Genomic DNA, 68,707 nt, shown 5'->3' with positions numbered 1-68,707 from the left:
CAGTTGACAGGTGATTTTTAGAAATTGTGTGTGAAAATATGTGATGACAAAAGAGAACAATGACCATGTCATGAGGAAACCAAGATACATTTGTAAAACACTGTTCTAATAATCCATTTCTGGCTGAGTTTTATCCCCCAGACCTGTTCAATCTTCAATTCTGTTTGGAAATGTCAGCTATTACAGAGCACCCTCTAGTGATTAATATCTGGAAGATCTAATTGTTCCACACATGGCCTACAGAGCACAGATGCCCAGTACACTAGTCTCAGTCCTGTTATTGTTTCAGCTCCGTAGTCATGTAAATATATGAAGAAAAAAAAAGAGCTAAATATTGCTTTGCAGCACTCAGAGTTATTCATTCTGGCAGAACCTGTTCATATCCTGCAGGTGAACAACGATATGTAATATATTAAAAATAATCAATCAAACAAATGGTCACAATGATTAGGTGTTTGTTTAAAAAGAATGCAGGTCTAACCATTGGCATGGTAGTTTGGGTTATGTGGGCTATAGGGTGACTAACAGGACAGAAATTAATGCTTTAGTCATACATGTGCGGCTACACACTAAGTGAGCATGCACGTGCACACACACTCACACACACACGTGCACACACACACACACACACACAACAGCTCAGACTGTACAGATACTGTATAGACGAGAGAGACACACTTTACCTCCTGCTCTTTCATTCACTTTTCCATAGAAACAAATGACTGTGAATCACTGTCACTTGTGTTCAATCAGATTTAATTCCCATAACTGTTTTTTTTTTTTTTCTCAGTAATATGTATGTTGTTTAGATAAGATAAGATAAGATAAGATAAGATAAGATAAGATAAGACTTTATTTATCCCACCGTGAGGAAATTTCACAGTTTAACATACAACAAGCAAGTGCAGAAAAAAGACAGGTATCAAAACCACAAACAAGTAAAAAAAAAAAAAAAAAAAGAAAATATAAAGAGAAAAGTAAGATATTATATATTATATAAATAAAGAATTGGAACAAAAAATGTAATATTATATACATTTACTGTATACACCATGGTTGCACATGTACATGGTGTGATGGGGGGGTGTCACTGTGAACTGTTATAGAGTCTGATGGCTTTGGGGAGGAATGATCCACTCTTTCTTGCCCTGGGGGTTTAAAAGACGATTATATTGAAATGAATAAATAAATGAATTAATAGGCCTAAATACATAAAACAGCCTTGATCATTTTACAGCAAATTTAGTTAAAGGTGCGGGAGACTTTCGTGACCAATTTTTCATCAAATCTGTAAAACCTCAGTCATAGCCTAAGTATCATGAATCTGTAAGTCTTTCTGTGATTACTCACCTGAATCTCTTGCATTACAGTGAACAATTTCGAAGTGCCATCCACCATAAACAGACCATATGTTTACAAACAGAGCCGGGAGGGAACTCGGGCATCTTCGGAATTTTGTTGCAACGTGCATTGTGGGAAAGGGAAGTTCGTGCAGCCATCTGCAGCGGCAGCCCAATCATATATTATATGGAAACAAACACAACGCAGAAACGTCTGAAACACGGAAATGGCTGGAGGAATATGCATCGAGGCATAGAGGGAAGGGAGCTCCTGCCGTTTCCGCGTCGTGTCCGTTCCAGCTGCCACTGTCAGGTGGTTGTGCGAGCCTCCGTTTTAATTGAACAAGATTCAATTAATGCTTGAACATTTCCAAATACAGTTAATGAATGCCCCTTTTTTCCACACCTGCTACATATATCTGAAATACTGGGGTTAAATTTACTGAGTTTCTCAGGTGTAAGATAAACCCTTACCAACCATTTACACCGCAGAAGTTTTAAATGTGCGTTAGCTGTCAGACCCTGAGCTTTTTTGTACAGCCTTTTCCAAACTTCTACTTGTAAATCCTCCATGTGTTTCATTTAGATTCAGAGGACTTAGAAGATCAGGTCATGTGCAACCACAACTCTTTTGACTGGTTCTCTGAAATATGTTTCTGGGGCAAATACATCAGGAGAGGACAAAAAGAACTTTTTTTTTTTTTTTTAATATTGGGCATTATTCATACATTATTCATACTGCTTGTAGATAAGTTTTTCCCTTTTTTGTTGTTGTTGTTGTTGTTGTTGTTGTTGTTTTTCATTCAAGCTTTTATTTTAAAAAAGAAATCACTAACTTCGGTAGTTTCTCTGCATCCTTTACTCTGAAAATAATAACCCGGAAGTCTAATCTTACTCCGTTCTCTTCCTCTTACCTGCAGTTAGCTTGTACTGGGTCGTATCCTGGTTCACTATGGCTCAAGCCGTGCAAAAACTCATCGCCAAAGTACCGACTTTAGTTGGCGGTAAGTTTATTCACCATTTAACCCTTAATTATAACCAAACAGTGGAGTAAAAGTTGACATAAGCTAAGTAGTTTTATTTGTTTTGTATCAGCTTGTTAGCACCAATGCACCTTCAATGTGACCTATGCGCATGCGCAACAGGTGTCAACGCTTCACAATCAGCCGCTGGCTCCACTTTGTTTTCAAGGTGACACTCTGGGATTTTTACTGCCTCCTTGCTTATTCTTTAATTAGTCTGTTTATTTAATTCGTAGCCGCTGTCACATACTCTAAACCACGTCTGGCGACCTTCTGGCACTACGCCCGAGTGGAGCTGGTCCCTCCATCACCTGCTGAGATCCCCAAAGCCATAGAGGCCGCCCAGGGCCTCATAAAGAGCTACCAGACAGGACGTGTGGGACAAACCACTGTCAAGGTGGGTCTACACACACAGACACCACCCCAGTTTACCTCAACAAATATTTCAGATAACTGCCATTGAATTATTACTGCAGTGACAGATATGTTTCAGCTCTATCATGTTATACAAGGAGCTTCTCATTTCCATTCATTACTAGTTAGTTAGTTTGATAGAGAGCATCAAACTAGGACTGTGGTTCAATGGACAAAGGTCATGTGGTCTGAGGAGTCCAGACTGACCCTGCTCCATCAGGGTGAGAAGAAAGGACGATATAGTGATTACTCATCATGCCCAGTGCTTACAGCATAAGCCTGTGGTGGCAGTGTTATGATCTGGGGTTGTTTCAGTTGGTCAGGTTTAGCTTCAGAAATATTATGTGTCCAAAAATAGGGTCAGCTGAACCTGAATATACTGAATGACCAGGGTTAAACATTAGTGATTTTTTTTTTCTTTCCTGATGGCACAGACAAGATAAAAATACCAAGATTTATCAGGGTCAAACTGTGAAACAGTGGTTCAGGGAGTATCAGACATCATTTTCACACATAGACTGGCCACCAGAGTTCAGACCTGAACCACATTGAGAATTTCTGGGATGTGCCTGGAAAAGGTTTACACTACAGTTCAATTCCCATCAATAATACAAAAATCTTGCCAACATTAACATTTATTGTGACATTACTTAAAGCACTGCATTAGTATAAGTGATGCCACAGCACATGCTTGGGTTTAAAGCTTTATTCTTTTTCTTTGTTTGTAGGATGCCCTAAGGAATGGATTGGTGACCACTGAGGTGTTGATGTGGTTCTTCATTGGAGAATGCATAGGCAAAGGGGGTCTGATTGGATATGATGTTTAATTTTTGAACCGGTCTTGTTCCGATTGCACTAATGATCAACACAGTCTTAACATTCTGCACTAATTTGTCAAATAAATAAATAAAATTTAAAATGAATGTCTATTTTGAGAAATATCATTTGTCTTGTATTTATTGACACATTTTTCTTATATAACAAAACACTTATACAAACAAGTAATTCAAAAATATGCAGGAAAACATTTAAGTAATATTTCTCTAACATTCCAGGCACAACTGTCAAAAAGTTAAGGAATTATAAATAGTATTTAGGCCGCACTAAATCCAGGATTTACTGTTATCTATGTAATAATGGACATCTCCTCTCGCTCTCGACTTTCTGACATTGTATGTAGAACATTTCCAAGGTATCTGCAGAAAGCCACTCTCACATCCTCTGGTTCCTCCTCCAGGTTGGACTGAATTAGTGGGAGTCTGTTCAGATGTGTAGCTGAATAGGGAAAAACATGTTAGCTCAGAAACAGTAAACAGAACTCATTCAGCAGTTTCAAGTGGCCTGCAGTGACATTACCTAAAGGCAGCTGGCCCACTTCATCTCCACTGCCGGGCTTGTGGTGAGCCATAAGTAGACACTGGCTGTCCTGCAAACCCTGAGAGGAGATGAACATTGAATGCCATGTCTCTATTTCCTTCAGGTGACTTGGAAGGTCTGGATTAAAAATGATCACCACACCACTGGCATCCTTCATAAGTGCTGGCCAGCATGACTCAAATCTGTAGAAAAAGAAACTACTATAAATACAAGCATATTTTTTTTTAAATATCACATCATTGTCCATTGATAAAATTTTATTTAACTCACTTGAAATCCCCTGAACAGTCCCAAAGTTCAACTTCACATGTCTTGTTGTCACCATGGCCATCAGCTTGTGATTCAAACTCTAGGATCCTTCAACAGTAGGGAACATTAGCATTTAGTTTTTGTAACTGTAATAAATGGCAGATCTCAAGATTACCATTGAATTGCATGCTCAGTTTAGGTTCTTTTATTGTGTCATCTCTAATCATCTTTTGATATGACATATTAACTGTACCGAGGGGAGAGCGATGAATTTAAAGATGTAGTTTACCTGGCTCCTTGAGTTGGTCTGTATTCACCTCCCACATTTTCTGTTGTGTCCGAGAGAAAATTGGCAAGAACCGTTTTACCACTCTGAAAGACACATGGACAACTGAAGACTATTGGCATTGGTATAAAATTAAACACATCAGAGCTATAATTACATACAGTAAATAGGCAGGACCATGTTCATTTATCATTCATTCAGGGTGTTCATTTATTAGTTGTGTTATTATATTTCTCACTGCACATTCCCGAAGTAAAAAGACACATGCAACCAAGCTGGTGCTAAGCATAGATGGACTATTAGCTCTGTATGCTTTACACCGAAAAAAAACAACAACAATTGTCTGACGGGACTAATCAACACCGATCATTAATTTAGACTAAAATGAACCGATAGCATGGAATTTACTCACCTCATTAGGGCCGATGAAGAGTATTTTTACTTTGAGCATATCTTCCCGACGCTAGCTGTTTTGCTAACTTCAGGGCAGCACTGGCAGCGCTAACAGCTATCCTCAGAAAACCGGTTGACCTAAACAGTTTATATTTCTACGCGTTTATAGTTTCGCAGTGTGTATGTTCTGAATGATGAAGCCTTTCAATCAATAACATCACTTTTTCTTAACATGGTGTCTGAAGCTGACGGTAAACTTCCTCTTCGTTTCTATGGTTTCATTCTGTCTCTCCATATTATTGGTTGGAATAAACGTTTATCAAAAATAATTTCCGCCCACTTTTCTTAAATTAACAAATCAGCAATGAGTAAATATGACGGTACCGCATGACTAACCAATTCCGTTAAGGCATTAGAAGAAAACTAACCAATCCTGTTCCGGCTTTTAAGAGGGGGCTCTTCAGTTTGGAGTAGCGTCTGGTCCGTAACCGATGTGAGGTGAAGGTGTAAATATTATTTCAGTTCTCACAGGTATAGTTTTATATGTGCTAACTAAGCTTTTATATAAGCAACTTTAAGATGGATGTCGGTGTAGTCGCTTTGGTAGAATTGGTGAAGTGTTTTCTGTCTTTGACGTAGCTTACAGCTAAATTATGCCTTAACCTTGTCCCTTGTAGTGTCTGTTGCTAGGTTTACGACGTTTGATTGACAGCTTCGTCTCCTACTAGTTGACGCAAATGTACAGAGTTATACATTCATACTTTTTTTTTAATGTATAATTTAACCCTTTCATGCATAGTGGTCACTACAGTGGACAGCTATTCTACAGCTGTTCTCTTGTATTTTTTTAATTTTGGTGTTTTAGTTCCGTATCAGCCAACACAGTGGACACTTAGGCATCACCCTATACACTGCAATTCATAGTATTATTGTAAATTTGTTGTTCTTTATAAACCTAATCTGCAGTGATATGTTTAAGTGTAAAAAAAAAAAAAAAAAGCTTGATATCGTTATTAGACTATAATTAACAGCTTTTTTTTTTTTTTTTTTTTTTTTTTTGCATATTATCTCCATGAAGTGAGTAATAACTAGTATTAGAATATGTTAAAATGTGACAAAACTACGGTGGCCCAGAGGTGCAACAGCCCAAAAAATTATCCACTATAAGAAAAAAAAAAAAGACAACAGCCCAAAAAAATATCCACTATAAGAAAAACAGACAACAGCTCAAAAAATTATCCATTATAAGAAAAAAAGACAACAATCCAAAAAAGTATCCACCAGCCCAAAAAATTATCCACTATAAGAAAAAAAAGACAACAGCCCAAAAAATTATCCACTAGCCCCAAAAAGTTATCCACTACAAGAAAAAAAGACAACAGCCCAAAAAATTATCCACTATAAGAAAAAAAAAGAAAACGCAAAAAATTATCCACTATATATTTTTAGAATAACTTTATTTTTAGCGCACTGGCCTCCTCTTCTGGTGGGTTACTTCGTTAGCATTAGCCACATTAGCTCAAGGCTTTAAAAATTTTCAGCCTATGCTTTTATTTTTTCTGGTGGCCTTAATTTTAAAGCAAGAGACCTTTCAGGTAAACAGTGTCCCCGTAATTGAAAAGGTGGATGATGTTTTTATTTTTTCTTATAGTGGAAAATTTTTTGGGCTGTTCTCTGTTTTTTTCTCATAGTGAATAATTTTTTTGGGTTGTTCTCTTCTTTTCTTATAGTGGATAATTTTTTTGGGTTCTCTTCTTTTCTTATAGTGGATAATTTTGGGGGGCTGTTCTCTTTTTTTTTCTTATAGTGGATAATTTTTTGGGCTGTTCTCTTTTTTCTTATAGTGGATAATTTTTTTGGGTCGTTCTCTTTTTTTCTTGTAGTGGATAATTTTTTTGGGCTGTTGCACCTCTGGGCCACCGCGCAAAACATCAGATTAGCAGCATTAAAAATGTTTTCACACAGTAATATCAATAAATCCATGTTTCTTTGCTTCAAAAATTAAACACATGGTGTCCAGCTGAGTGAACATTTTTGCAACTCAATGAAAAATAAGCTCATACATTTTTTTTTTTTTTTTTAAATTGAATTGTTTTTTAATGCCTAAAGAGGAATAAAAACACTCAGGAAAAAAATATCTTCATTAAAGTTCTCATAATTCATGCATGAAAGGGTTAAAGGTTATTGTATAGTAGACTCGGTAACTAATAAGTGCTGCTTGTGCTGGCTGTAAACAGAGGTATGTCTCCAGAGGATGAAGTCCAAAGTCCCACCCTTGGTTTCAGCTCCACCGGGGAGGATGTAACTTCCCACGAGCCTGGCAGAGGGAGCAGAGCACCCACGCGCATCCACGGAAGATCCCCAGAGGGTGACACCAGTGGGTGAGGCTCTGTCATACATGAGTATTTCAATATGGAGGGCTTGATTGATATCCAAAGCCTACCTGAACTCAGAGCATTTTCCCCTTCCTGATTCCATTTAGTTATGGAGCCCATGCCAGGGGAAACAGCCCTCTCCTGAAAATTTTGATGGATGCTGAAGCCGCTGCCAACTCTGCAGCCATACAGCTTGTAGCTTTTAAAGATGCCATGGAAGATGAATTTGCTGTATGTTATATTTTTTTTAATAAAACAAGTGAAGTTTAAAGGCGTAGGGCACCTAATACCTCACTGCATCGTAAGTTTTGACATTCTGATTACTTTTTCCTTGTGATCCAGGATTCAAGACAGTCTGCTACAGATAAGCGCAGAATTGCCAGACAGAGAGGGCTTTTGCTTGAGAAATTGGAGGATTTTAAGCGAATAAATAAGTCTGTCCGGATGAAACTGAAACAGCTCCAAGAAGCAGAGGTTGGCTGCAATTCTTTCTAGCCTATATATGTATTTTTTTTTTTTTTTAATCACATGGATGTTGTATACTTATGTTTCAGACTATGACTCTGCATAACTAACACCATATGCTTTAGGCTGATCAACTTCATGCAGACAAACAGATTGACACTTTGCTGAGGAGGATTAAACAGGCTGAAAGTGAAAATGAGGTGAGATAAGACTTCAACATTTCTATAGTAAAGCACAGAAAAGACCTTTAGTGAAAAGTCAAACCAAAAACCAAGTATTGTTGAAAATGTAACTGATAGAAATGTTAATCTGCGTTCAAACTGCTGTGATAACTCCGGATGATGCATTAAATCATGTACTGTAGGACCTCTAAGAAGCTTTAAAAGTGCATTTTGAAAATGCAAAGCTTTTTTCCATTCCGTGACAGTTTGTGTATTTGTGTGTGTGTTGTGAAGCTTTTAAAAAGAGATTTAAATGAGATGGAACAAAGAGTTGAGGAAATGATGGATCTTCGCAAAGAAGAGCAGGTCAGCACAGCACAATTGTCAGCATCAGTGACGTTACAGATGGAACAGTCTGTGCTTTGACAGAGTCTGATCATACTAATTATCACAGGAAAACATAAAAAGTGCAGTTCACATGACCAAGTCTGTGGAGGCGACCCGGGCTCACCTGCAGGGGCAGCTCCGAAACAAAGAAGCTGAGAACAACCGTCTGACTGTACAACTACGGGTACAAACGACTTCATCAACCTCATACCCCTTTACATAAATTGATTTAATAAGTGTGTTGCATTAATCTGTTCTGTTTTGGGTCTGTGGTCTTACAGACTCTGGAGAGAACCTTGACTGAACAAAAGATGGAGACTGATGATCTGAAAAAGTCACTGATTTCTCTGAGTGAAAAGGCAGCTCAGGATAAAGAATCTCTAAAGAAAGCCACTCGTGCACAGAAACTGAGAGTGGAGCGATTTGAAGCTGCTATTGAAAAATGCTACGCACAGTTGAAAGAAAAGGTATGATACAAAAGTGTGTATTTGTTTGAAGCATTGATGCCTCATGATGAATAGATAGTAAATTCCAAATATTTTGCTCTGCTTTGTATATAGGATGTAGAGCTTGCCAATGCTCGTCTGGAAAAAGACTCCAGGAGGCGGCAGAAAGAACAAATGACAGATGAGAAAGACAAACTTGTTGCTCACATAGAGCTATTGAAAAGGTCAGTCATTTCTCTGTTCATCCCTCCACAGTGAAAATGGAAAAATGAGAGCAATAACACACAGTTCCATCTTATAAATGTGACCGGTGTATCTCAAAAGTCAAATTACAGAGTTGACAGTGAGACTGCAGAAGGAGAGGGATGAGCTCAATACGGCAAATGAAACTGTGATGCGACAAGTCGAAAAACTCATCGCTGAAAACGGAGACCTCAGCGTCAATAATGCAACACTCAAGGTACAAGTTGTCAAACAGCTTGTGTGTGTGAGAGTCGCATGCATAAAATATGTCGTCCATAAAGTTTCAGCCCAGGCATCATTTTGTAAATAACTGTGAAGGATAAGGTTAAGGTGAATTCTTATTGGAGCCTTATTTTTTCACACCACCATCTCATTAAAAAAATAGGAAGTCGTTGTCATTCTCTGGATTTGTTTTGTTTTTTTTAATTGTGATTGCAGGCGTCTGTCGCTCAGTTGGAGCTGCAGCTGGCTGATTATGAAGCAGCTTTGGTAGAGGAGAAGATTGTGTCTCAGGAGAGGAGCCGCCAAGCTGAACAGTGCCAACAGCAGGTATAATTTTAAAGACTTGAAACATGCAAATGTATGCTTCCCACGAGTGCCCGAGTTTTCATTCACAACCAGAAATAAAAACGCTAGCAAACAGAGATATACAGTGTGAAACTTGGCAAATCAATACTCATTTGCCGTAAATCACACAGTGAATAATAATATTGGCATTGATCAGCTCAAATTACTTTATTTCTCAATGTCACAGTTTTTTTTTTTTGTTTTTTTTTATCAAGGTCTTTTTTATTTTAAATTTTCAAATGTCCCGCGAGAAACATACAACTTGAACATGAAACTGTTGTATCCAGTTCCTACCCAACTGCCCTCCCACCCCAAGTACTGGAGCTTCGTTAAATGTATATACAGCCAGACATAATATACTCACATATATACATGTACACATATACACACATGCATATTTGTAAGTTCACATACACTTAAATAAGTAAATAAATACCTGGAAAGAAGATTAAAAATAAATGAAATGGCATAGAATTTTGTGGTGGAACCCCTAATGGTATATCAGTTTTTTTCTAAGTGAATATGATGCATTCAGTGTCACAGTTTATGGTACAGAAGGAAATAGGAAGTGCTTACATCTTATGTTCCGACATGAAACGAAACTGAAGATATCAGACCAGCTTACACAAGATTTAAATTGGCAAATGTGTTTTTTCTCAGTTTTTCTTATATAATTTGTATAATGATATATAACACATTGTTGATTTAATCCCCTTTAATTTAATGTTTTCCTCCTGAAGTAAGTCAGAAAAAATACTCAACACAAAGAATGTTTGTCACCACTCTGTGTGTGTCTGTTCATGTTTACCCTGCCTTTTATTTACAGTTATAAATAACACAATGGATGTGGTCTCTTGGGACTGTTTTTATGAGTCACTACCAGTGGTAGATTGCTTGCTTGTAAGACAAACAAAAACACAATAGGTTTGAACGGATTTATAATGTTCTTATTTCTGTTTTTTAGCTGCAAGAACTTCAAGCTGAAATCAGTAATCTGAGGATGAAGCATGCAAATGTTTTAAGGGAGACAGAAAACACACAAGATGGGAGAGAAATAGAAGTTCGAAAGGTAACCTTGTGTTGTGTTTATTTTTTTAAATTGATTTCATGCAAGCTTTGCTGCAATTGCTCCAAAATAATGACCAGCATGAGACATTAAAAATAACAATTTCCAACTGTGTTATTGTTCCTTACTGAGTATATTTAGCTTTACGTCACTGTTTATTCTGTTGAATGACTAAGTAGTATGTTATCAACGTCTGAACATTTGTCTCAACTGCAGTGTCTGTTAAACTTCTTAATTGTAGAACTAACACGCAAAGCTGCCTCTTTATCTGCATCTTGAATATTTACACAGTGGGTTTCACACATCTCTGAGTATTAATATGAGGAGTGTGATGTTTTGAGATAATATTTTGTGTGTTCCCAACATACCGCTCCCTCTGCCGTCCTCCTGCGGAGCCCAGGTGAGGCAGGAGCTGCAGGGGCGAGTGGACGAACTGAAGGCTTACCCTGAGTTACTGAGTGCAGCTGAGCACAACCTCCACGAGTGCCAGGAGAATTTACACCGCTGTGAGAGGAAGTGTTCAGAAAAGTCAGAGTCCATTAGGCAACTGCAGGTTAAGGTGTGGACACAAAGCTGTGGTGGCCAGAGATGTAAAATACAATCACCTTTTCTACATCTGACCACTAGGTGGTAGTAACACCCCATGTGCTGTGCATCTTGTGTTCTGATCCTGCTGTGTGTTGGATTGTGATAAAAGTTTTGCTGATTGCAGTGCAAACGGTTAGGTTATGTATCTATGTGCCCAGTTGTTGTTGTGGAGTGCTGTTTGACTTCTGTTAAATCACACCTGCTCCTTGTAGGCTCTGCATGCAGGGTTCCCGCGGGGTCTAAAAAAGTCTTAAAAGTCTTGAATTTACAAATCTGCATTTTAAAAAGTCTTTAAAAGGTATTAAATATGATATGGTAGGTCTTAAGTGATGTTGCCATAAACATGTTCGCTGTGTTGTGTTTAAATGTGTCTGTTAAATGTCCAAGCTGCAAAGAAAGTAATGTTAGTCTGCTCAGTTCCACCCACTCCAACCTCACAATTTATACTGAAATTAAGAACCACTTATCTCTAACTTTGCAGCCCCTGGTGAGAAGTGACTCGCAATGGTGGGAATCAAGGCGTTGGAGTAAATAAATCCATTTTCCTAAATTCTAGGAGTCACAAATTTTTGCCAGTATAGCTGTGAAATAGGCTATGAAATGGGCATTAAATTCTGTCTTTGTAGTCTTAAAAAGGTCTTGAAAAGTCTTAAATTCAATTTGTAGAATCCTGTAGGAACCCTGAGCATGATGTGGAATAGGTACCGTGAAAAAAGCCTGTTTTATATTAGAAACGCTGTGACAAATGGGTTGTCAAGTTTTGCATGTGATTTGAAGCCATCCTGTGAGCTCGTTTCACTTCTGCACAGATCTATTCGAAATAGCCATTCTTTATTTTACATTTTACTCCTACAGATGGATGGTCAAACCAAACTGCTGAGATCAACTGCGGAGATGAAAGAGTCCATTCATGAAGCCAATGCACAACTGCAAGAAAAACTGAATTTTCTGCAGAAGTAAGACCTCCTCTCATCTCTGTAATCTGGATGTCAAACTGTTTGGTCTCACTGTGTAAACACTGGTGTGCCAGTTGTTTTATTAATGACGTATCATTCTGTAAATGTGAATTTCAACAGAAGTATGGACAAGCTGCAGCAGGAGAATGTGGAGCTTGTGCGAAGGCTTGGAGCTCAGGAGGAGGCCATCAGCTATAGCAACCACCAGCTGGATCAACGCACGTCAGAGTGCCAGGCCCTCAGCCATCAGCTAGAAGCAGCTTTGTCAGACGTTAAACAGCAGGTGCAGCTCAATAGCGATATAGAGACATTCTAATATGTAACACAAAGGAAGACATGCATTTAGCTATTGTATGTCCTTTCTTTATGAAAGCATATGTCTCACACTGTTGGATCGTTTTCCACTTTCTAGGTCAACAAAGTAAAAAATCAGGCTGTTTCTCAAGAAGAAGCCCTTCAGACCAGAATCCTAGAGCTGGAAGCTGAGAAGAGTAGAAGGAACAATGAGCTGAGACTTCTGCGTCAGAGCAAGTTAACTGTAAGTGCCAGGATTTTCTCATGTTCTCAAAGCATTGCAGTTTCATAAGGGCGTGTTCAAAGGGTACGGCATTAGATGCAGAGACAAACCCAACCATGTACTGCTGTTGACACTTGTATTTTCTCCATCCGCAGGCAGAGAAACAGTTTGAAGTGCGACTTAAAGACCTTCAGCTCAGCCTGGACCAGTCTGAGAGTCACAAACAGAGCATTCAGAACTATGTTGACTTCCTCAAAAACTCCTACAAGACTATGTTTGACGAAGGACTGCAGGCATCATGCTTTGGATCTTCATATTTTCTGAAGTGACAATATATTCAGTTTCCTGTTGGTGATCATTATGTACTACTGTATTATTTATTATGGATATTTAAAGAATATCAAGGATATGGGCAAGAAAGAGGAGCCAAACATGTTTGACATTTTTAGTCTAGCTTTAGATATCTGTTTCTAAATCACAGTACATCAGGGAACATACATTTTTAATGTTTCATTAACTGTCTGAGGCATGGACTGTAAAACAGATGCTGCAATGTCCTTCCTCCTGTGTAGAAATGAAGCCAAAACTCACAATTTGGAGCCGGAGGCAGCACAGTAAAGATGTGTGGATGTCACATCTGTCTGCCCGGTTGGTTGGAGGATGCACATGTGACAGAGCAGGGACCAAGATTACAGCTGTCAATCAACTGTTTTTACAACATCAAATAAGTTATTATAACATAATGTTAGGAGAAAGGTGACAAATCAATACCATGAGAAAAAAAGTACTTAGATGTGTAATTTGAGGGAAGTCTCAGGGGATGGAGATGTTTTAGATTCACTTTTTTAGAGCTGTCATAGTGTCCATCTTTGCATATCTACAGTACTATTAGATTTCATGTTGGTTTGTTTGTTTTTTACCCTTTTATGCATATTGTGGAATGTGAATGTCAGGTGCTACTGAATCTTTATATATTCTAAGTTCTATTCCCTTAAAAAATGAGACCAGGTGCACGAAGTGTCAGAACTCTGGACTTTTGATCCGATCTTTGAACAAAATGTTAAAAAAACTAAAATAAAAATACTAACTTATATAGTCGTATTTGTGGAAAGAAGGGATGTACCTTTAAGTTGAACTGTTTTCTTGGCCATACTTTGTGTTTACCCACATTGCATTGCGCTGCTGTTTGTCTAGATGAGATTTTGCAATGTAAATTTAGTGTGTAGAGCATCAGGTCTTACTCTAAAAAAATCCAGATTGATATGTGTGCAACTCACTGAATTCAGTTCAGTTAGTTTATGTCAGGAGGTATTAAAATTGTTCCAGAATTAATCCAGAGGGTAATCAATAGCAGAACATGGACAAATGATCATAACTGAAAAGGTGAGGGTTGAAGCTATAACATGTTACACCTAAATTAGTGGTTCCCAACCTTCTTTGGCTCGTGACCCCATTTTAACATCACAAATTTCTGGTGACCCCAGACTTTCAAAACAGACATTTTTTTGCTAAAATTAATTTATTTTTGATCATGTAATAGTTTCCTATACTATGTTGCAGATAAATGTTAATTTTATACGTCATTTAGTCTATATAATGTATATTATTAGGTACGGAGGCAGAAAAGCCAGGTGTAGATTACTGTACAAAGTGAGTATTTTATTTTCCTTGATCAGGATATGTACAGTCAGTCCAGCTTGGATTTGCAAGGCTGACAATTAATACTGAACAAACAAGAACTCAAACTATGAATTATAAAAGAGCTGCAGTATCTGAAACTGACCACAAAGAACATTTGACAGATAAACAGAACCACAGTGCTGCAGTTTCAGCTTCACAGTTTGTCATGTCTTTTGTGGATTGGGATTGTCTCTCTCAACTCACCATATATTTTTTATTTGTAAGTTTTTATTTTTATCAATTACTAGAAATTTCAGGCGACCCTATGGTTAAAAAACATTAATTTTCTGAACCTGCTTTATCCTCACAAGGGTCACAGGGGTCGCTGGAGCTTATCGCAGCTACTTATGAGCGAAGGCAGGGTACATCCTGGACATGTCACCAGTTCATCACAGGGCTGACTTACAGAGACAAACAACCACTCTCACTTTCACACCTATGGGCAATTTAGATTAACTGATTAACCTATCAGTGCATGTGTTTGGATGGTGGGAGGAAGCAGGAGTACCTGGAGAGAACCCACGCAGACACAGGGAGAACATGCAAACTCCACACAGAAAGGTCCCACCCCCATCGACTGGTGTTGGAATCAAACCCAGGACCTTCTTCCTGTGTGCTATCCACTGCACCACCATGTCGCCCAGGTTCAATAACACAGACCTAGATACTGTACATATTAAAGCCAGCAGCTAGTTTGGTTGAAACAACCTTAGATCAAACAATGTTTCTTCTTACAGTTTCATGGATGGTAAACCAGTTATCTGTAGAAAAGAAAATTAAATAAAAGAAACAACAAAATTTCTAAGCGACTTTATAGCCATTATAGTAAATACTCCCTCCATGCTTCTAAGTCTTAAATAAATCCAAATGTAAAGGCAGATCATAACCAACACCACTAGGTTTTAAATCTGTGGTCTTTTTTTATCACTGTGTGTTGTCTTATTGTTTTATGCATTTTTATAGTATTTGATTAAACTGTTGCTATCTTATAATTTAATCATGCTTTTAGATGTAAAGCACTTCTCTATCTATCTATCTATCTATCTATCTATCTATCTATCTATCTATCTATCTATCTATCTATCTATCTATCTATCTATCTATCTATCTATCTATCTATCTATCTATCTATCTATCTATCTATCTATCTATCTATCTATCTATCTATACACACACTGTATATTGAATTGAGCAAAAAAAAAAATCTGCCAATGGAACAAGTCAAAATTATCTTGGCAAGAATACTTGAAATAAGTATTTCATAATGACAATGAGGGCTGTTTGTTTATGGATGATGTTGTACTGATAAATCTGTTGTAATTATGAAAGAAAATGGTTGAATTGTTGAGTCTGTTTGTATGACTGTACTGACATGAACATTTTGTTGTGAATAATTCAGTTACTGCATTATGGATTTGTTGTGGTTCGATGCTAAAATTAGGAAAATAGTATTGTTTGATTCATGTATTAAGTTAATGATAAAGGTGTAAAAGCACTGTGGGGTAGAATTAAATAAGTTTATACTTCTTCCTACTCCTTTTTGACCATGCAATATTCAGACTTGTACGTGCTTGAAGATAGATTCTGTTCATTTAAATGTTATTTTGTTTTTGTCTTAATTTGCTTTGTTTTGTTTTATTTTGTTTCTTTGCATGTTCGAAATAAATAAATAAATAAATCAAAATCAAATCAAAGATTTTCCAGATCTGTGTCTAAAAATAAGTTCTTATATCTCACTGAAAAGTTCCTCCTTAGGTGATTATGTTTTATTTTAAGTGTGATGAGATATTTTGACTAGAAATCAGAGAAATACACTTGGTAAGATTTGGATTTTTGCAGTGTGCAGAGGTGTGATGCATGCTGAATATATCTGTGTGTGTTGTAATCTCAGCTGGACTGAGGATGAGGCTGAAAATCAGGTGTTTCTCTGTCGGTAGTGAATGCATGTAAAGTTATAAGCATAATTATCAAAATGCAACACTGCATTTCCAAACCACCCAAATGTTCTTATTTTACTGATGTTTACAGGAGCAGAAAAGGTGTCAGCTGTTGTATAATTTTGATATTTCTTGAAGTTTAGAACTGCTTAAAAACTGGTTTATTGTACTTGTGTCCTATCCTGCTGTTGTTGCTGGATTTGTGCTCTCATACAGTATCTCTGGTAATAAAAAATAAAGGGTCCAAACCTCCTAAAGGCTCTGATGTGTTCTTGCAGTGGACGTATTCCCCAGAGTGAGCCGCGCTCCTCTCAGATTCTCAGAGACAAAGCTCTATTGTGCTCTGCGTCAGGGGATGGAACCATTTCATCTGTGCGTGCGTCAGTAGCCCTGTTTTTCCTTTGCTCTTGTTCTCAGTCTCTTGGTCTTGCCCGTTTACGTAATTCTGTTGATCATACTTTGGGAATTTACTTTCCTGTGCTGAAAAATAAGCTTGCATTTGACTCATGGCAGTTTGGCTGGTGTCATAATTCAGCATCAATACGCACACGCCCTTAACTTATAGGCTTAAAGGCTTTAAATAAACTGGATGACCCATTTCTATCACAAATTCCCCTGAAGCCGCCAACAAATATTTCACTTTATAATAAATACTGCATGCTTTCTATAAGGCTTGTAACTGATTCATGCATTCGATTTTATCATAGTCTTACAATTAAGAAATCACATTAACCCTTTCATACATAGTGGTCACTCCAGTGGACAGTTCTTCTATAGCTGTTCTCTTGTATATTTATGGTTTTTGTTGTTTTAGTTCCATATCAGCCAACACAGTGGACGCTCATGCACCATCCCATACACTGACATTCATATAATTACTGTAACTTTACTGTTTTTGATAAACCTGATCTGCACGAACATGTTTGAGTGTAAATCAATTGCTTGTTTTTAATGCATGAACTATGTGCCAGTATTGTTTCATTCTATTTATTGTCTTTTACTCCTTTTCTGTTTCATTATTACACACAGCACTTTAGGATAGTAGTGTCTGTTTTTAAGTGTGCTATATAAATAAACCTTGACCTTGTAATTGTTATTAGACTGTAATTAACAGTTCGTTTTTTTTTTTTTTTAACCCTTTCATGCATTAATTATGGAAACCTTAGTTAAGATTTTTTTCTTGAGTGTTTTTATTCCCCCATAGGCATGAAAAAAAAAGTGTGATCAAGTTTGTTTGTTTGTTTTTTTCATAGAGTTACAAAAATGTCCATACATTTAACTTTTGAAATAAAGACACATGTTTAAAACCCAATATCAGAAAGTGATATGAAAACAATGAAATAAAATAAAATCTGATGTTTTCTCACATTTTAACATATTCTAATGCTAGTTATTACTATTTTCATGGAGATCATATAAAAAAAAAAAAAAAAAAAATTCCAAAAACTAACAATTGATTAACGCTGAAACATGTTAATGCAGGTCAGGTTTATCCAGAACAGCAAAGTTTCCGTAATGGTCTGAATGTCAGTGTATGGGATGATGCATTAGTGTCCACTATGTTGGCTGATATGGAACTAAAACAACAAAACCCATGAATATACAAGAGAACAGCTGGAGAATAACTGTCCACTGGAGTGACCATTATGCATGAAAGGGTTAAACCAAAAAGTTTTTTTTTTTTTTTTTTGCATATTATCTCCATGAAGTGAGTAATGACTAGTATTAGAGTATGTTAAAATGTGAGTAAACATCAGATTAGCTGCATTAAAAACTTTTTTATTTCCTGGATTTTACACAGTACATCAGTAAATGCATGTTTCTTTGCTTCAAAAATGAAATGCATGGTGTCCAGCTGAGTGGACATTTTTGCAACTCCATGAGAAATAGGTTCATAAAAAAATTTCATCCATTCATTCATCCATTTTCAGAACCCGCTTTATCCTCACTAGGGTCACGGGGGTCGCTTGGAGCCTATCCCAGCTAAAAAAATTTCAGTCAAAAAAATTTCAATCAGTAAACACAGTTGGGGGAAAAAAAATCTAGATTAAGGCTCTCATAATTCATGCATGAAAGGGTTAATGTGTATTGAATCACACTCTCTTAGTATATTTTAACCCTTTAACTCCTGAGAATTATTTCCGCATCTGTTTCAGTGTCATAAAAGCTGCTGTGAGAATGTGCTTGTATCCTTTTTCTTCAGTAGTTTTGTTTTCCTGTGTGTTTTAGGGTCAAAACAGGGTGTAATAACAGAAAAAGACAGAGAGGAATTAAGGTTTTACAGGTTTTTGCTAAATAAAAATGTACATCTGTAAGAGATTTAGGATGTTGAACGTGAACTGTGAACTGGAACACACTGAACAACAAGTATTTGAATTCAGGCCTAGTAGTTTTTGTTTTTGGGCTCTTGTTTTTCTAAATCAGTCCAGCTGCTTTGTGGCACCTGGTTGAACTTTAAAAGTAGTTACACAGTCAAAACTCAGTAAAAACACTGTTAACCTGTAAATGAAACCCAAACAGCCACTGGCAACTCAAACCATCTGCTTATGTAAAATATTTAATACCTGTTCAGCCACAAATCCTATCAATACATGTAAATAATTGGTGTAAAATACAGTTTGTCATCTTTTCATGGTCATCAGATATGACCCATTTGGACATTCAGAGACTCTGTAGTGAACGTAGAAACACCGCAATCTTCCACAACTTCGATTCACCAGGAAAAACCATGTACTTCAATAAATGACAGTTGTTGGAGATGCCTGTTTTTATGTTCAGTTAATGACATATTTTACTGGAAAAGTCACTTTTTCTTAAGTTTTCTCTGTTTTTGATATAATATCCATCAAATGTAATATCAGAATGATGATTAACCCTTTCATGCATGAATTATGAGAACCATAATCATGATTTTTTCCCCCCATTTTAATTCCTCTTTAAGTATGAAAAACAAAACAAAACAAACAAACAAACAAACAAACAAAAAAAAAAACAATGCGATTGACAGCTTTTTATGAACCTATTTTTCATGGAGTTGCAAAAATGTCCACTCAAACGGATATGATGCGTTTAATTTTTGAAGCCAAGAAATGTGTATTTACTGATACACTGTGAAAACTATGAAATAAAAACACTTCTAATGTTGCTAGTCTGATGTTTTCTCATATTTAAACATACTTTAATACTAGCTATTACTCACTTCATGGAGATAATATGCAAAAATATCCATTTTGTTTAAGAAAAAATGATAATTACAGTCCAATAACAATTGATTTACACTCAAACATGTTACTGCAGATCAGGTTTATCAAGAACAGCAAAGTTACATGATGCATAAGTGTCCACTGTGTTGGCTGATATGGAACTAAAACAGCAAAACCCATGAATATACAAGAGAACAGCTGTAGAATAGCTGTTCACTGTAGTGACCACTATGCATGAAAGGGTTAAAATACATGATCTGTAAATTAAATATGGGAAAATACCTGATTTTCACTGAAAAAGTGCAAAAATACAGAGGATGATATCATGATAAATGGTGATAAATCGTGATAAATCATGTAAGAAAGGTTAAATAGAAAGAAAAAATAATTTGTGAACTGCCACAAAAGTAGCACTGGGTCTTTATGGGTTTAAATAAATAAATAAATAAATAAATAAACCTAATGAATGAAAATTACAACACTGCAAAAACCAGTAAAAAGCAAAAAAGCAGCAAGGAAAATGGTGTATTTAAAAAAAAAAAAAAAACCCAAACGATCTATTTTATAGCTCACTTACTGCTCTGTGTTTGGCCCTCCATTCCACAGGTAGCAGGGGTTGCACTGAGCATGCTCAGATGTCTATAGAAAGTGCAACACCTATTCTTTCAGTGTGTTTTGAAATTTCTCTTATTGAGCAAACGGTTGAATTTTTATGAATATTTAAAATAAACATTACATCCAGAACGAGCACCGCAGACACATCAGGGGTTAAAGGGTTAATACACATGACTCTTGACTACTTCTTTGAGCTTATAACTTTTTTACTTTAAAAAAAAAGAAACTTGCTGCACATATCCTGCAGCAGAAACCACTCTGACGTTAACATTACACTCTTTCTCTGAACTTTGCAGTGATGTGGGTCAACCAGATGTTACAAGAACAATGTGTACTTCACAGCAAAAAATATGCTCTTTTCAATTTTAAGTCGAGTACAATAATAATACTAAAGTGTCAGTAATTCTATCCAGTGCAAACTTTGTCTATTTTCCCCATAACATTAGAAACAAACTCCACTGTTTTTTGATGTTTATTTGTGAAAAAAATAAAATTTACAATATGACATTTATTTGGCAAATTCACATACAGCACAGTATGTTTTGAGCCTTCAGTCTTAATTAAACAGTAAATGCAGAAAACAGAACATGAGAAACACTATTAATAATTCACTATCATGCTTTTAAATATAACAATGCAAATACAATCATACACAGTGGTTTCTGATAAATAAACTGAGTACAGTAAACGGAAAAAGCGACATATCATGTAATGACTGTGTAGCTGCCATAGTGTGTTTAACTGTGTTGTTACATGACATGTCTTGTCAAAATATCTTTAAATATGTCTTTATTGTTATTAAGGATGCACCAATACCATATGTAAAATGATAATTTAGTCAGTGGCCAGTGTTATTGTCCTTTTGTTTATGATTTTGTTGTTACTTATTCACTATTTTTGTACAAGGGAAACAAAGAAATGTTTATTATATATATGATAAATGGGCTAACTGTACTGTTTTAACACCTTGTAGCCCCTCATCATACTTTGAATGAGCAGATACATAACCTGACACATTTATGAAACAACCTTTTACATAATACGACAGATTATACCACTTCTAACACTTGAGAAATGATCTAAGATAATAACAGAACAGAGCTGCTAAACTGATTTTTACTGTTCCTGTGACAGTGACAATAAAGATCTATTCTATTCTATTCTATTCTATTCTATTCTATTCTATTCTATTCTATTGTGTTCTATTCTATTCTATTCTATTCTATTCTATTCTATTCTATTCTATTCTATTCTGTTCTACATATCTGTGCATCCCCAGTGAAGAACATGTTTGGCCTTAGAAAAATAAGAGTTTTCACATGTCAAATAAAAGCTTCTAAAAGAAGCAAAATAAAAGCTCCATTGTTTTGAAGCAAAAATGACAATAAAATGAATTCTATATGTAACAACCTCACAGTGCAAACCTTCCTAAACACCTTGAACTAATTTTTCAGCTTGTGAATGTCATTGAAGAGTTTCTGAAGCGCAGGTGTTTTGTGCTCATTGCCGGTGCAGTTAAAGTCACACTTGCATGACTTGATCATCATCACCATTCTGCTGATGGTCTGTCCATGTTTGCACCTGAACAGCACAGGTACGGTGTGGGTCCGATGAGGCGTGCAGCACCTCCCGTCTGAGCAGGTCCCACAGTACCTGGGCTGGAACTTCCTGAGGCTACGACAGCCCTCGTGGGTTAGCTTGACTGGGTGGGGGTGCTTTTCTATGTGGTTGCATTTCTGTTTGTTCTGGTGGCAACATTAAAAAACAGACTTTAGAACAGATTTGATTCCACACAAGGCACTAAAAACATGTGTACAAAGTCATCAGTGCACCTTTAATCTTGGGGAGGTCATCTGGTTGCATGGTCGGACTTCACAAACCCGAGTCTCTGTCACCATTTCACAGTTGTTTTTACTGCTGGTGGTTCTAGTGGACACTCCGGGGCCACAGGAACTGGAGCAGGGTGACCAAGCTGTGGTCCGAGGGCCACAGTCCACTCCCAGCATCCTGTCTATAGGATCACTCCTAAAAGCTGATGGAGGAAAAACAAAACTTTAACCAAAACTTAAGGAAAATATGCACATAAATGTTTAGTTTTTATCATGATTCAGAAATCCAAGTATTTCTAATACACATGATCTTAGCTGTCTGTATAAACTTCCACTCATTATGGATTAAGATTCTTTTTTAGACACACGTTAGGATTCTTTTTTTTGTGTCAGGACATTGCACTATACCCACTTTACTAACAAAAAAGAATTAACACTATTGTCATAATTGTCCCCTGCACATTCTACACATTTAACACTGGACTCACTTTGTTGTGTGAATGTGTCTGTGTGTGTGCGCGCCCTTGTGTGTGTGTGTGTGTGTGTGTGTGTGTGCCTTTTACCTGATTGTTTTTATACTTATACTTGTTATTCTTGACTGTATAATTGTGAATGTAAAACCACATTTCACTGAACTGTAATAATAGTATTTTGACTAATAAAGGCATATCTTATTTTATCTTATTCTATTCTATTCTATTCTATTCTATTCTATTCTATTCTATTCTATTCTATTCTATTCTATAAATTTCCCCCGTGGGACTAATAAAGACTTATCTTATCTTATCTTATCTTATCTTATCTTATCTTATCTTATCTTATCTTATCCTGTTCTGTTCTATTCCATTCTATTCTATTCTATTCTATTCTATTCTATTCTATTCTATTCTATTCTATTCTATTCTATAAATTTCCCCCTGTGGGACTAATAAAGGCATATCTTATCTTATCTTATCTTATCTTATCTTATCTTATCTTATCTTATCTTATCTTATCTTATCTTATCTTATCTTATCTTATCTTATCTTATCCTGTTCTATTCTATTCTATTCTATTCTATTCTATTCTATTCTATTCTATTCTATTCTATTCTATTCTATTCTATTCTCTATTAAAGCCACTCACCAGGTAAGGACTCTGCTACTCCTCTCTTGCTGGTGAGGTGTTTTTCCGTTGCTCTGCCTTTGTTGTGTTTTTTTCGGTGCTCCTTTAACACAGAGGGTCCTGTCTTAGGTTCATCGGGGCAGACCAGTTGTTCGCAGCACTGACCCGGGATCTTGATCAACCTGGGACTGGCACAGCCCACTTTAGGCAGCGTGAGCTCATGCGGACACAGGGACACACATCCAACGGCGCTGTCCATGCAAGTGCACTGGTGTTTGCAGTTTGGGTAGAAGGTTTCACCGTTCTGGTAAATCTTTTTGTTGTACTCGCATGTTCTTCCATCTGATCTGGCTGTTATACAGAAACAAAGACATGAAGGTTGAGAAGGAGACATGCAAAAGTCAAAGAAAAAGAAAGGAATTTAACATACCTCGACAAATGCCCTTAGCAGACCCTCGTCCTCCTCCAAAGTTGCACTCCAGTCCCTTCATTTGGTCACATGGTTCTGTCTGACTGCAGTCTTCATTCAGCTGTCGGGCACAAACTTCACAGCATCCACAGCTGTCCAGGATGAGACTGACCCCTGCTGCACATCTGGGGACATCAGCTGGACACCGACAGTCCTTAGGGCATGAGGATGACACCACCTGACATAACACACAACATCAAACAACACATGTGTGAGTGCACAACAGTTGAACCACCTGCTCGTGCATGCACAGGGATCATCTGCTCACCAGTGGAACAGAAAGGCTGACCAGGACAAAAACTTTCCACATCTTCAGAAGCTGAAACTGTCCTTCTTCACTCAATAAAATCATCTTTGTTTCAAAAAAAAGGCCTGGAAGTGAGAGGCATGTGCTGAATGGACCAGTGTGTGCTCTCCCTCTTTTGGTGTCCCATCTCCTTTTATACGCTCAAAGTAGATCTGACGTATGCGTGGGCTGAAGAGGTGTCCCGAAACTATGAGAGGAATGCTTCCCTGCACGTCCTCCCATAAGCCCAGAAGAAGTCCCCCCTCTCCCCTCCCCTCCCCTCCTCTCCTCTTCCACACTGAGCCAAGAACCACCCTGTCTAACTCCCATTCTTCCAGCTTTTTTTTTTTTCCTCTTCATTTTAACCATATAATGCTCTGCCCTGCAATCATGCACCCATGGAACATAGGCTATAATGTTCATTCACACTGTCATTTAAATTTATTTCTTAAAGATGGTGTTTTATGTTTGCCCATCCCCCCCCCCCTTTTTTTTTTAACCCTTTCATGTATGAATTATGAGAACCTTGATCAAGATTTTTTTTTCCTGAGTGTTTTTAGGCATGAAAAAAAAACAATGTGATTGAATTTTTTTTTTTTTTAAATCAACCTGTTTTTCATGGAGTTACAAAAATGTCCACTCAGCTACACCATGAATTTTATTCTTGAAGCAAAGAAACATGTATTTAAAACCCAATATCATAAAGTGATATGAAAACAGTGAAATGAAACCATGTTTAATGCAGCTAATCTGATGTTTTCTCACATTTTAACATATTCTAATACTAGTTATTACTCACTTCATGGAGATAATATGTAAAAAAAAAAAAATAGTAACAATTGATTTCCACTCAAGAACCAATCAAGAACAGCAAAGTTACAATAATGGTATGAACTGCAGTTTATGAGATGATGCATAAGTGTCCACTGTGTTGGTTGATATGGAATTAAAACAACAAAACCCATGAATATACAAGATTAAAGCTGTAGAGTAACTGTCCACTGTAGTGACCACTATACATGAAAGGGTTAAAAAAAACAATGAGATTATTATTATTATTTTTTTTTATGAAGCTATTTTTCATGGAGTTGCAAAAATGTATGTTGAATTTTTAAAGTAAAGAAACGTGTATTTACTGATATAGGGTGTGAAAACTATGAAATAAAAACATTTAATGCTGCTAATTTGATGTTTTCTCACATTTTAACATACACTACAAATAAAAAGGTATGGATATTTAAAATTTTTGGGCTATTTTTTTCAGTTAGGACTTTTGCTTTTTACTTTTTTTGTGTGAATTGAATTGAATTTTTTTTTTTTTTGTAATGACCAGATATAGTTTTATTATTTTACAAATGGCAAAAATGAACAAAAAAATTACAAAAAAAAAAAAGAAGAAGAAATATCCTTAACTTTTTGTTTGTAGTGTACTCTAATACTAGTCATTACTCACTTCTTGGAGATAACATGCCAAAAAAAAAAAAAAAAAAATTATTACAGTCTAATAACAATAACAAGGAATTGATTTACAATCGAACAGGTTAGATCAGGTTTATCTAGAACAGCAAAGTTACAGTAATGTTTTCAATGTCAGTGTATGGGATGATGCATAAGCGTCCACTGTGTTGGTTGATATGAAACTAAAACAACAAAATCCATGAATATACAAGAAAACAGCTGTGGTGACCACTATGCATGAAAGGGTTAATGTGATCAGTATCAGATTCCACTGTGATCTGAGCCACATCCACTACAGCAGTAGTGCTACATGTTCACATTCATTACAACATATAAAAGCTTGTTTACTATCTTTATGCATGCACATTTTTTTCTTCCACTTCATTCTGTTGCTGCCTTGACTAGTGAATTGTGGTCTCATCTAATCTGATCTATCTAATCCACAGGTGTCAAACATGCGGCCCGGGGGCCAAAACCGGCCCACCAAAGGGTCCAATCTGGCCTCTAGGATGAATTTGTCAAATACAAAAATTAAATGATATTAATTATCAAGGATGTTGACATCATTATAGGTCAATTCAATCTAAAGTGGATCAGACTAGTAAAATATTATCGTAATAACCTATAAATAATGAAAACTGCAAATTTTCTTCTTTGTTTTAGTATAAAAAAGTAAAATTAGGAAAAAAAAAAAAAAAGTTACATTTACAGACTATCCTTTCACAAAAAATATGAATATCCTGAACAAATATGAACAATGTGAAATGTCTTAAAAGAAGTATGTGGAATTTTAACTATATTCTGCCTGTTACTAAATCTTTAAGATGTGATGCACATCTATAAATGATCAATTTAGGCATAATATTGTTAACATTGCACTTTTTTTCTTTAGAATTTTCAGGTTGTTCATATTTGTTCATGCTATGTTCAAGTATGGTTGGTAGGTGTAAAATTTTCATCATACAATTTTAGTTTTTTCACTCAGAAACAGAGAGAAAACTTGGAGTTGACATTTTTTATCAGTTCTTATCCTATTATTTATATTATTTTACTGGTCCCGCCCACTTTATATCATTTTAGGCTGAATGTGGCCCCTGAACTAAAATGAGTTTGACACCCCTGATCTAATTGGTCTGTCAAATGTCCTTAAATATGAAAAGTCAAAGTAAAGTCACAGTTTGGTAAAAACACCTCTGTCAGTGTTATACTATTAACCCATAAAGACCCAGTACTACTTTTGTGTCAGTTCCCAAATGCATTTTTGTCTTTATTTAACCTTTCTTAAGTGATTTAGCACCATTTATTAGAATATTATCCTCTATATTTTGCATTTTTTCTGTCAAAATCAAGTACTTCCCATTATTTAATTTGGTAATCATGTAGATCAGGGTTCACAAACATGCGGCCCGGGGGCTAAATGCGGCCCGCCACAGGTTCCAATCCGGCCCGTGGGATGAATTTGCAAATTGCAAAAATTCCACAGTCAAGGCTGTCAAACTCATTTCAATTTGTTCCACAAACAGACCAATATGATCTACAGTAAAATAATAACAGCAGAATAATCTACAAAAAATAATGACTCCATATTTTCTTCTCAGTCTGATCTGAAAAAAATAATATTACATTATGCCTATAAATAATGACAACTTCAAAGGGCAAAAAATAACATTAAATTATGAAAATATTTACTTTTACAAACAATCCTGTAACAATAAAATGTGAATAACCTGAACAAATATGAACAACCTGAAATGTCTAAAGAAAATTAAGCACAATTTTAACAATTTTCTACCTGTTACTAAGTGTTTAGTGTCTTTGTAAATTCAATCCATAATGCACATGTAGAAATGAGAAGTTTAGTCATAATACTGTTAAAATTTCAGTTATTTCTCTTGAGAAATTTCAGTGTTTTCGGTTTATTCACATCTTTTTTGTTTGGATAGTTTATAAAAGTAAGTATTTTCATCATTTAACTTAATTTTGCGCTAAAACAAAGAAAAAAATTTGGAGTTGTCATTATTTATAGGTTATTATGCTATTATTTTACTGGCCCGGCCCACTTGAGATCAAATTGGGCTGAGTGTGGCCCCTGAAAGAAAATGAGTTTGAGACCCCTGATATAGATGTTCATAAAAACTCAGATTACAGTTGAGGGTTATTATATCAAAAACAGAGAAAACTGGAGAAAAAGTGACTTTTTCAGTAAAATATATCATTAACTGAACATAAACCAAGTGTGTCCATTCACTGTCATTGATCCAACTCCATGGGTTTTACTGGTGAATCAGTGTTGTAGAAGATGAGGGTGTTTCCATTTCCATCTGATGTCTCTCATATGGACGTTCAGAGCCTCTATAGTGAACATGTAAACACTGTCATTTTCTGCAACATTTATTCACCAGTAAAACCATGCAATTTAACAAATGACTGTGGTTGCAGATGTTTGTTTTTATATTCAGTTAATGATATATTTTTACTTTAGCTTCAGTTTTCTCTGTTTTGATACAATAATCTTTAAATGTAGCTTTTATTTACATTTACATCAGGGTTCTCAAACTCATTTTCTTTCAGGGGCCACATTCAGCCTGATTTGATCTGCAGTGGGCCAGACCAGTGAGATAATAACATAATAACCTATAAATAATGACAACTCAATTTTTTTTGTCTTTGTTTTAGTGTAAAAAAACAAAAACAAATAAACATTAAATTATGAAAATACTTACTTTTATAAACAATCCAAACAAAAAAAGATGTGAATAGCCTGAAAAAACTGAAATTTCTTAAGAAACATAAGTGCAATTTTAACAATATTCTGCCTCAACTTATCCTTTTATACATGTGCATTATGGATTGAATCTACAAAGATGCCAAACACTTAGTAAATTTGTTTATATTTGTTCAGGTTATTCACATTTTATTGTTACAGGATAGTTTGTAAATGTAAATATTTTCTTAATTTAATGTTATTTTTTGCACTAAAGCTAGGACAAAAATTTGAAGTTAATTCAAGATTTTTGCTTAATTCAATTTGTTCAATTTAATTAATTTGTATTGTGCTTTTATTTTTCTGTACAGCACTTTGGTCCACTGTGGTTGTTTTAAAGTGCTTTATAAATAAAGTTGGACTGGATTGGATTCAAGATTTTTTTTTTTTGCTTTATTCAATATTTTTTTGGCTGAATTGAGAATTTTTTTCTACTTAATGGAAGATTTTTTTTTTTTTGCTTAATTCAACATTTTTTCCTTAATTCAACTTAATTTTTTTTTGTTTTATTCAATTCAAGACAGTGGAATTTCTGCACTTTGCAAATTCATCCCACAGGCCGGATTGGAACCTTTGGCGGGTCGCATCTGGCCCCTGGGCCGCATGTTTGAGACCCCTGATCTACATAGTCAGTAAAACACCTGCTTGTAAATGAACATGCAAAAGTTTAAATAGAATGATAAATCACTTATGAAAGGTTAGATGAAGTGAATAATTAATCTGGAAGACGCCATAATAAATAGTTATAGGTCTTTGAGGGTTAGTTTGATTTTTATATATGACCAAAACAATGCATTATTTTTACTTTTTTCTGCTAGATACATAATCAATAACTTTGTTTCTGCTTCGGCTGATTTTACTGCGGCATTGAGGTTTTCTTAGATACTGTTAAAATCTATAAATGCCCTTTATACTTGGTCTTAAATTCTGTCAGTATCTCCTTATGTGTTTCACCTTGTATTTATTATTGTGATGTTTAGATAACCCTCTTGATTATATTCAACAAGAGACTCAGCTAAAAATGGAAAAGAAAGGCCTACTTCTGTGACCGGTGACATGGTTATGTAAAAGACAAAACAGAGACACATTTGTACCTGATGCCTGACATGTTTCGTCATTGTGCATGTGAGAGCAGACCCATACGGGGTTTAACATCGGGCCACCACAAGTTCTGACATAAATATTGAAGAAAAGCTACATATTTCTATGACCAACTGCACTTGTATCCCAGATGAAGCAGTGTTTAGACTGGTGCACGTTGTCTGTGATCACTGTTTGTAATAAGGTCGACCCTTGCGAGTGCTAAAAGTCACAGATGAAATTCCTGTCAGTCACCTATGAGGGCGTAGATGGATTACAGTTTGTTTGCCTTCAATATTTTCAGAAAGGTGACAAGAGCCTCCTGGAATGCCTGAGACCTTGGAATCCTTTGTTCGGGCTGAACGAGAGCATCCAGAATGAGAAACACCACCCACAAAAAAAAAAAAAAAAAAAAAAAAAAGAAGAAGATGAAGAAGAAAAAGAAAACTTGAGCGATGCCTGAAGCAACATTCCACTCAGGATGAACATTGCAGGTCTCTTTGAAATCGCTGCCAGGATAAAAAGCATCCTCTCCCAGTCCTATCCACATCAAAGAACAATAAGAATTATCAGGGAAAAATGCCTTTCCTTTCATTATAACCTGTGAGAACAAGAGGCTGAGCGGGGCAGACTGGCAAAGCCGTCGTCTTATCTAACTTGAGGTTACAAGGGCCATTTTGACCGTCTGCCAGCTCAGGCAGATGAAGGGCGAACAAGCGTGAGCTCGGTGCATTCACAGATGCCTGGAAATTGCTGACTGTTGTGGTTTGGAGTGGAAACTTTTCCCCCAAAGCTGTAATATAAAGAATTTGCAGAACCATGTTAGGTAAGAAAAAAATGTCAGATATATAACAAGCAGCTGGATGACTTGGAAAGTATTACGCTTGCACCAGATATGATGTTAAACTGACCAGCTTGACAATGTTACACTCAAGCAGCTGTTTCTGTTCCTAAAACACAAAGTCTAACTCCAACAGGGGAGCAAGTCGTTTTAGATGTCAGAATTCATGTAAGTTTATAAAATTTAAAAAAAATCTAAACTTACTATTAAACCCTCAACTTTTCCATTTCTCTTTGCGTAGAAATAAAATGCACAAAAAAGCTTGTTTATGACCAGAGGTTGTTTCATTCACATCTGTTTGTTGGTTTGTCATTCAGCATGATTACATAGAACATGATGGAAGACCAGGGCACGGGCCAAGGATGAACACACTGCATATTATGTAGCAGACACAAGTAAGAAACAGTTGTTTTAACCACATCTACAACAGAGTTCCAAAACAAAAGCAGAAAACACTACATAAAAACAGAATGAGGTGATTGCAAATCAAAAATACAGATTTTCTTTACAAAACAAAGCATATCAAATGTTTAACCCATAAGGACCCACTGCTACATTTGTGGCAGTTCCAAAATACATTTTTCTCTCTATTTAACCTTTCCTAAGTGATTTATCACCATTTATTATAACATTATCCTCTGAATTTAGCATTTTTTACTGGTGAAAATCATCCATTTCCCCATGTTTAATTGACTGATTATGAAGATGTTTATAAAGGCTCAGAGTAAAGTCAAAGGTTATTGTGTCAAAACTGGAAAAACTGAAGAAAAGTTGACTTTTTCAGTAAAATGTAGCATTAACTGAACATAAACCCAGTGTTTCCATCCACTGTCATTGAGCCAACTCCATGGGTTTTACTGCTGAATCAATGTTGTAGAAGATGACATGTTTCCATGGTAACTACGGCGCTTCTGAACATCCAAATGGGTCATATCTGATGACCATGAAAAGATGACAAACTGTATTTTACACCAGTTCTGTACATGTATTGATAGGATTAGTGGACTGACAGTTTAGATCAGTAGATGCTTTTGGTCGACGGTGGATGTTTGGGTCTTTTTGGGGTAAACTGAGAAAATGCATCATGTAAGGTAATGTTGAGTTTGATGGCAGCAACACGTCTCCAAATAGTTGCAACAGGGTAAAGAAAAAGCCCAAAATGTAAATGGTACTAAAATTTAAAATTAAAAAAAAAAAAAAAAAAAAAAAAAAAAAAACCTGGAGGAATGTTAATTGCCACTGGCTCTGTGATATATTTGGGTGTAAGAAGAGCATCTTAGACAGACAGTCTCAAAAATAAAGATGGGTAGAAGTTCACCAATCTGCAAAAAAAGCTGTCAACAAATATAACAATAAAGATCCAGGGCTGTTGAACAAGTGCAGTCCTGTATCAGACAAGAATGGGACATTTCTCCACTAAAACTCAAGCCACTGGTCTCCTCATCCCCAGAGGTTTACAGACTGTAAGAGGGGATGATGAGTATGAAGGTAGATTTGGTTCTTCATTATTCAATCAAAAAAAAGTTGCTTTAACCCCCCAAAAATATTTTCAATCAAAAAACCCTTTTCAGTCAAAGAAAAAAAGAAAAAAAAAAAAAAAAAAAAAAAAAAAAAAAAAATAGAGACCCAAAAAATTGCATTTGAGCACTTTTTTGTTTGATTGAGAAGGTTTTTTATTGAAGTGAGTTAGTATTTGATTGAAAATAATTTTTTTGATTGAACTCATCTCTTTTGTATTTGGGTAGGACATTTGTGCCTTTATTATTCAATCCCAAAAATATCAATCCCAAAAATATTTTCAAAAAAACCCCTTCACTTCAATAAAAAAAAAATACTTTCAATAAAAACAACTTAACTTCAACCAAAAGAAATAAATGTTTTCTATCAAAGAAAAAACTGTTCAAAGGAATTATTGGGGGTTTCCAACTTTGTTTTTGCATTCAAACACTTTTTCCTCTAGGTGAAAAAAGTTTTGAAGTTTTGTTTTTTTTTTTTTGCTTCCCCATTGGTCAGACATGTTTGAGTGACAAGTGTCTATTCCAATGACATTTGACGTAGGAATCTCTTTCTAGAACAAGCAAGTTACCATTTGCCATTGTACAGATGTGCAGTCTTTTTGGAACTGGAGTTGTACACTGAAACAAAAACTATCTGATTGAATGAAAGGAATATGGGGCTGTGGTGGGGGTATGTAAGTCTCCCCTTCTACAAGTATTTAGACCAGGGGTTTCAAACTCACTTTAGCTCAGGGGCCACATTAAGCCCAAATTGATCTCCAGTGGGCCGGACCAGTAAAACAATAGCATAATAACTTGTAAATAATGACGACTCCAAATTTTTCTCTCTGTTTTAGTGCAATCAAAATTAAATTATGAAAATATGTACATTTACAAACTATCCAAACAAAAACGATGTGAATAACCTGAAAAAAACTGAGATTTCTTGAGAAAAATAAGTGAAATTTTAACAATATTACACCTCAACTTACCATTTAAACATGCATATTACAGATTGGACCTACAAAGGCACAAAATATTTAATAACAGGAAATATAATGTTAAAATTTTACTTACAAAATTTCAGGTTTTTCACATTTTATTGTTAAAGGATAGTTTGTAAATGTTAATATTTTCATAATTTAATATAAGTTTTTACACTAAAACAAAGAGAAAAATATGGAGTTGTCATTATTTATAGGTGTAATGTAATAGTATGTTTTTCACAATAAACTAAGAAAATTTGGAGTCATTATTTATAGGTTATTATGCTATTATTTTAGTTGAGATCACATTGGTCTGTATGTGGAAACTGAACTAAAACGAGTTCGACATCCTTGATTGTGAATATCTGAAGTGTAATTTTTACAAATTCATCCTACAGGCCGGATTGGAACCTTTGGCGGGCCAGTTTTGGCCCCCAGACCGAATGTTTGACACCCCTTATTTAGACCAATCACGTCTTTGTTCTGTCTGTAACTCATTCATGTTCTAATCCTCATGAGGGTTCTGGAGGTGCTGGAGCTCATCTCAGCTGATAATGCTCAACGGCAGGATTCACCCTGGACCTGTCACCAGTTCATCACATGTCCGACGTATACAAACATACAACCATTCACTGTCACATTCACACCTCTGGGTGATTTAGAATAACCAGTTAACCTCTTCGTGCATAGGTGTCAAACTCATTTTAGTTCAGGGGCCAAATTCAGCCCAATATGATCTCAAGTGGGCCAGACCAGTAAGTAACAACAGTGAAAAAAAGTTAAATTAAATTATGATAATGTTTACATCTACAAAGTTTCCTAAAAATCTGAATAATGGGAACAATTTGAAATGTCTTTTTTTTTTTTTAAAAAGTGCAATTTAAAAGATATTATGCCTGTTTATCATTTACACGTGCACATTATAACTTACCTACAAATACACATAACATTTAAAAACAGAATATTGGTAAAATTGCATTTACTTTTCTTAAGACGTTTCAGGTTGTTCATATTTCTTCAGGTTATTCAAATTTTTTGTAAAAGTATAGTTTGTTAATGTAAACATTTTCATGTAATTCTACTTTTTTACACCAAAACAAAGAAAAAATTTGCTGTAGACATTATTTATAGGATATTATGATAATATTTTACTGGTCTGATCCACTTGAGAACTAATTGGTATGTATGCATCTGTATGAGGAACCTGAATTAAAATGATTTTGACAAAATTGTTAATTTCTTCAGTGTAATTTTTGTACTTCAAAAATTCTTCCCAGGGGCTGGATTGGACCCTTTGGCGGGCCGGATTTGGCCCCCGGGCTGCATGTTTGACACCTGTGTCTTAGTGCATGTTTTGGATGGTAGAAGAAACTTCTGCTGACATGCTGAGAACATGTAAACTCAACACCGGCCACTGCTGGAATCAAACCCTCAACCTTCTTGCTGTGAGGTGCCAGTGCCAACCACTGCAACACGACATGTTTACTAAAATATACAACCATACCTTTAACAGGCATAAAAAACTCACATCTGTCCGTATGTGGAGTGTTTAGTTTCATCTTGCTGCTCATGCCAAGACCCTGTGGGTTGGATTTATTTACTTTCTGAGGGATGTTATGCAACATGTAATTGCCCATCCTGGAGATTGTTCCGTCGGGCAGACAGGGCTTTCATCATTGTTATCTGCTTACGCAATACGTCAGAGCAGCTAAATCAAATCAGTTCATTTAGTTTGATTTGATTACGTGTCCATATGTGCACAGGGATGATATTTCCTTAGTTGCAGAGGGAACATGGGTGACGATTGGTCTGGTTGGAACCTGTGGAGCATAAAGACAGTGACGGCAAAACAGCGATAGCTCCTCAATCACACACAATGTAAAAAGCACAGGAGACAAGCTGTGTGGATATGATTACAAATCCAGTTCATTACATCATTTCTATAAACAGCTTTATCCTTCTTTGTGTCTCGGACCCTGCAGGGGCCACTCGTAAAGCTCGGCGCAGCAGGGTCGTGCAGGTTCAGCATTATTTCCAGACCGCTGCATTGAGCGGTTTGACAGGCACAAACGCTCATGCAGCTGCCGTGAACAAAAATGGGCATGTATTGTCATTTTCTGCAGATGATCTGACGCCAGTGATCAAATATTTGACATGGCGTGAGGAGGCTAATCCACCTCAACACTGACCTTTCAACACCTGACATTTAAATGGCATCTCTTTTGCTGTTCTTCTCCTCCACAAATAGCTGAGATGTTACAGCAGCTCTGTCCGGTCATAGGAGTTCCCCTGTTTCAAATCATTTTCATGACACGAAATGGCTTCTAAGGAGAATAGTCAGATTTATAGTAATAGCACGACTACAGACATGGTGTTTTTTTTAGCAACATGATGCATATTACATAGCAGGACATGACGAAACAAGTCTGACAATAACCTCTGTAGGGAGCACCCATCCCTAGAGAGTTTTGTGTCATATCATAATTAGACAGAAATAAATGCATGTGGTAAACCATTACATTTTTTTTTTTTTTAACTGAGTTATGTTTTTTTTTTTCCTCTTCTTTGTGCTGTTACAGACACACTTTGCACTAGATACTGTTTGATTTCATAGATAGCAGGTTAAAAGAGCAACACAAATGTTCACGTATCTGTATTTAAAAAATACACTTTTTTATATAATTGCACTTCTATATAGTAGTATTTTAATACTGATGTGTTTTGGTGTGTGTGTTGTGCTTATTGAATGTATTTATGAGTGAGAAGAATGTAGTGTGAATGTTATTGTGTTTTTTTTTTTTTATGTAGGGGGCATGTGCAATTTCGTTGTATTTATTATGCAATGAAAAATAAAGCTTCTATTCTATTCTATTCTATTCTATTCTATTCTATTCTATTCTATTCGATTCTATTCTATTCTATTCTATTCTATTCTATTCTATTCTATTTAACACTAGCTCATATTAAACTAAAGGAAATCTGATTTTAAATATGACCAGTTAACATCGAATGGAAATAAAACACTCGAAATCACAAATGGCAGCTTAATGTATCTCTGGTAAATTCTTCAGGATTATTAAATATGCTATAGCCGTTACAAAAACCAAGTTATTAATGCAATTTAGTCAAGTACAGCACTGCAGTAGATCAATTTGTTGTCCTTTACACTGGTCGATATTTTGAAAAATGATGTGTTTCTGACAAAAAATGTTTCAAAATCTGAAATATTTAAATAAAATAAAACGGAAAACAAATGGTAAGGGTACTGGTTGGCTGTTTTCAGGGTATATGATGATATGTTACTACATATATACATAGGTTTATGTACACTGTTGCCATTAAGTTGGACTAAAATATTTGTACCTTTTCATGAAATGATTTTGACAATGTGATTTATTCTTGGCAGGTGTTGCTGATGTGTATAAATAGGAATAAATGGAGGAATGTGTCTGAAAAAAAAAAAATCCTACTTTATGGACAGTAGTGGATAAAATACAATGCATTATTTAACCCATAAAAACCCAAACAGCCACTGATGATCAAAACCATCTACTGATGTAAACTTTTTATTACCTGTTGATCCAGAAATCTTATCAATACATGTAAATAATTAGTGTAAAATGCAGTTTGTCGTGTTTTCATGGTCATCAGATATGACCCATTTGGACGTTCAGAGGCTCCGTAGTTACCGTGGAAACACCATCATCTTCTAAAACATTGATTCACCAGTAAACCCATGGAGTTGGATCAGCAACAGTGGATGGAGACATTTGTTTTGACATTCAGTTGATATATTTTGCAAAAAAAAAAAAAAAAAATCACTTTTTGTTCAATTTTCTCTGTTTTGATATATTAAACTTTGAATTTACTTTGAGCTTTATGAACATCTACATGATCAGTAAATGAAATACAGGAAAATACATGGTTTATACTGCAAAAACTAAAAAAAAGAGGATTATATTACAATAAATGGCAATAAATCAAATAAGAAAGGTTAAATATAAAGAAAAATTAATTTGGGAACTGCCACAAAAGCACCACTGGGTCTTTATGGGTTAAACAAATCCAAACTGATTATTAAAAAAACAGCTCCACCTTGTTTAGCTACTGGTACTACAAACTGTGACAGACCATCATAATGATAAATGAAGAGTACTATAAATGTCCTGTTTCTCTGGGTGATAATGCTTCTTACAGCAGCAATTTTTTGGGTTTTTTTTTTTTTTTACCTATAGACCTTTTTCACAGCAGAAATGTTGGATGCAAATACAGGTAAAACCCAGGTGTTACTGACATTAACATTAACCATGGCTCTGTTCCATTTAGTTTCCCCAGAAGGCCATTCCAGTGAACCACTGTGCACAAATCCAATAGATGAAACTGGTGTACCCTAAAAGGATGCAAACATTTTGGATGAGTCCAATTAGACCTGTATGTTTTCTGCTTTAACAAGTCAAAATGTCCTCACACACCCATGCAGGTGTTTTCAGTTATTCTGGATGGTTGGACATCTGCTTATGTTGGAGAGAAGACAAAAGTACACTGGGAGTTAAACGAAGTAAGGATTACAAAGAAGTTAATAGTTTCACTTTAAAACTTTATCAGACAATTTGTGTGTCACAAAATCTTGTATCATAAAATTTGAATTTCTTTGTTTTTTCTTATATTACTATACTTATATATACTTTTATATTATTATACTTTTGGAGATGCACAATGAAAATGAATTTTAAAAAATGATTAAAAAAAAAAAAAGAACAGTAAAATTACAGTAACGTATGAACTGCTGTGTATGGGATGGTGCATAAGCGTCCTCTGTATTGGCTGATCTGCAATTAAAACAACAAAACTCATGAATACACAAGAGAAAATCTATAGAATAACTGTCCACTGTAGTGACCACTATGCATGAAAGGGTTTAACCAGGGATGTAAAACATGCGGCCCAGGGGCCAAATGCGGCCCGCAAAGGGATCCAGTTCGGCCCCTGGAATGTTTTTGCCAAGTGCAAAAATTCCAGTCTTGAACTGAATTAAGCAAAAAGAAAATTTAGCTTGAATTAAGGAAAAAAATCTTGAATTAAGCCCAAAAAAATCTTCAATTAAGTAAAAAAAAAAAAAAAATCTTGAATTAAGCCCAAAAAAATCTTCAATTAAGTAAAAAAAAAAAAAAAGATCTTGAATTAAGCCAAAAAAAATTAAAAAAAAAAAAAAAAAATCTTCAATTAAGTTAAAAAAAAAATCTTGAATTAAGTTTAAAAAAAAAAAAAAATCTTGAATTAAGCCAAAAAAAAAAAAATCTTCAATTAAGTAAAAAAAAAAAATCTTGAATTCAGCCAAAAAAAAAAAGAGTCAAATTTAGCAAAAAAAATCTTGAATTAAGCCAAAAACACATCTTCAATTATGTAAAAAAAATCTTAATTTAAGACAAAAAATATCTTCAGTTAAGTAAAAAAAATCTTGAATTAAGCAAAAAAAAAATCACAAATTTAGCAAAAAATCTTGAATTAAGCCAAAAACAAATCTTCAATTAAGTAAAAAAAAATCTTGAATTAAGCCAAAAAAAATCTTCAATTAAGTGAAAAAAAATTGTGAATTAAGCCAAAAAAATCTCAAATTTAGCAAAAGATCTTGAATTAAGCCAAAAACAAATCTTGAATTAAGCAAAAAAAATAAATCTTGAATTAAGCAAAAAAAAAAAAAATCTTCAATTAAGCAAAAAAAAAAAAAAATCTCAAATTTAGCAAAAAATCTTGAAATAAGCCAAAAACAAATCTTCAATTAAGTAAAAAAAAAAAATCTTCAATTAAGCCAAAAAAAAAAAAAAAAAAATCTTCAATTAATTAAAAAAAAATATTGAATTAAGCCAAAAAAATATTCAGTTAAGTAAAAAAAAAAAATAAAAAAAAATCAATTAAGTGAAAAAAATCTTGAATTAAGCAAAAAAAAAAAAAAAAAAAAAAAAAAAATCTAGAAATAACAACTTTTTTTTTTTTTTCCTTTTAGTGCATAAAATAACATTAAATCATGAAAATATTTACATTTACAAACTATCCTGTAACAATGAAATGAAAGTAATCTGAACAAATATGAACAACCTGAAATGTCTAAGGAAAATTAAGCACAATTTTAACAATTTTTCTTCCTGTTCCTCAGTGTTTAGTGTCTTTGTAGATCTGATCCATAATGCACATGGAGAAAATGATAAGTTGAGGAATAATATTGTTAAAATTGCACTAAATTTTCTTACATTTTTAAATTTAAATTTCATCCTTTTTTTTTTGATAGTTTATAAAAGTAAGTATTTTCATAATTTTATATATATATTTATTTATTTATTTATTTATTTATTTATTTATTTATTTATTTTTTAACACTAAAACAAAGACAAAAATTTGGAGTAGTCATTTATAGGTTATTATGTTATTATTTTTCTGCAGATCAAATTTAGCTGAATGTGGAACTGAACTAAAATGAGTCTGACATCCCTGAGTTAAACAGTAAACCAGTGTAATAAAGTCCTGCAGGTGTCTATGGTGTGTTACAGACGCTCCAACGGCGCCATCTTGTGTTCATCGTAAGAAAAGCAGTTCACCTGTGTTCGACCACAAACACAACAATTCAAGTAAATGAACTCACTTTAAGGAACGTTCAGTGTTAGTTTTTAGGATGTTATCTTGGGATACACTGTGGCCGGATAGAAACTACACATTTTGTTGACATATACGGACATAATCTTCACTTCTCCTCGGATGATGACGTAAAAGTACAGAACCAGGAAGTCCGGCCACTTTTATTTTTCAGGCTCGTGCAACACAAATATTGAATGGACGGGTTAGGCACCGATTTAACAGCAAAAATAATGAAGAATATTACTCTCCGACTCTTCCAGGTTATTTATTAATGTAGTAGATAAGTTATAAATACTGTATAAAGTTTTTATTGTCGTTAGTTTTTTGTGGAAACACCTGGATTGTGACTTTTGAGTGTGAACAGGATGGATGTTCCTCACCTCACTCCAGATGAAATGGCAGAGATTAAAAAAGACGTGAGTATATAACTGTTTTAGGGAATATAAATTTAAAATTAGCCACATTTCTGATAAATACAGACATGTTTGGTGGTCAGTACAAGGTTTTAAGGCTCATGTTGGTTTTAAAGGCCTTAGGAAAAGAGGAAATACTCACCACACCCTGTATTTACCTTCATTTACACCCACTCCTCACCTTAATTTAATATCTAAACCAAGGCTGTCAAACTCATTTTAGTTCAGTTCCATATTCAGCTACATTTGATCTGCAGAAAAATAATAACATCATAACCTATAAATAATGACAACTCCAAATTTTTGTCTTTTATGTTTGTTTTAGTCTAATGACTAATGACTAATGTTTTAGTCTAAAAAAACAAACAAACAAACAAACAAAAAAACCCAAAACATTAAATTATGAAAATACTTATTTTTTTTATAAACTATCAAAAAAAAAAAAAGAGAGAGAAATTTAAATTAAAAAATGTAAGAACATTTAGTGCAATTTTAACAATATTATTCCTCAATGTATCATTTGTCCATGTGCATTATGGATCAGATCTACAAAGACACCAAACACTGAGGAACAGGCAGAAAAATAGTTAAAATTGTGCTGAATTTTCTTTAGACATTTCAGGTTGTTCATATTTGTTCAGGTTATTCACATTTTATTGTTGCAAGATAGTTTGTACATGTAAATATTTTCATAATTTAATGTTATTTTTGCACTAAAACAAAAGAAAAAAATTAAGTTGTTAATTCTAGATTTTTTTTGCTTAATTCAAGATTTTTTTTATTTAATTGAAGTTTTTTTTTTTGTTTTTTGCTTAATTCAAGATTTTTTTTACTTAATTGAAGATTTTTTTTTTAAACTTAATTGAAGATTTTTTTTTTGGCTTAATTCAAGATTTTTTTTTTTTTTTAACTTAATTGAAGATTTTTTGACTTAATTCAAGATTTTTTTTTTTACTTAAAAGTTGTTTTTTTTTTTTTTTGGCTTAAATCAAGATTTTTTTTTTTTACTTAATTGAAGATTTTTTTTTTGGCTTCATTCAAGATTTTTTCCTCAATTCAAGCTAAATTTTTTTTTGCTTAATTCAACACTGTGGAATTTTTGCACTTGGAAAAAACATCCCAGGGGCCGAACCGGACCCTTTGGGGGGCCGCATTTGGCCCCTGGGCCGCATGTTTGACACCCCTGATCTAGACCATATATAGCCTCTACTATTCTTTGTACTCTAATGTGTTTAGCATTTTTTTAGTGGAACAGCCAGGTTAACACACCAGTCCAATCCACTAACTTCAGGTAACCTGCAGACTCTGGGGTTCTAAACGTACCTGCTGTGTTCTCAAGTATGTGCAGGTTTTTTGTTTTGACCTTTACACTCACATGATCTCTGTCCTTGTCTCCTGTCCAGGTGCTGAACCGAATGCGTCCCTACCTCTGTGAGAAAATCAGAGCCGAACGCCACCTGGACTACCTGCGCTCTCGAAGGATCCTGACCCGGGATGATGCAGAGGAAATCAGTTGCAGGACCACGCAGACTAAGAGGACGGGCATGTTGTTGGACATCCTGGCTGAGAACCCCCGAGGCCTGGACGTCCTAATCGACTCCATCCGAGAGATGCGCAACCAAAACTTCATCGTCGCTAAGCTCACAGATGAGGTGCAGAAAGCCAAAAATGAGAAGATTGAGTCCCTCAGAGGTTAGTAGGACGAGTCACGATGCAGTCTGTTGTGTTTTGACTGACCTCTGGATGGAAAGTTGCATAACATCCCATGTTTTCTACTTTTGTGTTTGTCTCTCTTAGCTGGTGCTTCCAGTTCCTCATCTGAGAGCAATTTCAGCTCTTCAGGAACAACCAGCACCCCCTTAAGCACTTTCTCAAACGACTCCACCATGGTTTTCCATCCCGACGGAGAAAGGAGCCCCTCCACTTCAGATGTAGTCAATCTGCCGTCGTTGCAGAGAGGTGGAGACCTGTCCTCGGTGGGTGTTGCTAGCCTCGCTGAGGTTTCTTCCACAACCTCCTCCAGTCTTCCCAGGCCTGGAGACCCGGGGGCCCCTGCGCTGCCAGACGAGGTGCAGGTGGAACCGTCCTCTAATGTGGATACTGGGTCACCGGGGGGCACCAGCAGCGGAGGGGACACAAACTTCCAGCCCCTTCGGTCACGTTCTCTCACTCCAAACTCATCCAAGAGCATCTTTTAGCTTTACTTCTCAACAACAGGACAATAGTGGGACAACACATTTCCCAACACTCACACTTCTGTTTTATACTCTGATTGGTGCTTCTGCTACACTTTTATTAGACAGTTTATTGTACACAACTTATATAATACATGTTACCTCTAAATATGTACCCATCAGCAGTGAAATTACACTGTTATCAGTTTAGCTGGATTCATTTTCATAGAATTTCAATACAATATCATACTTTTGGTACCTTTCTTTGTACTTTTGTTTAAAGTAAATACACTTCAAATTATTGAATTTTTGATTTAAAAACAAAAAACTGGTCAAAGATGATACAGAAAAACAATAAAATCTGATGAAGCTTCATGTTATTCTGATATACATTACTATGGAAACATTTTGGTCAGATTTGAGGTTTTGCTTCCAAAACTGACAAACTGTGACTCATTTTTTCTGACCTTTTGATTTCCTGATGAACTTTCGTGTATACTGTGAAAACATGGCTACTACACAGCTACATATAGTGCAGAACATATGTGTATGTACAGTTGTGGGTAAAAGTATTGGCAGTGGCACAATTTAAATATTTCCATCAATGTGATTTATTTGCCAATAAAAGTCTTTGAGAGTTCTAAAATTCTTATAATTGTTCTTTAATGCACTTCAGCACAACAAAACAAAACATGGAAAAATATCTATGAGATAAATCTAAGCAGCGCAGTGTTTAAAAGCCAAATTTGTGTACTCCCAAATAGGGATGTAACAGTATGAAAATTTCATATCACGGTTATTGTGACCAAAATTATCACGGTTATCATTGTTATCGCGGTGTTGTTGAAATTGTGCTCAAAATGTTCAAAAAGTACTAATACACACACTGAAATAATTTAACTAAGTTGTATTTTGAAAACAACAAAAAACTAATAAAACTAGAAGCACTTGGAGAGCGCAGACCTCCGCCAAGGCTGATCAGTGGCCCCCCCCGTGGGCCCCCCCACCCCCGATCACCACCAAAATTTAATCATTTCTTCCTTATCCCATTTCCAACAAACCCTGAAAATTTCATCCAAATCTGTCCATAACTTTTTGAGTTATGTTGCACACTAACGGACAGACAAACAAACAGACAAACAAACAAACAAACCCTGGCAAAAACATAACCTCCTTGGCGGAGGTAATAATAGGCACAATGCACTTTCTCTTGGCGGAAGCGTTCAAATATTAACCCTTAGTGGTCTGAGCCTATTTTGTCCATTTTTCAGTACTTTTGACTTTGCCTTTGTATACTATATAAAGAAATATTTACTATACCCATGTTTGGTGTCTTTTTTTTTCAGCACAACTTGATCTATGTCACCTGCCTGTTATTTTTTTCACTTTAACCTACTATATCAACATGAAAGGCCAGAAAACACAAAAAAAAAAAAAAAAAATCCGATTTGAAAAATGTATATACTTTATTGCATAAATAACACAAAGATACTTAACAAACCTTTTCAAAGACTTTAAAAGTGAATATTGATTCCAAATATTAGGTATATAAAATTAAAATTGTAATAGATTAAAACTATACTCAAACATTTGACATAAAAGCAGATCTTTACACAGGTGTTTTCTCTGGAAAAGTGTGGTAATCAAACACAGTTATCATGATAATTGAATTAAATGGAAATACTAACCATCTGCAATTTTACCGCAGTTTATCGTTATACTGGTAATCATTACATCCCTACTCCAAAACATCTGACCATGACACTATATATACATATACTATATATACTATACTATATATATATAAAGCAATCTTTTCAGTTCAGTTTTACTTGTAGAACCCTATATCACAACAAGGTTGCCTAACAAGTTTTTACAGAATTAGTTGGATATGAAAACAAACAACACACAAATAAACAGTAGATGAAGGAAATGGATTAATGTCCCAGGCATCCCCCATCCTTAGACCCTCCTTCTCTGTAAGGAAAAGCTCCAAAAACCCAGTGGGAAAAGAGAAACCTCAGGGAGAACTACAGTGAAGGAGAGATCCTTTCCCATGAACGGACAGGCTGTAGATGCACCAGGACTGATGGACGTCCATTTGCAGATGTAGTTCCAGTCTGTAAAGATGCAGTAGGGTGGGAGCACATGTGGGGGTCCATCTCAGATCCCATCATCATTGGGCCCCAGGCGGCTGCAGCTAAAAAGGGATTTCAGGGATCTGCAGTCAATATGTTTTCATCACTACGTAGTCTAATTCTAACAATTCTAACAATGTGATCTTAATATAAAACATTCCCTTTTCATGTTCTAAAGTTTTCTATGTGGATTTTCCTCATCACCCATTGTGTGCATTTCTATACATGTAATATTGCACCATGAAGTATGCTTTATATGTGAAGTGATTTAATCTGGAATGGGGAGGTCGTACAAAGGGAATATCACCAATTTATGTTCTTTATGTTGTCTGTTAGAGACAGAAACTTGAGTGTCAGATTTTTATACAGATCTCATCATATTAGTGACCACTGGTGAAATAAAACTTCACATGCTGTTTGCAGAGATGCTTTTAACCACAGGCTCTATTTTTGTTTTGGAAAAACTGGAAAAGCTCACAATGACACATAAGAATGACAGTCACTCGTGCACTGGTGCGAGGGCTGCTGTGGTGACTGCACTGTCTGCTCTTTAAAACACAGACGAGCCACAGAAGTAGGCATTTGTTCAGTGGCAGCAGCTCCTGTGGACACAGCAGGTGTTAACAGGTAATTCATTTAGCATTATTACGATCTCTTTTTTATACTTTTAATAACCTTTCCTCTTTATTTTGGAGCTTTTTTAATGTGTATTATCACTATATAACATTGTGACGTTTAATGTATACTACAGTTTTAGTGTAGTCATAACATTAAGTGGTATTTTTTTATCAGATTGTATGTCTCTGTGGGAGCTGTTAGAACTAAATCTGCTGTAAAAGATTATGTTTGCACTAAAATTGGCCTCTTTACATCCATTTGTAGGAGTACAGTCTATTTTGTATTAATCTATATCCGAAATATTGCTGTAAAGAAACAGAAATGAGGGACAACAGTGAGTTCAAGCAGGAGAACCAGTTTGATAAACATCAGAATGACTGGAATGGTTGAACCTTCACCCTGTTAACAGTAAATTTCAAGTTCAGTATATCGAACCTTACCCCAGAGTATGGAGAAGAGCATCTGTAGAGCTTGACTCGGATTAAACAGTTGCATTTGTTCAGTGCTATGGAGGAATCCGAGCCCATTATGGCTGCGAGGTCAGAGGAGAGGAGGCTGAATGGACACTGCAGATGGAGCGCTCACACTCAGAACCTGGAGTCCAAGATGGTGGAAGAGTTTAGACGGAGACTCAAGTACTTCTTCATGAACCCCTGTGAGAAATACAAAGCCAGGGGTCGCAAACCATGGAAACTAATGCTGCAAATATTAAAGATTGCAATCATCACAGCCCAGGTAATCTTCAAAGTAGTTATTTTGTGGTCACAGATGGTAAATACATTAGTCTCACATGCACTGGTGTGGTGTTCCTGCCTTTCCTCCTCCAGTTAGTTTCCTTCGGCCTCAGCAACGAAATGATGGTCACCTTCAAAGATGAAAATCTGATGACATTCAGACATCTGTTCCTCAAAGGATATAAGGATCAAAGACAGGGAAACTACGCATTATACACAAAAACAGACGTATATGACCACATCTACTTCATCATCAACAGGGTACTGCACGTGTTGGTTCCAAATAATCCAAAATGTAATGGAAAATTGCAATAACTTACTTTTCTCAATATTTGTTTTTATTTTCAGTACATCAATCTCCAAAATCTGACTGTGGGCAACCTTGCATATGAGAAACTCAAAGGTGTGAGCACGCCTCTGTCAGTCTGTCAGGTGTTTTACAGAAACAGCTGCATCGATCCAGGCAATGAGACCTTTAACATTGACCCACACATTGATGAAGGTACACAATTACTGCATAAAGAAAAACATGACATGTATCTCTAAGAAGTAATGGTCTGTCTATCACATGTATATAGAGAGTGTATTTTTTCTTGATTGCTGAATTGCTATTTAACTCATAAAGACCCAGTACAACTTTTATGGCAGTTCCCAAATCTCTATATTTAACCTTTCTTAAGTGATTAATCACCATTTATTAAAATATTATCCTCTGTATTTTGTGTTTTTTCAATAAAAATCAGGTATTTTCCTACATTTAATTCACTGATTATGTAGATGTTCATAAAAGCTCATTTTAAAGTTAACTGTCATAATATTAGAAACAGAGAAATATTAAGAAAGCATGACTTTTTCAACAACATATATAAACTAAACATAAACCAAATGTCTCCCTCCACTGTCATTTATCAAACTCCATGGGTTTTACTGGTGAATCAATGTTGTAGAAGATGATGGTGTTTCCTCAGTAACTATGAAACCTCTGAATGTCCAAATGGGTCATATCGGATGACCATGAAAAGATGACAAACTGTATTTTACATCAATTATTTGCATGCATTTACAGGATTAATGGATTAACAGGTATTAAACATTTTACATTAGTTGACAGTTTTGGTCGCTGGTGGCTGTTTGGGTATTTATGGGTTAAGGAAAATGAATCAGGCCACAAATGGGAAATAATCACAATGTGAATTTCCATTAAAAAGAGGAAGCTTGTACTGTTTGCAGGAACACACTTATCCACAGAAATAAACCATAAATCTTTTCTGTGGGAGATAAATAACTGCCTCTGACTCTATTTCCCTCCGGCAGATTGCATTTCCATACACCCTATGCAGACATTGGACAACATGAACTTCTCTTTAGATTTCAAGAGGTGACTAACTAACTGAAAATACTGGTTTCAGGTCAGGTGATAAGAGTCCTGTCTGCTAACATGTGTTTGTGCATCTAGGCTGCTATCAGTGAACATCTACCTCACCCTGAAAACCATCAATCTGCAGACTGTACGGCACCATGAGCTACCAGACTGTTATGACTTCCATATAACAGTTAGTGGCAAGTTAGAAGAAAATCTGCTCTTTAATTACCTGTAAATAACTTTTCTCTGACCTAACTCTGTTAATTTGCTCGTCCGCAGATCATCTTCGATAACCATGCACACAGCGGAAAGATAAAGGTGGACGTCGAAAACAATGTGACGATTTATGAATGCAGAGACTGGAATATTGAAGGCAGCTGTAAGTTTTTACCTCCTCATATTTTCAGTTGGAAAGTTTTTTGTCAAATGTCAGCTGAGAGCACAGTAGCACAAGCCCTAACTCTATCAGTGTTGTATAAAGTACTGCAAAGTCACACTTGACCCTACCAAAAAAATTACTTTGGTAGATGTTTAAGTCACCAGTGCTACTCAAGTTAAAGTCTTTAGCTACTTACTACACAGGTGTCAAACATGCGTCCCGGGGGCCAAATCTGGCCCGCCGAAGGTTCCATTCCGGCACACAGGATGAAAGTGCAAAAATGAACCTGAACAGTCAAGGTTGTCCAAATCATTTTGGTTCAGGTTCCACATACAGACCAATGTGATCTACAGTAAAAATAACAACACAATAACCCATAAATAATGACAACTACAAATTTTCTTTGTGAAAAATTATGTGGAAAAAATGTAAGTGAAAAAAATAACATGATACTGTGAAAATATTTACATTTACAAAACTAGTCTTTCACAATAAAATACAAATAAATACATAAATTAAAAAAAAGATGAACAACCTGAAATGTGCAATTTGAACAATATTCTGCCTGTTACTAAATGTTTTGTACATTTATGGATCCACTGTGATTTGTAGTTGTGTTAATAATAAGAGATGTAATATTGTAGAAATTGTTCAAATTTTATTTCCAAACTCCAAAATTTTAACAATATTCTGTCTGTTACCAAATGTTTATGTAACATTGTGTGTAAATGTACATATATAAATAATAAGTCGAGGCATAATATTGTTAAAATTGCACTAATTTTTCAAATGAGATTTCTGTTTTTTCAGGTTATTCACATCTTTTTTGTAAAATGTAAATATTTTCATAATTTAATTGGGGGTTATATTGTATTAAAACAAAAAGAAAAACTTGGTTTTGTCATTATTTATAGGTTATTAAGTCATTATTTTACTGGTCTGGCCCAACTGAGATCAAATTGGGCTGAATATGGCCCCTGAACCAAAATTAGTTTGACAGCCCTGACCTAGTATTTACTGTACTTAAGTATATCAAGTGATCTAGAATTAAATGTACTCAAGTAATGAAAGCAAAAATGCAAGTAAATGTTAATAACAACCAAAGGGAGTCAGAGTTTGGAATATAATGCTGCTGCTCACATCTACAGATCACCGACAGGTTGAGTGTGGACTGTCGTTTGCACATGCGCATTACGCAGTTAGGTCCAATGACAAATCAGCTTCCTGATTTAGTAATCTCAGCAGTGAAAACATTACATTTCCTTTAGTTACCCCCCAAAGGGGAGGCAAGGGGCATTGTTGTTGGTTCAGTGTGTTTGTTTGTTTGTTTGTCTGTTAACACTCTAGCAGCAAAACTATTGGTTGAATTCATACAAAATTGGGTTTATAGATTGCCAGTGACCCAGAATAGATCTGATTACATTTTGGGAACAATAGGTCAAAGTTAATATTTTTTATGAATTTTTCAAATCTTTTTTTTCCCCATTTAGTTATAATGGGTGGAATTTCACATGTCTGTAGCAGCAAAACTATTGGTTGAATTCATACAAAATTGGGTTTATAGATTGCCAGTGACCCAGAATAGATCTGATTACATTTTGGGAACAATAGGTCAAAGTTAATATTTTTTATGAATTTTTCAAATCTTTTTTTTCCCCATTTAGTTATAATGGGTGGAATTTCACATGTCTGTAGCAGCAAAACTATTGGTTGAATTCATATCAAATTATCTTTATAGGTTGCCAGTGATGCAGAATAGATGTGGTTACATTTTGGGGAAAAGTAGGTCAAAGTTCAAATTTTTTATGATTTTTTTAAAATTCATTTTTATTCTCCCATTTACTTATAATGAGTGAAATTTCAAATCTGTATAAAAACATCAATTTTGTTTCAATTTACCTCAAACTTGGCACATGTATACAGGCAACTGATATGCTGACATCAGCACATGCATAGACATGAGGACATCAGCTGGATTGAAGCCAAAATAAGCTACAATACATGCGTTTGTTGTGCCTGGCACCACTTGTTTAGTTTTTGTGACAAGTAACAATACTATGCTTTAAAAATGTATATAGAAATATGCAATTGAGTTTGGAAGTGTAGTGAAGTAAAAGTGAAGATAAACATAATAAAGAATAAGTACAACTTCTCCTAAAACATACTTGATGTGTTATTACTTTGTTAATATACAACACCAAACTCTGTTTGACTACAACTGCTAACAACACTGTCTCAGCTATAGTTACAGGAAGAACTGAAATAGTGCAGTTAACTTAAGCCTTTGTCTGTGATAGCGGGGAAGATCGATTACCCCCTGCTGCTGTTTGACTCTGTGGTTATCCTCGCCTGCTTCACCTCTCTCATCCTCTGCACACGATCTGTCATCAATGGTGTCCAACTTCAGTTTGTAAGTTCTGTTACACAAGAGAACATAATATGAAGGACATTAACCCATAAATACCCAGTGCTGTCTTTGTGGTACTTCCCAAATGATTTTTTCCTCTATATTTAACATTTATTAAGTGATTTGTCGTCATCTATTATAAAATAATCCTCTGTATTTTGCATTTTTCCAGTAAAAATCAGATATTTTCCAATATTTAATTTACTGATCATATCGATGTTCACAAAAGCTCAGATTGAAGTTAGGGGTTGTTGTCAAAAAACAGAGAAAAATGGAAAAAAAAAAAAAAAAAAAAAACGACATCAAAATATATCATTAACTGAACATAAACCAAGTCCACTGCCACTGATCCAACTCCATGGGTTTTACTGGTGAATCAATGTTGTAGAAGATGACGGTGTTTTCACGTTCACTACAGAGCCTCTGAACATCCAAATAGGTCATATCTGATGACCATGAAAAGATGACAAACTGTATTTTATACCAATTGTTCACATGCATTGATAGGATTAGTGGATCAACAGTTATTAAACAGTTTAGATCAGTAGATATTTGGTCTCTGGTGGATGTTTGGGTCTTTATGGTTTAAAAAGTACCTTTCTTAAGCTGATTAAATGATTTGCTGTTTATCCATAATTGTCTGTGTCTGCTTTAACTCAGTTCAGATGTGTAACTGCAGTGCATTTTTCTGTTTCAGGAGTTTAATATATTCTTTCATGCCTACTACAAAAAAGTTGTGAGCTGGTCGGATCGCATGGAGTTTATTAACGGCTGGTATATTCTTATAATTGTCAGTGACACCCTGACTATTGCTGGGTCAGCCCTTAAAATTGGAATACAATCAAAGGTATGTGTTTCATGAAGCTTCAACAGGTTTAATTAGCTTCTGTAGAGAAGTTGATCTATAATAGGAAACTAATTTATGACAGTTAACATCCATTATTCACAATTATAACAATATAGAATTTTCCCACTGGAAGAAAATCCAAGGCACTCTCTTTAAACATTAAAATGCCTTTATTACCATGGCATGGTCATATCTAGACCTAAAAAACACTTCAACGCGTTTCGGCTTCAAGCATTCATCAGGAAGGCTAGGTCTAGATATGGCCATGCCATGGTAATGAAGGCATTTTAATGTTTAACCCTTTCATGCATGAATTATGAGAACCTCAGTCAATATTTTTTTCTTGAGTGTTTTTGTTCCTCTCTAGGCATGAAAAAAACAATGCAATTTATTTATTTATTTATTTAATGAACCTATTTTCCATGGAGTTACAAAAATGTCCACTCAGCTGGACACCATGCGTTTAATTTTTGAAGCAAAGAAACATTTATTTAAAAATCATCATCAGAAAGTGATAAACTGTGTGAAAACTATGAAATAAAAAAATATTTTTAATGCAGCTAATTGCTAAATTGCTACTGTTTTGTCACATTTTATCATACTCTAATATTAGTTATTACTCATTTCATGGAGATAATATCCTCTTGAGACCCAGGAATTTGACAGTTTTAGCTTTTTTACATTAAAAAATTGTCTTGATTGGAAACTGCATAATGCAACAGTTTTTTTCAGATATATTTTTAAAATTATTTTTATTTATTGATTGATTTTTTTAAATGAATGTCCATTGCAATGCACAGTATTTTTTAAGCAAAACTGCTAAACTTTTGTCCCCTACAGAGGACAAAATGCATTGCTGGGTCTCAGGAGGATATGCACAAAAAAAAAAAAAGTTTCTTAATTACAGTCTAATAACAATTAGCAGTTGATTTACACTAAAACATGTCACTGCAGATCAGGTTTATCATGAGCCGCAAAGTTACAATAATTGTATGAACTGCAGCGTTTTGGATGGTGCATGAGTGTCCATTGTGTTGGCTGATATGGAACTAAAACAAAAAACACCATGAATATACAAGAGAACAGCTGGAGAATAACTGCCCACTGGAGTGACCACTATGCATGAAAGGGTTAAAGAGAGTGCCTTGGATTTTTCTTCCAGTATGATAAATACTTTTTGAATCCCTTTTTCCAAAGAGCACCTCGAACAAACTCTTTTTTGGTCCGAGAAGCATTCCTTCCCAAACATTTATGAAATTTCCCCAGTTTAAAAAAATAAAAGACCAGATGTTGTGTAAAATGTACATAAAAACACAATGCTTGTTCAGTATAAAATAATTCATAGATATTATTACACTCCAACAAGACTTAATAGAATGGGCCCGATCGAAAGTCTTTTATGTTGGAAATGTAAGAAAGAGCGTGGTACATACATACATGCTCTGTGGGAGTGTGGCATGGTCTCCCCCCTGTGGAGGGATGTCCTCAACAACGTGAGTAGATATTTGAAATCTGAGCTACCCAGGTCTCCAAGACTATGTCTACTGGGGGACTGAACAGAATTTCCACATTTGGATGCATTTTTATTTAGAATTATTAAAACCAGCATGATGACCTGTGCCAGAATGATTTTGAGGTGTTGGAAGGAATCTCACACTCCCTCACTGAATATGTGGAAGATTCAAATAACAGAAACAGCTGCATATGAGAAGATGCTGGAGAAACTGAGCACAACAAGTGTCACGGTTAACAAACACTGGGATGGTTTCAGTAAATATATATGTGGGGAATTTGACCCAACCCTGTAAAGATTAAGGATGGTACTGCAATACACATAGATGCCTGCTCTCCTCATGCAAAGGTCTATTAATATCTGTCGAATAGCCTGTCCTTATGTTTTTGTTTTCCTTTGTTTTGTCTTGTTTTGTTTTGTCCATCAGTTGGATAGACATTGCTGTATTATTTTTAAAAATGTTAAAAATGCAAACAAAAATTTTGAATTATAAAAAAAATAAAAACACAATGCAATGATTTGGTAATCTCATGAACTTGTAGTTTATTCACAATAGAACACAGGTGTCAAACATGCGGCCCAGGGGCCTAAACCGGCCCGTCAAAGGTTCCAATCTGGCCCGCGAGATGAATTTACAAAGTGCAAAATGCAAAAATTACCCTGAAGATATTAACAGTCAACAGCATCAAACTCAAAAATAATAGCATAACCTAGAAATAATGACTCCAAATTTTCTTCTTGGTTTAATGCGAGAAAAATAATATGACATTATGCCTATAAATAATGGCAACACTGATTTTTTCTCTTTGATTTATTACAAAGAATATTAAATTGTGATATCCTTTAATAATAAAATGTCAATAACCTGAACAAATATTAACAAGCTGGAATGTCTGAAGAAAAATAAGTGCAATTTTAATTATTTTGTGCCTCAGTAGATCTGATCTGTAATGCACATATATAAATCATAAGTTGAGGCATAATATTGATAAAATTGTACTTATTTTCTTCAGAAATTTCAGTTTTTTCCAGTTATTCACATCTTTTTTGTTTTGGATAGAAATAGTTTCATCATTTAATGTTGTTTTCTGCACTAAAAAGTTGGAGCTGTCATTATTTATAGGCTATTATGCTATTATGTTACTGGTTCCGGCCCACTGGAGATCAAATTGGGCTGAATATGGCCTCTGAAAGAAAATGAGTTTGACACCCCTGCAATAGAACATAGAAAAAATATCAAATGTTTGAAATTAGAAAATGTACCTTTTTAAGAAAAAAAAAGGTGTTTTTGTCATAAATGGCATCAACACTTCTATTCATTGCATTCTGTTTTTACAAAGCATTGCAATTGAGGTTAAATCATGTTTAGATGAATGACAACCTTTTTATTTTCTTTCACTTTGCAGTTCCTGACAAATTATGATGTGTGTAGTATTTTGTTGGGAACAGCCACAATGCTTGTCTGGATTGGGGTGATTCGTTACCTTGGTTTCTTCAAGAAATACAATGTAAGACCTGATATGATGTTTTTTATTAACTGCATCAGGCACCACCTGTTATAAGAAAATCCCTTCTGTCTTTCTAGATCTTAATCTTGACCCTGAGGGCAGCTTTCCCAAATGTGATCAGGTTCTGCTGTTGTGCGGCTATGATCTACCTCGGCTACTGCTTCTGTGGTTGGATCGTGCTCGGTCCGTACCACGACAAAGTAAATAGACCATAATTAATATCAGTTTCACGCAAAGAATCCGCACGTTTCAACTATAATTGGTGTATAATTAAAACCTTATTTCCAGTTCAGAACACTTGACAAGGTGACAGAGTGTCTGTTTTCCCTCATCAACGGTGATGACATGTACGCCACCTTTCTAAAGATGAGAGACAAGAGCTACATGGTGTGGCTGTTCAGCAGACTCTACCTCTACACCTTCATCTCCCTCTTTATCTACATGGTGCTCAGCTTGTTCATCGCTCTCATCACTGACACATATGAGACCATCAAGGTGAGTTTGAGTCACCTGCTCCACTCTAAAGCACACACAGACTGAGAAATTCCACCCAGTTTGTTGTTCAGATATGTTTTTTTTTAACCCTTTCATGCATGAATTATGAGAACCTAGGTCAAAATTTTTTCTGGAGTGTTTTTATTCTTCTTTAGGCATGAAAAAAAACAATGCAATTAAAACATTTTTTTGAACCTATTTTTCAAAGAGTTAAAAAATGTCCACTCAGCAGGACATTTTTTTAACTCCATGAAAATGTAAATAATTATTATAAAATACAGTTTGTCATCTTTTCATGGTCATCAGATATGACCAATTTGGATGTTCAGAGGCTCCGTAGTTACCATGGAAACACCTTCATCTTCTACAGCATTGATTCACCAGTAAAACCCATGGAGTTGGATCAATGATAGTGGATGGAGACATTTGATTAATAATAGATTTGCTGAAAAAGTCACTTTTTTTCTGTTTTCGCTGTTTCTGATTTAATAACCTTTGAATTTACTCTGAGCTTCAATGAACATCAACATGATCAACAGATTAAGTATAAGAAAATACCGACTTTACAATGAAAAAACGCTAAATGCAGAGGATAATATAATAATAAATGGTGATAAATACTTAAGAAAGGTTAAATAGAGAGGAAAAAATAATTTGGGAACAGCCATAAAAAAATAAAAATTAAAAAAAAAGCGCTGGGTCTTTATGGGTTAAACATTAATATAATTTTATTTCCTAGCCTTTATATTCACTCATGCAGATATTATGCAGGTACTGTTGTAGACGTTTAGGTTAAATTACATTGTAGAATAGCTGTCCACTGTAGTGACCACTATGCATGAAAGGGTTAAAGTCACAGATAGATGAGAAGTTTACTTTTAAGGGTTTTTTTTAATGTTGACTCACCTAATTACTGTGCTCTTTTTTTTTTTTTTTTTGGTAGCATAATCAACAGGAGAAGGTTCCGGTGTCCCAGCTTCAGGCTTTCATAGCCGAGTGCAGGGACCAGCCTGAGTCTGGAAGATACCAGATTGATAAAGAGCCGCCATCCTGCTGTTTTGGTTGATACGCAAACATGAAGTATGTGAGCCAGAGACCGGATCTGTGCTAAATATCATCTTTCACCTGCGTTGAAGACCTTTTAGTTTGATGTTGTCTTACTGAACACTACTCAGATCATAAGAGATCAGAACAACTGTTTAGAGGGCTTGATATTAACTTTTATTAACTGGGCAACTTTTATTGATAAAAAATATTTGTCAGAGATGGTGGAAAAAAAACACAACCAAAAATCATAACACCAAAATCTTGCCTTCTAACATATAATGGAGTACAGTATTAAACACCTGTATTAATTATGGTAGATTTAATATTGAATTTGGAATGTATTATGTTTTATTTTCATAATTATTATTGTAGTAGTAGTAGTAGTAGTAGTAGTAGTAGTAGTAGTAGTATTGCTGTTGTTGTGTTGTTTTTGTTATTACAGTACAATGCTTACAAAAAACGTAGGCCATGTCTAGGTGTGTTGTTTTTGCAGGGATGAAATTATCATAGATATTTACTTTCTATTATTTTTATATGTCTTAATAATAGATACACAAAAAATTGAACTAAATGAGTTTTAAAGGTTAAAGTGACAATTTAGTGTGACTCCCGACCCCATGACAAGAAGCAGCACAAACAGAAACATCTTATATGTGTTCAGTGAAACCTGGTATAAAATATACAAAAAATGATGCAATAAATCTCATATTTATGAACAAAAGGGTTAAAGAAATGCTAAATGCAAAGAGATAGCACACTAAATAGTATACCTCTTTGGCTTATAGAAGCTAATTTTTCCCTGAAAGTTTTTTTTTTTACTACAGTACATACTTATAGATCTATATGTACAGAGTGTATCTTAATAAAGAGAATGAGAAATGCATATGTGTGTTTATTATAGTAAAACAGCAATCCTTGGATTTTTGAACATTGCAGTATGTTTTTTAGTATCTCATGCCTTGGTTTAATTATTATATGATGATGCTTTGATATGTTCTACACCTCACTGCTATTACTCATGCCAGCAAAGCCCTTGAAATCAACTGAAAAACATATAATAATGAAAAATCTGCACATTGTAAGGAAGGTATATTTGGATGGTTGTTTCTAATCATATTCTGATTTCACTGATCTACAACTTTTTTTTTTTAAATTGTTATCTGTAACAGACATTAAATGTACTAAATCTCATACACTTTAGTAAGATGAATTGGAAAACAAATGACAAAAGTGTTGGTTAGCTCATATTTTCAATGCGTATAATTAAGTATTACATTGGTTTATGAACATTTATACAATAGATTTATAAATCTTCCTCTAGAAAGAACCTGAAAAGTGAATGTAATGTAACATGCAGTGTTACATTTTGGGTTAAGATAAAATGCAATAAAATGAAAATAAAAATAAAAAAACGCTATTTGTCAAAGGATGTATTTTTAGTTGCTTCAAACTCAAACCATGTATTAATCCAGGTGTGTCTGCTACTTCTTGTTGTGACCACTGATTAATTAGACACACCTGGATGAATCAGTGTGTCCAGTAATGAAAGACAGGAAATAAAGGACCCACCTGAAGTTCAGGAAGTAGTGAGGCTGTGCATAGTGTCCGTTCTCAGAATGTAATATTTTGACATGACAACAGCAAGTCTGCATTTTTGACTTTTTTTTTTTTTTTTTAATTACTTACTCAAACTTGGAAACGTTTCAGTACTTTTATTCTGGAGGGGTTTTTTTTACTTGTAGACCAGTGTTACTTTTTATTTTATTGTATTTTATTTTATTTTATTTTATTTTATTATTGTTTACTTGTCAACAAATATTTTGGGTTAAAATAAAATAAAATAAAATAAAATCCCTGTTTGTCAGAGGATATATTTTTAGTTGCTTCAAACTCAAACCACCGTAAACCACCTGAAAAGTGAACGTAATGTAACATGCAGTGTTTTGGAGAAAAACATTTCTTTTGAGTAAAACACATTCTGTCAATTTCCTTTCCTTTCCTTTCCTTTCCTTTCCTTTCCTTTCCTTTCCTTTCCTTTCCTTTCCAATTCTCAGAATGTAATACTTTGACACGACTACAGCCAGTCTGCATTTTTGACTTTTTTTAAATTACTGACTCAAACTTGGAAAAATATAACTACTTTTATTCTGGAGGTTTTTTTTTGTTTTTTTTTACTCGTAGACCAGTGTTATTTTATTTTATTTCATTTCATTTCATTTCATTTCATTTCATTTCATTTTATTTTATTATTAATTAATTAATTAATTAATTTTAATTAATTTCTTAAGTACATTTCTGCAAATCCTTTTGGTTTTTCAGTTTGATCGTCTTACTACACTGCATTTTAGTTGATATTAACCAGTAGGAGGTCCTGTTAGACTCCAATCTAACATTAATTAATTAATTAATTAATTAATTAATTAATGTATTTATTTTGCTTGTCAATAAATATTTTGGAATAAAATAAAATAAAATAAAGTCCCTGTTTGTCAGAGGATATATTTTTAGTTGCTTCAAACTCAAACTACCGTAAACCACCGCACGTAAACGTAAAATGTTGTAATATAAACTCGTCACCCTCCACAGACCGTGCATATCATATCTCTGTCCACAGTGAGTGGGTGACACGTCCGTGGGTGTCTGCGGGGCTTCTTGACACCTGCCGGCGTGTCTCATTTGCATAGTGCTCCACAGTGGGTTCACATCCAATACTGTTCTCATATACTGACTGACAGACGCCTCCTCCAATCACAGTGAGGTTTGGTGTGACGCCGCCGTGGACTCCACTTTAAAACAACAGCAGCCTCCACAGGCTCCATCTGCTCCACGCACAGTCCGTAGGTGAGACCACGGAAAAGACCACAGATATTTACACCAGTATTACCGCTGTGAAGGGGACGAATGAACTCGGCAAAACAGTTTTCATTTCCAACGAGGGAGCCGCTGGAAAATATTCGTCTTTTCTCCTGAACTTGTAAATTTTTTCGACACATTTTTGACGCCACTGGATTTAATTTATCAAGCTAAAGGGAGAGGTATGTTTAACTTAGCATAGCTGTTCTCCAGGTTAGCAAACAATGCAAACCCTAGTGACATAGCAGCCGCTGTTGTTTGGAACTATGACGTTTTAGCTAATGTCAAATCCACCTGACAAACAACACACAACTTACCTTTGCTAAGTATACAATAGAGTTGGTAAATGACTCATTTAGGTAAAACTATGCATAGATTTAACGCTAGCATTCAGTCATTAGCTGGCTGTTGCTATCTATTTCCACCCAGTTACTATTATAATAGCGTTAAGTCATGTTTGGTTCCATGAGGCTGCCTAAGTTTAGACCAAGCTGACTTGTTTATCATAGACACAGGACATATGGTATGCGATAAGAGGAGTGTTTTCAGACATACAGACAGTAAAGCAGCCCAGCAGACTGTACACCAGTTCTGTCCTCGTCAACATTTGTCAGTCAGCCCTCTAAGGTTGGAGATGATTAGACATTTTCCAGGTTTGTTCATCCGTGCATTGTGTTTAACAGGCCTTGAACACAAGTTGGAACATTACAGTGCATAGCTGACTGGTGGGAGTGGCATACAGAGCTAGATAGCTGGTCCAGCTTGTTTTACCAGAGCGTGTCAAGATCATATAATTGTCCAAAGGGCACAAAAGTTATACAATGCACTCTCCTATCAGCTTTATGCTCACTATAATGGATTCCCTCATTTTTACAAGTACATTTCTGCAAATCCTTTTGGTTTTTCAGTTTGATCGTCTTACTACACTGCATTTTAGTTGATATTAACCAGTAGGAGGTCCTGTTAGACTCCAATCTAACATCAGTCTGCCAGTTAATCCTGTGTGGGTGAAGCCCAGATTATCGAGTGCCATTCTATCTCATGGCTTGATGCTTCATTTCAGGGCTCATTTCCAGTGGGAACCTCTGATCCACCGCCCGGCTGCTAATCCAACCACCCGGTTGATAACTCATGAGCTCACATCCTTGTGCCCTGATATGTCGGTGATATGGGAGAGTGGTGGACGACTGTGCCAATAGAGAGTTCTCTTGGTAATGTTTTTCTGGGTTGTTTCTAGTAGAATACTTCAAATATAGAAAGAATATCTACTGTGCTTTTTTTAGGACCTGCAAGAGGTGACCCACATTTTTGTTCTCCCTTTAGAGCAGCAACCTAATTCAACCGACTCCTCTGTAAAAGTGTAACTGATGTGATGTGTGTACAGTCACCGTATCATGGTTCTCTTTTTCTTCTGTTTTTTAGGAAATTTTGACATCTCCAGCATATCTCATGCGACCATGTCTCCCTCCAAACAGAACAATCTTTTGTCGATGTACTCATCTTTATCTCTGTCCAAAAGCTCCTACAGTGTCATAAGTGCCTTTTGCACAGAGGATAACATTCCACAGTGCATTTCATACATCAACCAGGTATAACAAATATATATTAAGTTACCTTTGCATAAAGCAAAGTAAATACACTGATTTTGAAGCAAGTCCTCTTTCTTCCACAGGAGCTTGCCTCTCTGGGCCTCTCCTCCACATGTATCGAGGCCAGCTCACCAGGGGCAGCTGGTCTGAACCCAGTGCCAGCTCTAAATGCCACGTATGAACTGCTACAGATTCACAGACGCACTATGTGCAGTTTAGAGGAACTTGAGAGAGAACAACTCAAGAAATCCAGCACTTTAGAACATGTGCAGATGAACAATTCCAGACTCAAGGTATGTAGCATAATGCTGCTCTTTCTTGTTCCATTTTCAATGCAAGCCAGGTGCTCTGTGTATGTGTGTAGCTACACTAAATGTATTGTGTGTTATATGGAGTAAAGTACAATTAACTGATTTTTGATCCTTAGAGGGCAGAAGTAAAACAACAGGACACAACAAATGAATTCTTTAGTTCTCCCGGAAGATTATTTTGAGTTGTGCTAAAGTTTATCTGCTTTTTTAAATACCCCTCCAGGATCAGTTGGAGCTGTCAATAAGGGAGAAGTCAGGTCTTCATGAGATGGAGAGACAGCTACAACTAAAAATCAAGACTTTGCAGAGCTGCCTAAAAACAGAAAAGGATGAGGTAGCATGTTCATGTCTTGTTTTCGTCTTGAATAAAATACACACATGTATATTGAGTGAATTTAAGAAATTGTCATAAATCAAAATCCTAACAGGTTCAGAAGCTCCAAAATATCATTGCCAGCCGTGCTTCTCAGTACAGCCACGATGCTAAGAGGAAAGAGAGGGAAACCGCAAAGCTCAAGGAGCGTCTCAGCCAACTACTGGTTGATAGAAAGGACAAAAAATTGGGTAAGTATTCTTATCCTCTGCAAATGAATAATCTGTGTATTTCATCTGAACGGGAAATTCTAACCTGGGTCTCATGTTTTTCCCACCCAGCTATAGATGTGCTGAATTGTTTGGGGCGATCTGATGGAAAGAGGAGTCACTGGAAAACTGCTAAAGCAGCAGCGAGGTATCATGAAGGCCACCTTGTCCCTTGTTGGACATTAGGATTTGTGAAAATGTCCCATTAAGTAGGTTATCTCAATTTGTCTCTACAGCCATGAGGGAGAGATGTACAAGTCCTTGCTAAGTGACTATGAGGCGAGTCAGAGGTCCTTGATGCTGGAAAATGCAGAGCTGAAAAAAGTCCTTCAGCAGATGAAAAAGGAGATGATACATGTCCTTAGTCCACGCCAACCCTCTATCAGAGGAGCTACTGCTGATGACAGCCAAGAGCAGGTATTTTTAACATGTTTTTGTAAATATACATAACCCTGGAAATAAGTTTAAGAAGTTGAGCCCTGATAATAAACAGAGGACTAATGAACTACATCTGCAACGGTGTGGCCTGTTGAACAAACTATGTGGAAGTCTTGTTATAATGGTGTTATCATACTATATCATGTGTTGAAAGTAGTTAGTTTAACACTAATGTCTCATTGATGCAGCCTAAAGAACTGCTCTGGGAAAGTAGACCAAACTAACCAAAATTTTGGCGTAGAAAATGACGTTTTGATTACTTGTTGCCAATCCATAAAATGTGTTGTTCTGTTTTTTTTTATGTTTTTAGTAAATTTTCATAATTCTTGAACAGACAACTACAACAAAAAAACATAAGGATTTGTCTGGAATTCATGTCATTTAGCATATACCCTAAATTAGGCATTTTGAGTGTCACTTGTGATATGAATATTAAATTATTTCCAGTTTTTGTTGAAAGTGTCATCTTTGTTCTCAACATATAAGGAAACCGCCCTAAAACAAAAATAATGAACAGTTTCCAGCCTCTGAGCTGGCTCTGGTGTGTTCACATTAAGCCAGTTCCTTTAAATGGCTTTTTTACTGGATCCAAGTAAAATCTTAGTCAAATAAATATGTTATTACAACAGCCACAATGATACATGGTTTCCCAACATGCATCACTGAACAGGTATTTGGAATATCACAGCCCAACATTATTTTAATAGCTACCAATAAGGTCCTATTTTTGTATAGTTCCATAAAATATGTGAGTGATCAGCCTCCAGCAGTGTTGTTGTATAGTGAGTTGCCTGCTTTTTATTTTGGGCATTACAAAGAAGCGGGTTACATGCTTCCAACAGAATTCCCTTCATATTGCCGAATGTGTGGATTGTCTTACACATTTGACTCCCCTCTTCCTCTGTAATTTGCATCTGTAGCTTTGCTTCCCATCTTGATTTGATGCATAATGTTGATTCCCAGTAAAAGTGCACATGTACATACACCTGTTTTCTGTTTGTATTACTACAGTCACAATATTTAAAGTTTCTCCTGGTTTTGATCTGTGTCACTTTGTGAAACAGTGTCTTAACTTTGTTTGAGAATTAATTACCTTTAGATTCTGCAAACTCATAATTTGACCATTTTCTGAAACTATAGTCCCATAATACCTTTTTGCACCCACTGGATCAAATACAGGAGTTTTGTGTTCTATGCAGCCATGTCAATGTGTGAGTGGACCCAACCCTTTAAATTATATTGTATGTCTACCACAGAATTCAGTACCTCTGAAGTAAATGCAAAAAAGATTTTATTGTAATACACTCTTTACCACCAACAAAGAATTTAACAATCCTTTGTTACTGTGCTTGTAATGCCTAATTATCTTAGAGCAACTTGCTCTGGGATTTTAAAGGTGCTAACGGCAAAAAACATTTAACATGATCATTAACGGCCAAAGCATTATGATTTAGTGTCAAGTCTACAGTCTTACAATATACTCAGTGTAAAATGCCTACAATGACATCGAGTGACAAAAATAGAAACTTTATTGCTGTATTATCTAGAATAAGATAACAGTACCTCAACACTGGACCAATAAAATTTTACAACCTTGGACCACACAGTTATAAATTAGTGGCTGATGATTTAAAAAGTTATTTTTTATTCATTTGCCACCTCTAGACTTTTAATATCTAATGTCAGATTTAGTCAAATTACCAGCTTTGTCAACTCTATAGCGTGATATAAGTTTGTTTACTTTTAAATGAATTTGGTCATGTCATGTCATGTCATGTCATGTTACAATCACGTTGTCGTATCAGTGATGCTCTGTATCTTTGTACTTGGAAAATGAAACATAAATGCTATTGCAAATGTCTGAGGTGTATAATCTGTCACAGAAAACATGTTAACCAACACAAAACTGAGCTGTTTCATGGAGAACCGTACACTTACTGAAGACTGAGTGTAAGTTGTAACTACTGCCTGCATTAGTACTGTTTTTTTCTGCAGGTACAGCCCACATAAAGTCCATCATAAGATAGAAATTGTTTTCAAACGACTTTAAATGAACTTGCTCACAGATGGAGTTGCCCTCACATGTGCGCGTCTAGCAAATCCAACCTGTTTGTTTCTGTTGTTTTTTTTTTTTTTTTGTTTTTGTTCAGGCTGATTCTGATTTGGAGGACAGAGCAGGTGACTCCAGCAGGGGATCCTTGGATAAATCCTGTGAACATGCAAGGGAGCAACTGACCAACAGTATCCGCCAGCAGTGGAGAAAACTGAGGAACCACATGGAGAGATTAGACAGCCAAGGTAAAAAAAAAAAAAAAAAAAAAAAGAACATGATAGACTTGAGGTTGGAAAAATGTTAAGGTTTTTCGGTATCTTTTGCGCAGTAAATATGGACAAAGTCATCTGCAGTCATCCATAGCACATTTTTGTTTGCAAAGCATCTCAGGTGCAGAATCAGCTGGAGTCCAATAAGGATGTGATCTCAAGGGAGACGCATGAGGATGAGATGGAGAGGATGAGACGGGAAGTGCAGCAGTGCAAAGAGTTTATCGATGCACAGCAGCAGCTCCTCCAGGTCAGTGCCTGGTCAGAACACTGGACATGGTCTATAACGGAGATGAAAACTAATGAAAATCACAGTAGTTTTTCTATTGAATGTCTTTCAGTCTGGTTTTTGATTTCATCTTGTGTACATGACTAATTGTATTCTGAGGAATTGACTACATTTAGTTTGAAACTGGACAGTTCATCACTGGGCCGACAAAGGAAAAACAAAGAAAATCACTCCTAAATTCACATCTATCAGCAATTTAGAACAGTCAGTGGAGTAGTGAAGGTGCATGTGTATGGACTGTAAGCACAACGTGAAGAAAGTTTATCAGGTCCCATTTGTGTACACCCTGACTCCTTAACGCTGCATGAGTAATGAAGGAGATTTGACTTGAAATGGGATTTTATTTTAGGTGAATTGTTCATTGTAGTTTTTATGTAGCTTTTAGCTTGTGAAAACATTTTTTTCAGTTCAGTCATTTTTTTCATTACTATATCCTCCTGAGACCCATGAAAGTAAAAGTTTTGGCTTTTTTTTATATTAAATAACTGATTGGAGATCGCATCATGATGCAACAGTTTTTTTCAGATACATTTTTATTTTCTTTAATGGTATGTCCTTTGCAGTGGACAGTGTTTTTAAAGCTGTGAAACTCTTGTCCCCTACAGAAGGCAAAAATGCATGGCTGGATCTCAAGAGGATATTCGTTGGATTTTCAGCTCAGTGTGATAATCCTGATCTGTATTGTAAACATTTAACTCTGTCATTTCTGTTTTTGCATATGCAGCAGCAGCTCAACACTTCTTTTGATGATGAGACGGCTGCTCTGCTTAATGACTGCTACACACTGGAGGAGAAAGAGCGGCTCAAAGAGGAGTGGAGGCTCTTTGAGGAACAAAAAAGAAACTTTGAGAGAGAGAGAACGAACTTCACAGAGGCTGCTATTCGCCTTGGGCGAGAGGTAATCATGTCTCCCCACATTCCCAACTGTCTACCACACTTATACTTGGGATACATTGTTATTTTTATTGCTTTGCAATTGTTTGAATTTGGTTCTTTTAATTTCATTTGATTCCCCAGAAAAAGGCCTTTGAGGAGGACCGTGCCTCTTGGCTGAAAAATCAGTTTTTGAACATGACTCCCTTTACAGACCGTAGGAGATGTTCTTCATCTGATGGTCAGAGCGCACTATCAATTAGTAAGTCAGTGTAATTTCATACACACAGTAAAGGAAATGAATGCATAGTTCAGTTTCTTCAATTAGCAATGTCACAGGAGACCACACACGCACTCAACCGTTATTTCCAACTCCTGCCATCTGGAAGGAGATTCAGCAACATCAGATGCAATAAGACCCGCTTCAGCAGAAACCTAGTACTATCAGCCACCTCCACCTTAAACAAAACAGAACCGTACTCATAATGCACTTTACATGGTTCCCCAGTCTCTTTCAAGTGAGACATGTCTGCTTATGTTTATTTGCCCCCCCATATCATGTGTACCCCTTGTTCTTCCTTATGTGTCTGTGATATGTGTGCCTTAACCTGCTCTCCTCCATGTGCCTTTAATATGTATGTCTAGGTCTAATGTTTATTGATGTCTGTTTGTTTGATTTGCTTATGCGGGCTGAGATATGAAGATGTTTAAGATCTGTGAAGACGAATTTCTCTAAGGGGACAATAAACAAGCTAACTTAATATAGTACTGATAGCTAACAGATACCATAATGGATATGTTGCATTACAGAAGGTACAATGTTATAAAAGATTATAGCAACAGGTATTAGCTGTAATAAATGTTTTCATTAACAATATTTTCAGTTGTTTCATTATTTACACTCTGCAGGAAGTGAACCTGAGATGCGGATGTCTTCCAGTAAAGTTCAGCTCCCCAAATCATCAACCTACACTTCTTTCTCCACTCCTAAACCTGCACCAAGTGCTACTGTGCCATCGACAACTGAACTGTATCGGACACTCCGCCTCATACCAGACCCCAGGTATGATCTTGTGTATGTTTAAGTGTGTTTGTAGTGCTGGGATTAATGGATCTCTGTAGTGTTATATTTTCAGTCATTCGATAGATAAGAAATCTTAACCTGCAGTCCCAGTTCATCAATGCTGTATATATGAATCCTTGTCTCTTACTCCAGCTCCACCAGACATTCAAGTCATGGACGCTGGCACGAGTCGAGTACCATTGAAGATGGAGAGTCTCAGGTCAAAGCCAAAAGCAGACTTCGATGTGGAGATTTGAGTATATTCTCTTTGGGTGAAGATGAGAACAGCCTTACATGAGGAACCTCCAGTGCCTTCTTGTGGATTTTGAGGTCACTTTATCAATGTATCAATCCATGGCTTACTTTTATCAGCACTGAAGAACACTTTGGGGAACACTGTCATGTTCCTTTGGATGGATATGCACATGACAGGACATTCACTAAAACTGATCAAATAAGAAAGCACTTTAATGAATTTCATTTCATGTTCAAATAAAGTCTCACTGACAGATTTCAGTTCAGTTAAAGTGGTGTCTTCCAAGTACTGATTTGAAGATTGAACAGTAATTCTTTCTATGTGTAATTCTATTTAAGTTTTACTTTAACCTTATGTTTACATGTTGGATGTATAAATTATGTTTAGATTTTCTCAGCAACGTATCAAGTATGACTTTGATTGATCATGATGCTCTCTGCTGTTGTAATAATAAAGATAAAGATGTTTTTAATTAAACATTGTCTTCGATGTTGCGCCCTCTAGTGTATGTAAGTGGAACTTGATGCTGAAAATGTAAAGAACCGGAATCCGGATGTTATCATCTGTGCTTTTTGTTTCAGCATCCAGCCCCGAATACCGCCCACCACAGAACGGCCAATTTTCTGACAAACACTTCAAAAATGTCGGGTTCCTCCAATCTCGTTGCCATGAAAAAAGTTGTACAGCAACTCCGTTTCGAAGCCAGCATAAACAGAGTGAAGGTAACTTACGGGTTCATTGTTTTTCTTACAAAAAACGGGGAAACTCCCGTTATTGCGCTGATCTGCTAACGGGGCTAGCTGGAGCCAGTGGTTAGCACTAGCCACTAGCTAGTCAACAGGCAGAACAGGGCGTTTCTTCAGCCAGTGGGGATGGATTTAAAGTTTGATACACTAGAGAGTTATTACTGAACACCTGGGAAAGAAGAATTACACCGAAAATTGCATTACAAGATGGAAGATAATACGTCAACTTGAACTAAATTGGAGTTTTAGCGTTTTGGTTTTGTGCTACTAGCATAACTAGCTGTCATGGTGAATTAACAGTAGCGTAAGTAATGATCAGTGAAGTCTGGTCTAATGTGTTCTTTTTCTGGAACTGGTACTGAATTATCAGACCGATTCTTTAAGTTGCGTGTGTATTTAATTGATCGGCATCTTAATAGTTAAAGGGAGATTTGCGAGCAGTGTTATGCGTAGAACTAGCCAACGAGGAGTTACGTAAAAACTTTTCTAAATGTATATCGGTAAATGTAGGACGTGTGTGAACTGTTAAAAGATTAATTTAATCCTTATGATCCCTGTGAATAGTTTCTATCTTTAAAAGTACAGTGGAGCCACGTCCCCTCTGATTTAGTATAATTCATATAAAAGGCAGGTTTTAGTTGTTAAAGGGCCCTGTTTTCATCCACTACAGGTCTCACAGGCTGCTGCAGACCTTCAACAGTTTTGCATGCAGAATGCTCTGCAGGACCCTCTGCTCACCGGGGTGTCCTCCAGCACCAACCCCTTCAGGCCACAGAAGGTCTGCTCCTTCTTGTGAAATCCCTGCATTCATTGGTAAGTGTACCACACAGTCATCCCTACTGTACATACAGGTCATGCAAATGAAGTCCTGACTAGTAGCTGACAAAATGGGCAAAGATTGGTGATGGGTTTTTCTATCAAATACTGCAAACAGATATCATTCTACACTAACCTTTCACGTTTTTAGGGTGCCCTTTATTGTATTTAACAATAAAATACCAACTGATGTTATTTTAAAGGTGTAGTTATGCCAAACAACGGAAAAAATAGCAATACATTTAGTGGAGTGAAACTATCACCACTCCTTTTGTATTAAAACCATCTATCCATCAGTTGACATATTAAAGTTGCTGTTTTTAATAAATAATTTCATTGAATTTCATTTTCTCAGATACAACAAAACATTCCTTACTGTCTGTTCTACAAATGCAAGGAAGAGACTTGTTTACAGAATTTAACATTTTAAACAAAATGACTTTTCCGATTGTTCTTATTTTTTAGATTTTTACGTAGTAGTTTGAAGTCTGGCTGAACCAATTTGGACTTTTGTGTTTGTATTTTGTGTTTTTGCAGGCCTCGATAATGATACTACAGGGAAAAAATGACCTCAACACTGCTCCTCATGCCAAGCCATTACACTGCCACGGGATCTCCTGCGTGTCCAACACATTGGAAGATAACCATCAATTTTCAGTCACAATAGAAGAAAGGAGACAGTTTTATTTTTCATGGCACAGTGTGATTTTCAGATGAATTGTTGTGCCTTTTCTATTGTTCTATTTTAGCCATCACTGTTCTAAATTTTTGTATTTAAAGAATAAAAAAATAAAAAGCATTCTTTACTACTCAAATGTTCTATTGATTAGCTTTTTTTCTACTTGAGTTATGTTTTAGCATACCTTAGAGTCAAGAGTAACATCTGATCTGATGGCCGTACAGTGCCTAAACAAACTTATTAGACCACCTTTCCCTTTTTGTCTGTGACTGTCCAGCATCATGAAGTGTTTTAATGCAGACTCTTTCATTTTCACTAAGCTCTCGAGATTTTACCATTTTCAGTAAGAATGAGGAGTTTCACACTGAATATTCCTTTTTTACTTCCAAATTTTACCTGGTTCACTGGGCTTCTCTGAAAAGGCAGAAATTATTCAAGCATACCGTTCAACCACTGAAACTCATTACTCTGTTCATGAATGCAAGTAAATATAGTTTGACATCTTAAGAAATAATAATGTGCTCTAATTGTTTTTTGTAAAACTAAATTTGAAAATACATGGGTAACATTTTAGCATTTAAAAATATAATTTCAGAGCTCCTACTAGTGTAATAACCATTACAGAAACATAAAAAGTAATTTTGGTAATCACCAATGGTGTTCATTTAGTGCAGCTGTGGTGTAAACCACACTGGGTGGTCTAAAAATGTATGGTAGAAATTGCAGCCACACTTGTAAATACTGTGGGTGAGCTTAGCAAAAGATCGGTAAAAGTTTAGTGATGAAGTTCTAGATGAGGTAAAAAATGTAAAGACATTTAATAATTTCATATCAAGGATAAAATGCTTGAACAGTTTAGCAATTTTAATAAAAAAGAATGTTACAGAAGTACAACAGTATACCATTTGCCCCCTTCCAAGTATTGTGTATAGGAAATCCGTTAATGATTCTTAAAAAATCCTGTATGTCAGAATTATGGGAAGACACTGACAATTAAAACCTTAAAGTTATTCCACTTTAAAGT

The 68,707-nt window shown here is 35.6% G+C and overlaps 8 protein-coding genes and 1 long non-coding RNA gene across 15 annotated transcripts; 6 read left to right on the top strand and 3 right to left on the bottom strand.

Annotated features, from left to right (window-relative positions):
- The first annotated feature begins 2,220 nt into the window (after positions 1–2,220).
- On the top strand, positions 2,221–3,715 carry LOC115437316 (ATP synthase subunit g, mitochondrial-like). Its single transcript, XM_030160526.1, has 3 exons — positions 2,221–2,344; positions 2,599–2,759; positions 3,505–3,715. The coding sequence occupies exons 1-3, from the start codon at positions 2,293–2,295 to the stop codon at positions 3,601–3,603; spliced, it is 312 nt and encodes a 103-aa protein (XP_030016386.1). The 5' UTR covers positions 2,221–2,292; the 3' UTR covers positions 3,604–3,715.
- On the bottom strand, positions 3,716–5,339 carry ift22 (intraflagellar transport 22 homolog (Chlamydomonas)). 2 transcript variants are annotated; one of them, XM_030160524.1, is made up of 5 exons: positions 5,101–5,339; positions 4,692–4,774; positions 4,424–4,510; positions 4,133–4,350; positions 3,716–4,051 (listed from the first exon to the last, which is right to left on the bottom strand). In XM_030160524.1, the coding sequence occupies exons 1-5, from the start codon at positions 5,137–5,139 to the stop codon at positions 3,903–3,905; spliced, it is 576 nt and encodes a 191-aa protein (XP_030016384.1). In that variant the 5' UTR covers positions 5,140–5,339; the 3' UTR covers positions 3,716–3,902. The 2 variants fall into 2 exon arrangements, with proteins under 2 accessions (XP_030016384.1, XP_030016385.1); XM_030160525.1 differs by having other exon boundaries at positions 4,133–4,335; positions 5,101–5,331.
- Positions 5,340–5,455: 116 nt separating this feature from the next.
- Positions 5,456–13,913, top strand: LOC115437313 (outer dense fiber protein 2). Of its 4 annotated transcripts, none has more exons than XM_030160518.1 (17): positions 5,456–5,609; positions 7,310–7,462; positions 7,564–7,687; positions 7,799–7,930; positions 8,047–8,121; positions 8,377–8,448; positions 8,537–8,653; positions 8,751–8,936; positions 9,030–9,139; positions 9,240–9,375; positions 9,597–9,707; positions 10,690–10,794; positions 11,192–11,350; positions 12,235–12,335; positions 12,456–12,618; positions 12,748–12,873; positions 13,008–13,913. In XM_030160518.1, the coding sequence occupies exons 2-17, from the start codon at positions 7,323–7,325 to the stop codon at positions 13,179–13,181; spliced, it is 2,031 nt and encodes a 676-aa protein (XP_030016378.1). In that variant the 5' UTR covers positions 5,456–5,609; positions 7,310–7,322; the 3' UTR covers positions 13,182–13,913. The 4 variants fall into 4 exon arrangements, with proteins under 4 accessions (XP_030016378.1, XP_030016379.1, XP_030016380.1 ...); XM_030160519.1 differs by having other exon boundaries at positions 5,456–5,612; positions 7,312–7,462; XM_030160520.1 differs by lacking the exon at positions 11,192–11,350.
- LOC115437317 (uncharacterized) lies at positions 13,753–15,329 on the bottom strand. Its single transcript, XR_003937932.1, has 2 exons — positions 15,193–15,329; positions 13,753–14,264 (listed from the first exon to the last, which is right to left on the bottom strand). It is a non-coding gene; the product is annotated as an uncharacterized LOC115437317 (long non-coding RNA).
- Positions 15,330–20,741: 5,412 nt separating this feature from the next.
- Positions 20,742–24,175, bottom strand: LOC115437314 (CCN family member 1-like). The gene is made up of 5 exons (XM_030160523.1): positions 23,958–24,175; positions 23,651–23,867; positions 23,242–23,571; positions 22,120–22,319; positions 20,742–22,032 (listed from the first exon to the last, which is right to left on the bottom strand). Exons 1-5 carry the CDS (start codon positions 24,039–24,041, stop codon positions 21,730–21,732), a joined length of 1,134 nt encoding a protein of 377 aa, XP_030016383.1. The 5' UTR covers positions 24,042–24,175; the 3' UTR covers positions 20,742–21,729.
- A 15,201-nt stretch (positions 24,176–39,376) lies between these two features.
- bcl10 (BCL10 immune signaling adaptor) lies at positions 39,377–42,460 on the top strand. The gene is made up of 3 exons (XM_030159602.1): positions 39,377–39,646; positions 41,047–41,335; positions 41,441–42,460. Exons 1-3 carry the CDS (start codon positions 39,596–39,598, stop codon positions 41,839–41,841), a joined length of 741 nt encoding a protein of 246 aa, XP_030015462.1. The 5' UTR covers positions 39,377–39,595; the 3' UTR covers positions 41,842–42,460.
- A 2,011-nt stretch (positions 42,461–44,471) lies between these two features.
- On the top strand, positions 44,472–56,283 carry LOC115436902 (mucolipin-3-like). The gene is made up of 13 exons (XM_030159876.1): positions 44,472–44,582; positions 45,077–45,308; positions 45,401–45,568; positions 45,656–45,809; positions 46,622–46,685; positions 46,764–46,860; positions 46,950–47,049; positions 49,347–49,459; positions 50,154–50,303; positions 53,223–53,324; positions 53,402–53,524; positions 53,613–53,819; positions 54,763–56,283. Exons 2-13 carry the CDS (start codon positions 45,081–45,083, stop codon positions 54,883–54,885), a joined length of 1,629 nt encoding a protein of 542 aa, XP_030015736.1. The 5' UTR covers positions 44,472–44,582; positions 45,077–45,080; the 3' UTR covers positions 54,886–56,283.
- Positions 56,284–57,664: 1,381 nt separating this feature from the next.
- ssx2ipa (synovial sarcoma, X breakpoint 2 interacting protein a) lies at positions 57,665–65,916 on the top strand. 3 transcript variants are annotated; one of them, XM_030159873.1, is made up of 14 exons: positions 57,665–57,707; positions 58,783–58,930; positions 59,142–59,308; positions 59,392–59,601; positions 59,843–59,953; positions 60,048–60,183; positions 60,274–60,349; positions 60,438–60,618; positions 62,790–62,937; positions 63,075–63,211; positions 63,975–64,148; positions 64,268–64,385; positions 65,033–65,186; positions 65,340–65,916. In XM_030159873.1, exons 2-14 carry the CDS (start codon positions 58,888–58,890, stop codon positions 65,482–65,484), a joined length of 1,800 nt encoding a protein of 599 aa, XP_030015733.1. In that variant the 5' UTR covers positions 57,665–57,707; positions 58,783–58,887; the 3' UTR covers positions 65,485–65,916. The 3 variants fall into 3 exon arrangements, with proteins under 3 accessions (XP_030015733.1, XP_030015734.1, XP_030015732.1); XM_030159874.1 differs by lacking the exon at positions 57,665–57,707 and adding an exon at positions 57,714–57,901 and having other exon boundaries at positions 63,978–64,148; XM_030159872.1 differs by lacking the exon at positions 57,665–57,707 and adding an exon at positions 57,714–57,901.
- A 39-nt stretch (positions 65,917–65,955) lies between these two features.
- Positions 65,956–67,819, top strand: gng5 (guanine nucleotide binding protein (G protein), gamma 5). The gene is made up of 3 exons (XM_030159878.1): positions 65,956–66,164; positions 66,859–67,001; positions 67,542–67,819. Exons 1-2 carry the CDS (start codon positions 66,084–66,086, stop codon positions 66,982–66,984), a joined length of 207 nt encoding a protein of 68 aa, XP_030015738.1. The 5' UTR covers positions 65,956–66,083; the 3' UTR covers positions 66,985–67,001; positions 67,542–67,819.
- The last annotated feature ends 888 nt before the right edge of the window (positions 67,820–68,707 follow it).

This window comes from Sphaeramia orbicularis, chromosome 17, assembly GCF_902148855.1.
Source record: "Sphaeramia orbicularis chromosome 17, fSphaOr1.1, whole genome shotgun sequence".
Taxonomy (NCBI): Eukaryota; Metazoa; Chordata; class Actinopteri; order Kurtiformes; family Apogonidae; genus Sphaeramia; species Sphaeramia orbicularis.
The sequence above is the reverse complement of the archived record's forward strand: the minus strand, read 5'-3'. Positions and strand labels throughout refer to the sequence as shown.

What these genes read in the sequence shown, in the direction of transcription:
- LOC115437316 (XM_030160526.1), top strand. Translation starts at nt 2,293, where the DNA reads ATGGCTCAAGCCGTGCAAAAACTCATCGCCAAAGTACCGACTTTAGTT. An exon ending in AGTACCGACTTTAGTTGGCG is followed by an intron (nt 2,345 to 2,598) that starts GTAAGTTTATTC and finishes TTTAATTCGTAG; the next exon opens with CCGCTGTCACATACTCTAAA. An exon ending in TGGGACAAACCACTGTCAAG is followed by an intron (nt 2,760 to 3,504) that starts GTGGGTCTACAC and finishes CTTTGTTTGTAG; the next exon opens with GATGCCCTAAGGAATGGATT.
- ift22 (XM_030160524.1), bottom strand. Translation starts at nt 5,139, where the DNA reads ATGCTCAAAGTAAAAATACTCTTCATCGGCCCTAATGAG. An exon ending in TCTTCATCGGCCCTAATGAG is followed by an intron (nt 4,775 to 5,100) that starts GTGAGTAAATTC and finishes TGTGTCTTTCAG; the next exon opens with AGTGGTAAAACGGTTCTTGC. An exon ending in AGTGGGCCAGCTGCCTTTAG is followed by an intron (nt 4,052 to 4,132) that starts GTAATGTCACTG and finishes TTCCCTATTCAG; the next exon opens with CTACACATCTGAACAGACTC.
- LOC115437313 (XM_030160518.1), top strand. Translation starts at nt 7,323, where the DNA reads ATGTCTCCAGAGGATGAAGTCCAAAGTCCCACCCTTGGTTTCAGCTCC. An exon ending in CACATAGAGCTATTGAAAAG is followed by an intron (nt 9,140 to 9,239) that starts GTCAGTCATTTC and finishes GTATCTCAAAAG; the next exon opens with TCAAATTACAGAGTTGACAG. An exon ending in TTAGGCAACTGCAGGTTAAG is followed by an intron (nt 11,351 to 12,234) that starts GTGTGGACACAA and finishes TTACTCCTACAG; the next exon opens with ATGGATGGTCAAACCAAACT.
- LOC115437314 (XM_030160523.1), bottom strand. Translation starts at nt 24,041, where the DNA reads ATGATTTTATTGAGTGAAGAAGGACAGTTTCAGCTTCTGAAGATGTGG. An exon ending in TCAGCCTTTCTGTTCCACTG is followed by an intron (nt 23,868 to 23,957) that starts GTGAGCAGATGA and finishes GTGTTATGTCAG; the next exon opens with GTGGTGTCATCCTCATGCCC. An exon ending in TGCTAAGGGCATTTGTCGAG is followed by an intron (nt 23,572 to 23,650) that starts GTATGTTAAATT and finishes TCTGTATAACAG; the next exon opens with CCAGATCAGATGGAAGAACA.
- bcl10 (XM_030159602.1), top strand. Translation starts at nt 39,596, where the DNA reads ATGGATGTTCCTCACCTCACTCCAGATGAAATGGCAGAGATTAAAAAA. An exon ending in TGGCAGAGATTAAAAAAGAC is followed by an intron (nt 39,647 to 41,046) that starts GTGAGTATATAA and finishes TCTCCTGTCCAG; the next exon opens with GTGCTGAACCGAATGCGTCC. An exon ending in GAAGATTGAGTCCCTCAGAG is followed by an intron (nt 41,336 to 41,440) that starts GTTAGTAGGACG and finishes TGTCTCTCTTAG; the next exon opens with CTGGTGCTTCCAGTTCCTCA.
- LOC115436902 (XM_030159876.1), top strand. Translation starts at nt 45,081, where the DNA reads ATGGAGGAATCCGAGCCCATTATGGCTGCGAGGTCAGAGGAGAGGAGG. An exon ending in ATGGTGTCCAACTTCAGTTT is followed by an intron (nt 49,460 to 50,153) that starts GTAAGTTCTGTT and finishes TTTCTGTTTCAG; the next exon opens with GAGTTTAATATATTCTTTCA. An exon ending in AAATTGGAATACAATCAAAG is followed by an intron (nt 50,304 to 53,222) that starts GTATGTGTTTCA and finishes TTCACTTTGCAG; the next exon opens with TTCCTGACAAATTATGATGT.
- ssx2ipa (XM_030159873.1), top strand. Translation starts at nt 58,888, where the DNA reads ATGGGAGAGTGGTGGACGACTGTGCCAATAGAGAGTTCTCTTG. An exon ending in TAAAAACAGAAAAGGATGAG is followed by an intron (nt 59,954 to 60,047) that starts GTAGCATGTTCA and finishes AAATCCTAACAG; the next exon opens with GTTCAGAAGCTCCAAAATAT. An exon ending in GGAGAGATTAGACAGCCAAG is followed by an intron (nt 62,938 to 63,074) that starts GTAAAAAAAAAA and finishes TTGTTTGCAAAG; the next exon opens with CATCTCAGGTGCAGAATCAG.
- gng5 (XM_030159878.1), top strand. Translation starts at nt 66,084, where the DNA reads ATGTCGGGTTCCTCCAATCTCGTTGCCATGAAAAAAGTTGTACAGCAA. An exon ending in CCAGCATAAACAGAGTGAAG is followed by an intron (nt 66,165 to 66,858) that starts GTAACTTACGGG and finishes CATCCACTACAG; the next exon opens with GTCTCACAGGCTGCTGCAGA.